At 38.0% G+C, this 72,089-nt stretch overlaps 3 protein-coding genes, 1 long non-coding RNA gene and 1 pseudogene across 11 annotated transcripts in view; 3 read left to right on the forward strand and 2 right to left on the reverse strand.

Annotated features, from left to right (window-relative positions):
- The first annotated feature begins 9,161 nt into the window (after positions 1 to 9,161).
- Positions 9,162 to 10,576, forward strand: LOC148850134 (putative F-box protein At4g22030; annotated as a pseudogene). Its single transcript, XR_016098864.1, has 3 exons — positions 9,162 to 9,279; positions 9,348 to 9,426; positions 9,509 to 10,576. The product of XR_016098864.1 is annotated as a putative F-box protein At4g22030 (transcript).
- A 1,870-nt stretch (positions 10,577 to 12,446) lies between these two features.
- Positions 12,447 to 35,312, forward strand: LOC148850135 (nucleic acid binding protein). 4 transcript variants are annotated; one of them, XR_016099906.1, is made up of 9 exons: positions 12,447 to 12,794; positions 17,106 to 17,845; positions 21,049 to 22,856; positions 25,220 to 25,455; positions 28,173 to 28,836; positions 28,939 to 29,020; positions 31,985 to 32,174; positions 34,448 to 34,495; positions 34,693 to 35,312. XR_016099906.1 is itself a non-coding variant. In XM_088947660.1 (9 exons), the coding sequence occupies exons 3-9, from the start codon at positions 17,204 to 17,206 to the stop codon at positions 34,894 to 34,896; spliced, it is 3,684 nt and encodes a 1,227-aa protein (XP_088803786.1). In that variant the 5' UTR covers positions 12,532 to 12,794; positions 12,929 to 13,100; positions 17,106 to 17,203; the 3' UTR covers positions 34,897 to 35,312. The 4 variants fall into 4 exon arrangements, 3 of the variants coding, with proteins under 3 accessions (XP_088803785.1, XP_088803786.1, XP_088803787.1); XM_088947660.1 differs by lacking the exon at positions 31,985 to 32,174 and adding an exon at positions 12,929 to 13,100 and having other exon boundaries at positions 12,532 to 12,794; XM_088947661.1 differs by lacking the exon at positions 31,985 to 32,174 and adding an exon at positions 12,945 to 13,100 and having other exon boundaries at positions 12,532 to 12,794.
- A 1,001-nt stretch (positions 35,313 to 36,313) lies between these two features.
- LOC148850136 (uncharacterized) lies at positions 36,314 to 43,320 on the forward strand. Its single transcript, XR_016099907.1, has 2 exons — positions 36,314 to 36,392; positions 42,960 to 43,320. It is a non-coding gene; the product is annotated as an uncharacterized LOC148850136 (long non-coding RNA).
- On the reverse strand, positions 37,134 to 54,502 carry LOC148850137 (uncharacterized). 4 transcript variants are annotated; one of them, XM_088947663.1, is made up of 10 exons: positions 54,141 to 54,502; positions 53,353 to 53,433; positions 47,653 to 47,773; positions 47,458 to 47,552; positions 46,692 to 46,763; positions 44,276 to 44,620; positions 43,983 to 44,091; positions 38,078 to 38,264; positions 37,509 to 37,564; positions 37,134 to 37,349 (listed from the first exon to the last, which is right to left on the reverse strand). In XM_088947663.1, exons 1-10 carry the CDS (start codon positions 54,162 to 54,164, stop codon positions 37,255 to 37,257), a joined length of 1,185 nt encoding a protein of 394 aa, XP_088803789.1. In that variant the 5' UTR covers positions 54,165 to 54,502; the 3' UTR covers positions 37,134 to 37,254. The 4 variants fall into 4 exon arrangements, with proteins under 4 accessions (XP_088803789.1, XP_088803792.1, XP_088803790.1 ...); XM_088947664.1 differs by having other exon boundaries at positions 37,246 to 37,564; XM_088947666.1 differs by lacking the exons at positions 47,458 to 47,552; positions 47,653 to 47,773 and having other exon boundaries at positions 54,141 to 54,463.
- An 11,023-nt stretch (positions 54,503 to 65,525) lies between these two features.
- Positions 65,526 to 72,089, reverse strand: part of APT1 (adenine phosphoribosyl transferase 1) — an 8,786-nt gene continuing 2,222 nt past the window's right edge. The window contains exons 3-6 of the mRNA XM_088947667.1: positions 71,389 to 71,481; positions 68,506 to 68,655; positions 66,964 to 67,022; positions 65,526 to 65,874 (exon numbers count right to left, since the gene is read on the reverse strand). Coding sequence (XP_088803793.1) covers positions 65,821 to 65,874; positions 66,964 to 67,022; positions 68,506 to 68,655; positions 71,389 to 71,481 — 356 coding nt within the window. The 3' untranslated portion in view covers positions 65,526 to 65,820. The remainder of the gene's footprint in view (positions 65,875 to 66,963; positions 67,023 to 68,505; positions 68,656 to 71,388; positions 71,482 to 72,089) is intronic.

Consider the following 72,089-nt stretch of genomic DNA (forward strand, 5'->3'; position numbering starts at 1 on the left):
GATAATGAGTCTCCTTGTCCAAAGCCTCTCTATAGATGGGAATTATCAAATGATTATATTCATAATTTGATTGAGAAAGTGGATAGTTGTCCACCATGTGCATTTTATGGCTGGTATGTGGAGTTATGATTGGTTCTATAGCTTGAAACACAGAGCTATGGGCAAACCTATTCTTGCTAGAATGCTACTTTCATATCGTTAGTCCTACTTTCTAATTATGATAGGGTGTTTGGTTTGCTACAAGTAATTATTTTATGGACCCAAGGGGCCTAGAGACAAAATCATGCACATTGAGGTGGACAATACACATAGGGCCCATGTTAAACCCACACCTTATGCATACTAGGGGTGTCCACGGTTCGGTTAACTGAACCATGGCACTTTTTTGTAAATTAAACCGGTGGCACCGGTTTTTTCAATTCTCCTAAATGAAACCGAACCGGTACCACCGGTTAATCGATCTGTCGGTTTTGGTTTTTGACTGGTTCAGTTCTTCGGTTTTGTATATTTATAATATTTATTATACAAATATATGTATAATGTTATATTATAAATAATAAATTATATATAATATATTATAAATATTTGAAAAATATATAATATATAATATATTTATAAATAGATCATTATAAATATAATATAACTATATATTTATATATATATTGAATATGTATTTTTATATAATACATAGAAAATATGTGACATATATTAAAATAAATATAAAATATACATAAAAATATATATACTGATCGGTTCGGTTAACCATCAGTTTTTTTGTAGGTTACCGAAAACTGAACTGGTCATTCAGTTTTTAAAAAATCCTGAACCAATTGGTTCGGTTAACCACATTTTGCAGTTAGATTTTCTCAGTTCGTTTTTTCAATTTTTTTGGTTTTTCATGGACACCCCTAATGCATACAGAACACTTGGGTGTTCACTCATAATAGGTTGTTTCGTAATCCGTTGTGTATTATTTTGTCTATAACTAATCCAAGCACCATTACAAAAGTAAAAAAGGCAACTTGATTTTCCATCTATACAAATACTTTGATAAGTAGACTTAAATAAATTAGGTTGTAAAGGCGTATTATAGCCAATGACAAGTAATTTATGTATGCCATAAACCTATTTGTGAACTAGATCCCACCTAAAAAATGTTAATATGACACCATTTATCTACAATGCAAATGTACGAGAATGCAAATTATGGTTTATTTGACCCCCACTTGATCGAGGTGATTATTTTACTATCAATCAAGTTTGAGGGACTCAAAACTTTAGTGATCAGAGATGAGGTAGGGTTGGTATATGTCCATCCTACCCAATCCAAAGTGTTTGTGTCTATGTTTGTATATATGTATGTATGTATGTATGTATGTATGTATGTATGTATGTATGTTGTTTGTATGTATGTATATATGTATGTATGTTTGTATGTATGTATGTATGTTTGTATGTATGTATGTATGTATGTATGTATGTATGTATGTATGTATGTGTGTGCGTACACACGCGTTATGTAATATAAAAAAAGGGAAAATTCTCAATTAGAAAACTTTGGGCCTAGTGCCACTTTGGGCCACAATTGCATACACTTCGGTTAAGAAAACCAGAGCCACTATAGTTTGGGTAGCTCCCCCATAAGGTTTTTTTAAACTGAATTTTGATAGAAGCAGCCAGGGTAACCCATGACCGTCTGGCATTGGAGGAGTATTGAGGAGTGAAAATGACAACATCATATCCTTATTCTCAGGCCCAATAGGGATAGGGGACTCTACAAGAGCTGGGGTATTGGATGTAATACAGGGAATTCAGATTCCTAATCAACTAGGAGTGGAGAACCTATTGATTGAAGGGGATTCTAAGGTGATTGTGGGCCGGTTGTCAAATCCGGATTCGGTTGTTTGGAGTTATAGGGATCTCATAAAAAAAGTTAAATGTTTAACAAGGCACATGACATGTAGATATTAGTGGGTGGGTAGGGAGGCAAATGCTTTGGCTGATAATCTTGCTAAACATGGGGCTACTAGGGACCATTTATTCTAGGCAACACTGTATTTTTTTTTTTTTATCTTTTGTAACGGTTAGGGGAGGCTGCATCCCGTGCCTCTCCAAGGGATTCTTGTAAAATCTTATTCCTATTGTTTAATGAAATCATTTTCAATTATCAAATAAAACTTTAAAACACGGTAATTTAGTACTTGAACTTTCAAAATGTGCCAATGCAATACCTGTCGTTAACTAGTTGTTAAGTGGCATTTGAAAAGACACGAAATGCTCTTCAAGTGTCATCTAATTTTCTTTATTAATCATCCAAACATTAACAAAAAATGAATAGTTTCAAATCATTTTATCTTCTATTCAAGAAAGTCAGGGTCACGTCTCAACAAGCATTTTGATGATCCCAACTTTATTGAATAAAAGAGGCAAGGATTTGGGACTGTTCATTTTTAGTCAATGTTTGGAAGATTGATGACACTTGAAGGACATTTGTGTCTTTTCAAATGCCACTTAATGATTGGTTAAATAGCCGATTAATGGTAGGTACTAAATTGGTATGTTTTGGAAGTTCGGGTACTAAATTGTTGTGTTTTAAAGTTTGGGGGACCAAAGTCACACTAGACCCTAAGTACAAGGTACCAATCGGGAATTTCCCCTAATATGTATTATAGTAGGTAGGTTCTCAAAATAATGTTTGCAAGTAGGAATGATAGTAATAATGTATAAAAAAAGTTATATAAATATGTATTTTTTTATTTGTTGATTTTATTTATTTATTTTTATTAATTGGGTGCAAATTTCAAAATCCATATTTGATTACATAAACACCTCATCCAAATATGTGATAATTGGATCGAGTTGTGAAATTTCAAGTATCATTGACAGGCCTACTGGCTTGGCTAGATTTTTTTTTTCTTTTTACAATGTTTTATCTTATTGGTGTATATTTTTTTTATTTGTCAAATAAATATAAGATGGGGTGAAAAGTAGTAATTCAATTTACACTTTAAACCTCATAATTGAATAGAGACTAAATTCAAAAAATGAGTATTTTAGTCAAAAGAAAGTTCTACAATATTATTCATATTTTTAATAGCAGTGTAAATATATAATTATAGATGCTTTCAATTTTTTTTCTTTTTTTTTGTATTTATGTGTGTAAAAATAATTATGATATGTCATAGTTACTTTTTGTTTAATATGATAATTATATAATATTATACATGTGCCTAATTTTTTTTTCAAAATTTATGTATTTTTTTTTCATTTTTGTATTTTATATTTTATTAATTTTTAGTATTTAATACATTAAATGTTAACACATTTGACCCAAAAGTGGAACTTTTTGTCTTTGACAAATAGTAAAATAATTTCATTTTTGGTCAGTTCTAAATTATGTATTTTATTTTCATTGTCAATAAAAATAATTATTGTTGATTACACTTATTTTTTAATTTGATTAACAAAAATATCATAAACATGTCTTTTTTTTCTATATTTTTGTAATCTTCTATATTTATTTATGTTTTAAAATTTTATTACCCAACTATGACTTTATGAGTTTTTCAAATTGATTTGGATGGTTGAATTACTTAGCCACCAGATAAGTAGTGGTTTTGTTTTTGAGTCAATTTTAAAATATATGGATTTATATTATTAAAAATATTAACATAAATCTGATTAATAGCATTTATTAGTGAAAAATAACTTATACATGAGATTTGATAAGATAAAATGAGAGTTAATACTTAAGTATAAGACTTAATGAAAGTAGATTTAATGAGGTGGTAAGTAATAATTGAAGTTACATTTTCAACCATTACAATCATAGATGAACTAAATAAACATTTTAGTAGCCATTAAACATTGCATTAAAGTTATAATAAAATGACTTTTATTTTAAAAAATAGAGGGTAATTTTAGTCTTAAAAAAATTCACTCTGCATCCACATATTATGTAATACTAGTAAGTGTGCATGTGTTTTGTATATGACAATCCTAGGCAATGATAATGATAGTAAAATGTACCAAAATTTTTCTATAAATGTTATGCTTTTTTATATATATTTATATTTTATCAACCTACTTGGCTAAATTCTTCTTTTTGAAATATTTTATCTTTTTTTATTTATTTATCAAAAAATGTAAGATATAAATAAAAGGAATTGAATGAGGTGAAAGATAGTAGTTTAATTTACAATTTAAACATCACAATTTAATAGAGACTAAATTAAAAAAATGAGTATTTTAGTCGAAAGAAAGTTCCACAATCTTATTCATATTTTTAATAATAGTGTAAATATAGAACTATAGATGTGTTTAATTTTTTTTATAATTTATTTTGTATTTCTATGTGTGATATATCACACTTACTTTTTGTTTAATATGATGAATATATGGTATTATACATGTGCTTGATATTTTGTAAGTTTTATGTATTTTTTATTTTATTTATGGCATTAAAGGTTAACACAATAATTTCATTTTTGGTCAGTTCTAAATTATGTATTTCATTTTCATTATCAATAAAAATAATTATTGTTTATTACACTAATTTTTTTAATTTGATTAATAAAAATATCATAAATGCGTTTAATTTTTTTATATATATTTTTTATTTTCTATGACTTCATAGTTTGATCAAACTGATTTAGATGGTTGAATTGCTTAGCCACCACTTGGATAAATAATGGTTTTATTTTTGAGTTAGTTTTAAAATATATGGGTTTATATTGTTAATAATATTGACATAGATTTAATTAGTATCATTTATTAGTGAAAAATAACTTAAATATTTGATTTAATAAGAGAAAATAGGAGTTAATACCTTAAGTATAAAACTTAATGAGAAAGGATTAAATGTGGTGGAAAATAATAATTGAAGTTACATTTTCAACCCTTACAATTGGAGGTGAACTAAATGCACAAATAATGGCATTTTAGTAGCCATTAAATCTGGCATTAAAACTATAATAATATGACCTATGTGTTATTTTTTAAACAAAGAAATAAAGGGTATTTTTAGTCCAAAAAAACTTTCACTCTAATCTACACTTTTATATATAGTACATATGATATTTAATATATTATAGATGTAGTTTTTCAAAAAAAAAAAGTATGCAAGTAGGAAAGACCAAGGTAGAATAGGGCAAATTCAGACATCCTTGTTCAGCATGGGGATGGGGTTGGGATTTCTAGCCCCGTTGCCATTCATTTTATTATTCCGGTTTTTATTTTGTTTTGTATGTTGATGATGAATGAGTTGTTTCTCTTACTGTGGGGAGTAGATCTCAACTCAAATGGAAGGTGCCTACGTTGTGTTTGGAATCATTTATGTGTTTTAATTTTCAGGAAAAAAAATAGAAAAGAACAAACATGAATTACTAATGTAAGAATCTAGCTTTTCTCGTTGCAGAGCATCACGCCAACTTCAAAGCGATTTCAATCGTGCATTGAGATCCCATACTTGATTTTGTCATTCATAGAAAGATGTTCTTAATGTTGAGTTATGGTGTATTGTGAAGTTGGTGTAAGGCTAACTTAATGATGAGCAAAACCGATTTCCTAATATAACTAATTAGGCGTGTTAACAATACAAGGATAATGGATATTCAACACGACAACAAGGAACTAAGCACAACATTAATTTGGACATTAAGATTGATTGAACAAGAAATGATTGCAAGTTATATGATTTAATCGAATGAAGGATGGAAATTTGCATGATTTAATAAATAACAAGGTATACCCACTGAATTTATGTTAAGTACTTGATTTTTAGCAACAAAGGATTTTTTTCTCTCTCTAATTGCTAAACTAATATATATTATTGCATAAATGAGTTTGAATCTTGTCCCAACAATCGTCCTAGTAGAACAAAATTACACCAGTAGTCATTTAACATAAGCAACAACCACAAACACCAACACGTGAAACTTTTGGAACAAACAACTAATGATTTTTACCAACATTCTCACCATTGACGTAACTCTTAATTTGGGATGAGTATAGATGCAAACTTTCATCTTCATAAGCAATATCCTACAGTCATCAATAATCAACTTCAATCTCCACAGGGGCTCCAAACACTTGTTGAGACAATTGATGGCAAGTTTTGAGTTGCTTTCAATTGTAATGTGCCTGTGAATTTGTACTTTATATGTATTAAGATTTGCAAATACAATATGCAATGTTTTTCACTCTACACACACTCTCTCTCATTTTCTCCCTTCGTTCTTGTCATGATTCTCTTGTTTCCAACAAAACCTTTAAAAAATGAGAGGAAATATAGAGTTCATATTTTTTCCTACAGTGCAAGGCTAAAATCGAGAATAAGGCCTTTAATGCATTAGATTGGCCCCACCAAAACATCATTAATTTTCATCTAATTCAAAGTGGGACCATAATAAAACATCAAAGGTATTGATTCCGTTATTTAAGCGTAGACTACGACAATGTCATAGCAAATATGGTTTGAGGAGAATAGATGGAATAACTAAGTTTTGTATCAATCTAAGGTGAATGATAGATAGCCAGACCTAGAAATAAGTAGTTCACCACTGAATGTATTTTTTATTAGTTTTCAATTTATGCTTTCAATATTGGAATTATTCATAGAGTTTTTTTATTAAACAAGTGTTCTTTGGCCTTTTCTAATACAGTTTGTAATGAAAAACATTATTATATGTGAAGATAATTATTACTTTTTGATAGGTAAAAATCACCAGGGGTTTGAGTTGTGAAATAAAACAATGCTACTAACTATGCTTCTTATCCTTGTTAACCACTTAAATCTCACAATATCTCATGTGGGTGTGGGTAGAATATCGGATTAATTGATTAGGCCCCATGGAAAAGAAATAAAGCCTTCCCAAATGACTCATTTACTTGGACAGGTAATATCCTCATTAGATTTGGGTAGATCAATTATCCATCAATGTGGAAAATTGCTAATACGTATCCCTTAAATAAAGTAATTCTTTTGGATAAAATTATCATATTATAATTTTAATGAGAAATAAAAGAACACTAATAATTACAATTATTTAGATAAGTGTTTTTAAATAAGTGCATTTACCCAAATAAATTATTTAATGAGATGTCAACGAGACCTAAATGGCATGTAGGTATGTGGAACATAATCATGTTCGCTATTGAATGGTTAAGTAGCCAGGCCAGCGATACATAATGGTGCAAACAGTAGATCTTGAGTGTACATTACATTACACATGTCCCAATAACCATCAGATCATTATTCTATTGGAATAATGGGTTAGAGACTACTCTTGATGATTGATTGATAATTGTTTTAATAAACAAAGATCAGATATCTTGTAAGCAATTTTTTTTTGTATATATGTCATCCAACAGCACATTGAAAAGATCTTTGATGCATGCATATTAGATTCCTAAAGATATGTTTCTGATATGCGGTTGGATGGATATACGTACTTGTTAGAGGGGCATGGATTCCCACCCCATAAAACTCCGCACACACACATAACAATGTATGGGTTGATGTCGGTTCTTCCGGAGTGGGTGTAGAGTTTTTTATGGGACTACGGGAGGAATCCCACATGCTTGTGGAGAATCGGATTTGGTCCCGTGTTCACACTATTCGCACGGTTCCTTTCAGCCTTGCATTGAGAATATCTAGTTATGAAAAAGAGAATACAAGTACGGAAATATTCTCAATGCAAGGCTATAAAAGGTTGTGCAAAAGGTCTAAGCACTGCCTTGTGAGCACGATGATCTTGCTTGTAGAGTATGCAGTTTATTCATTAAGGGGCGAAGCTACGATTTTATGTTAGGGGGGTCAGATACTAATGAACATAGATTAGGGGGGCCAAAAGTTAATAAAACAACGGTGAAGCGTCAAAGTATAAATTTAATAGGGATTGTGGGGATTTTCAAACCCCGCCCTCCTGTCGCCATTTCTGCTCTACTTCATGTTAGCACTTACAATTAAAACTCTGCGCACAAAGCATTCCGCTGTGAGTTTACCTTGGTGCCTCACAGAGCACCCTACAACACATCCCAACCGTGTATTGGGAACATCTCCCAATGCTTGTGGGGTGCCTTTGAATTCCCTTGGGAGAAGTTCGTCACACTTTCACTTCCCAACAACGCAACCTTAAAGTTTATGGGAATATGTTTCCGTTTTGAGTCCGGATCTCCTACCCACAAGAACTCTACTCACATCTACCCATATAACATCAGTGTTTTCGAAATCGTCGTTGACCCGGATGGTTGGACCGTTCAGCCCAGGAACCGTTCAGGCAATCGGTTCTGCTTTTGCATAAACCCAAAATCTGGTAAAAAATTGTTGAAAAGTCAACAAAATGTTGACCCGGGCAATTGAACCATCGACTCGCTCAACGATTTTTGACCATTTTTTATTTTTTAAAATTTTTTGTCAGAACGAACCATCCGTTCAAACTGGACGGTTGGACCATTGACCCAAAAACCAGTAATCAAAACGGTTCCGTTTCCAGTTCATTTTTTAAAACATTATATAACATTACAACCACACATGGAGAACATCTCATCCTCTTACATAATATTATGCATAGGAGATGTTCCCAATGAATCTAGATCTCTTGCCCACACAAATTCTGCCCATGTCTACCCACATATCATTGCAACCACATATGGAGAACATCTCATCCTCTTACATAATATTATGCGGGGGGAGATATTCCCAATTCACAGGGGTAGTGTATTGTGGGTAGACATGGGCAGAGTTCTCATGGGCATGTACATTCTGAATTCATGGAGGTAGTGTGTTATGGCCTATGGGTAGAGATCTAGAATCGTTTTTACTTTTTAGGGTCTCCCACCGCCTAATAATTTTGGACGAGAACTCTGCCCACGTCTACCCACGGCACACTACCCCCATCAATTAGGAACATCTCCCTTGCATAATACTATGTAGGAGGACGAGATATTCTCCATGTGTGGCTGCGATGTTATGTGGGTAGGCGTGGACAAAATTCTCGTGGGTAAGAGATCCGGAGTCGCCTAACACAAATTCAAATCTGCGCCCCATCCGCTCTCGCCCCACAAATGCCCCACACGCCTGTAGTGCGCCATCTGTCCCTTCACACGCTGTTCGCTTGTCCCCCAAAACTCCCAAAACATATTGTTTGAAATCTCAAAACTCTATCCCCACTTCCTCTCGAGTTTGTGCAGCTGGTCCCCTGACCCCTCGTTCTTCTCCCATCACCCGAGTTCTCTTCTCCTTCTGTGGCACCGGCGATCTACAACGACAACCGGCGGGTACTCTCCAAACTTTTTCACACATTTCTTATTTTTTCTTTCTTTTTGTTGATATTTTGGATTTTCAGAAATCAGAGAAATCGGCGGTAACAGTGCTTTGTCCTCCGGATCAGGCGATCTACAACGACAACCGGCGATCATGTGTAGGTACTCTTCAGCTCTCATATTTGAACTTTTTTCACACATTTCTTATTTTTTCTTTTTTTTTTATGATGTTTTGGTTTTTCAGAAATCAGAGAAACCGGCGGCAACTTGCAGCAACATGTGGAGCAGTGGGAGCACCACTTGTTGTGCTCAAGCTCTCATCCACTCTTTTGTATTCGGCAGCCACTGGGATGCTGCTGGTGATTAATAAGATCCATCCATCTCAACTAGCCGAGGAACAACGTAACGTTGCTAGGCTGTTCAAGCAGCTTAATGGGCAGATCCGAACAACCCTTGCCCTTGGCAATCCTACTGCTATGGATGTCAAGGATGCCATGGAGAAGGTATTGGCGCTTGACAAGGCCTACCCCCTTCCCCTGATTGGAACAATTCTCGACAAGTTCCCTGCAGCTGTAGAGCATGCTGTGTGGTGGCCGCAACAGCAGAAACGCTGCAGTCATCGGAGAGCCGAGAAGAACGGCTGGAGTGGGAAGCTGGAAGAGGAAATGAATCAGATTGTAGAGCTGCTCAAGATGAAAGATATCCAAGAGTATGTGAGGTTGAGCAAATTAGCTTTGAAAGTTAGCAAGATCTTAGCAATTACTTGTCCTTTACTCACTGGCTTGGCTGCCGTTGGGTCTGCTTTGGTGGGAATGGGATCGCCGTTGCATGGATCTTGGGCTGTGTTTTTGGGTGTGGTTGTGGAGTTATGGCAAGCGTGGTGAATACCTTGGAGCATGGTGGGCAAGTAGGAATGGTGTTTGAGATGTATCGGAGCTCTGCTGGCTTCTTTAGACTCATGGAAGAGTACATAAAATCCACTATCAAGGAAGGGAAAGCGGGGAGAAGAGAGAATGGAGAGTTATTTGAAATGAGGGTGGCTTTACAACTTGGTAGGAGCATTTCAGAGCTTAGAGATCTCGCTGCGTCATCAGCATCTTCATCAAGAGAGTTTGCAAGCAAGCTCTTCTGATTTTTTAAAACTGGATCGATTTTGATACCTACGTTCGTGGCTACACAAAGCTTCCTCTGGTATTTTAATCCTCAATTTTGTATAGAGCACCGCCTACCAAAAATAAATAAATAGGCCTTCTCATCGTGACTATTGTATATTTCCATAAAAATTCGATCGTACGTCTTTCTTCTTTCTCAACCTAGGTTCATCTATTTCGACAACTAACAGGTGGATAAAATCATGAATCGTGGTCTTCCATGTCCTTGTATGCACTGTTTGCCGCCGGTTTCTCTGATTTCTGAAAAATCAAAACATGGAAAAAAAAAGGGGTAATACCATATAAGGGCAACTTTTGGGGTTTAATATTAATAAAATAATATATTTTAAAAAAATTATAAATAAGTTAACTTTTTCAAAATAATATCAATAAAGGGCAAAAACACTATTTATCTTCTTCTTCTTGCCATTTGTTCACCAGAACTAAAGCCCATCATCGCCTCCGCCTCCGGCAACGTTGTCGGAGGCAGAGGTGGCGGTGGCGACACTGGTGGTTATTCCTCTGCTTGCCGCCAATGCCACCTTTGTCTCCACCCATCTTTGGCAACGTTGCCAGAGGCAGAGGCAAAGGTCGCGGCGTTGGATAGAGAAACCACCAGCGCCGCCGCCGCCACCTTTGTCTCCGGCCATCTCCAGCAACGTTATCGGAGGCGGAGGTGGAGGTGGGTGGTGGCGAGCAGCGGTTTTGGTGAACAAATGGCAAGAATAAGAAGATGGACGGTGTTTTGCCCTTTATTGATATTATTTTAAAAAAGTTAACCTATTTTTAATTTTTTTAAATATATTACTTTTATTGATATTAAATCCCAAAAGTTGCCCTTATATGCTAGAACCCCCCCCCCCCCCCCCAAAAAAAAAGAAAAAAATAAGAAATGTGTGAAAAAAGTTCAAATATGAGAGTTGGAGAGTACCTCCGGATGATTGCCCGTTGTCGTTGTAGATTGTCGGATCCAGAGGACAAAGCATTGTTGTCGTCAGTTTCTCTAATTTTTGAAAAACCAAAATATCATTAAAAAAAAGAAAAAAAAAGAAATGTGTGGAAAAGTTTAGCTAGAGAGTACCCACAGGTTGTCGTTGTAGATCGCTGGTGCCGGAAAAGGAAAAGAGAACTCGGGTGAGGGGAGAAGAACAATGGGTCAGGGGACCGGGAATAGGGTTTTGAGAATGTTTTGGGGCTAACCAGAGGGGCTAATGGGACATCCGTTAGCCCTGCACGCGGGACAAGCGAACACCGTGTGAAGTGATAGATGATGCACTACGGGCGTGTGGGGCGAGAGCGGGTGAGGTGCCCCACATCTGCGCACAAAGCATTCCACCGTGAGTTTACATTGGTGCCTCGTAGAGTGCCCCACAACACATCCCAACCGTGTATTAGGAACATCTCCCAACGCTTGTGGGGTGCCTTCGAATTCCCTTGGGAGATGTTCGTCACGTTTTCACTTCCCAACATTGCAGCCTTAAAGTTTATGGGAAGATGTTCCCGTTTTGAGTCTGGATCTCCTTCTCACAAGAACTCTGCTCACATCTACCTATGTAACATTGCAACCACACATGGAGAACATCTCATCCTCTTACATAATATTATGCATGGGAGATGTTATGTATGGGAGATGTTATGTATGGGAGATGTTCCCAATGAGTCCAGATCTCCTATTCACACAAACTCTACCCACATCTATCCACATATCATCACAGCCACACATGGAGAACATCTCATCCTCTTACATAGTGTCATAGTGTTTTGTGGGTAGACATGGGCATAGATCTTGTAGGCACGTAATATAGAGTGGTTATGAATTCATGAAGGTAGTGTGTTATAGCCTGTCGGTAGATATGGTCCGAGTTCTTGTGGGCAGAGAGATCTAGAGTCGTTTTTACTTTTTAGGGTCTCCTGTCGCCTAATGATTCTGGACGAGAACTCTGCCCACGTCCCATGTGTGGCTGCGATGTTATGTGGGTAAGCCCGGACATAGTTCTTGTGAGTCGGGGATCCGGAGTCGCCTAACACGGACTACATTCCCATGCGAGGGTAAGTTCGTAATTTTATAACCGATCGGAATCTTTGATTTCATCCAAAGCGCGCACAGCGTGTGATCGACCTCGCGAGCTCACGTCGCGATGGCTTCCACCGAGCAACCCCTGAAGAAGCGAAAGCTGTACGAACCCGCCTCTGAACCTCAGCAAGTCTTCGCCTCCCCTCCATCCCATGAAGAAATCATGAGAAAGCGAAGAAACAGAGAAGAAATTAGAAACGTCTACGACTGCTACCGGAGAATTAGGTTTTGTATCTCTCAGAAGGATGCTCATCTCATGCCCGACTTCGAACAGGCTTATCTCTCACTGATCACTGCTTCTAGAGGTTACTACAGTTATCTTCCCCTTCTACATTTTCCATCATTTTTGATTGATATATATTTATTTATTTATATATTTTCAGCGTAGCTTTCCTGAGTTTGATCTCCACGGGTAGTTAAAATATTGAATTCTTTCCAGATTATTCTCCATGCAGCTTCAAAATATATGAATGTAAAGCTTAAAATGTAAAGCATAACTGTAGCAGAAGAAAGAAGACTACTACGGCAGGAAGCCATGCAAGAAGCAAAACGCAAAGTAGAAATAAATGTCAATAAAGCCTTTCCCTGCATGCAACTTGCTTTCTAAAGTTGTGCGTATAGATCCCTTTTACGTTTCTGGTTTGGCCTCTCTTTTATTCTAGCAAAATTCGCACTTCTAATTATAGTTGTGTCTGTAGGTTTCAGGGCTTTATGTTGCAAAAGTAGGTTTTTTCCTGGGCTATCTGGAACCTGATCAATCCAACTTGTATTGGGCTAAGTTTCTACAGTTTAGGTTGTAAAACTACAATTTATCTTAAATCAATTGCCGTGGTTTGTGGAACTCCCACCCAATCCAATCGTGACTCTTTTATTTGTTTTATGTTCATATTAAAAATGTGGAACAATAAAAACGAAGCAAGTGGTTGCCTAGTTAAAAGGTTTTGGAATTTGTCTCATTGAGTGTTTTTTTTTTTTTTTTTTAATTTTAAGATTAAAGGTTTAAATATGCATACATGCATATACATATGCATCCTGTGGTAACCAACTGAACTCAATGGAGCTTGACCCTATTTAAATCAAGATTGATGTTCAGCATCAACATCTTTAAGTCTTGGGGTTGGGGGTTTAGGGTAGGTTAAACCGTTAAAGTATCATCATTTTCAACATAGTTATACTTCGACATAAACCTCAATGTCTTCTTACTTAGATCATCCAGGTGTCAACCTGAAAAGCTACCCGGATGGTGAATTTGATAGTTCAACTAGATGGTTTACCCAGTGAAATGAACCGGGAACCCTTTTAGCTGTTGGGTCACTGTTCGATTGGTTCAATTGTCATGGTCAACAATGGGTTGAAAACAATGGCTTCTTCTGATAGTTTGATGTGGGGTGTAAAGCAGCTACTGTTTAAAGTTGTAAGCCAAATGCATGAACCTTAATGTGAAAAATAAGAAAGAGGACTGTCTTTCAGCCATTATTTGTGGCTTAAATCAGGGTGCTGAAAAAATGTATCCATTTGGCCTGATTCTAGTGTTATTAGAAAGGCTATGGACATCCATTCTGGGTATTAGGTTCTTCTAGTGAAGATTTTGTATAAGCCTCTACAGAGGCAATTTGCAATCACTATGTCACTAGGCAATTCATGATTTAGTAGAGAAATGCCCATCTCATTTTATGGCTTTGTATGACATATTGCATCCCGATTGATGTGAGTTTTTTTTTTGATAAGTAATAAGATGTGTTTTATTAAAGATCAAATAAAACCTATCAAAGGATACAACATAAAAAGTCCACAGAGGCATGAGTTGCAGCCTCAAAAACAAACCAAGATTACAGTTGAGCCCAAAATAAATGATCCCTATGCACCCCTTGCTTAGCTAGGTCTGGGGTCTGCCAGCACATTAGTCGATCTTCTCTCCCACTGAACTCTCACTATTATGTTGGAAGTTAGCCATTTGGATCTTCTCATCACCCCCTAAACGACCAAGCTATAGTCTCCGGCTCCTTCAGTCACTCAACTACAAGTTTAGAATCAGCTTCAATTAGCAAACTCCCAAAGTTCAGCTCTCTAGAAATCTGTGCTCCCTATAGGACTGCTTGAACCCCTGCACCAATAACATCCCCCATTCCAATTGGACCAGAAAATAGGCAACAATTTGATCCTCTGTTTTTCTAAAAACTCCTCTAGTATTAGAAGGCCCATGATTACCGAGGCTTTTGCCATCAAAGTTTAGCTCGATAAAGCCTTCTTTAGGGGGCTTCCAAGCTACTATAGGCTTGTCCTTAACCAAAGAAGATTTAGCAACCAATTCCCAGTTTCTCAAAGGTTGACAAAGGAGAATTGTGAGAAAAGATCCAAAGCTTTATGGTCAGGTAGATGATGGTTGGGACTCTAGAACTTTGGCAAGGTGTATTGAAGCTTCTCCTTGGAAATCTATACATGTAATTCTTCTTTCTTTTTTGCCGCACATCAGATATGATCTCTGCTTTGGGAACTAGGTAAAATTTTGGGAGCACATTTGGGTGGGTGAGGTACCTTTGAAAGACCAATTTCCTTGTTTTCCCTTTCTTGGTATAAAGGCAAGGTTGTGTCTAGTTTATTTGTTCCTTCTCAGTCTAACTTTGGATTTGATTGGGATGTGGGGTTTAGAAGAGGCTTAAGGGATGTAGAGGTTGAAAATATTATGAATCTGGTTTAGATCTTAAATGGGGTGGTGTTGGATCCCTTTGAGAGGGATAAGAGATTGTGGACCCTAGCTCCCTCTGGGACCTTTTCTTGTGCTTCCTTCTTTAAGTCCCTCTTGCCTTCAATCAATAATTTTGCACATAAATTTCCAGTAAAGGATATTTGGGGTGAGCCGATTCCTCCAAGGATTGGAGTCTTTTGTTGGGAAGCCTTCATGGAAAGGTGTAATGGTGAAATTTCCTACCACCTGTTAATTTCTTGCCCCTTTTCTACTATTATTTGGGACTAGTTCATTTCCTTATTTTCGTTGCAGGTGGACCCCACCGCCAAATATTCAAAGCTTGTTTAGCTCTTTGTTCCTTCAATGGCCCAAGAAAGGGGAAAGATGATGTGGAGGTGTTTGCGGGATGCTATTTGTTGGACTCTATGGAAGGAAAGGAATGCCAGAACCTTTTATGAGAATGAAATGAGTAAAGAAACTCTTATTGAAGTAATAACAGTTAGGGTGGTGCATTGGCTAAAGTCCTTGGACATGTTTGATGATATTTCTACGGATATGTTGCTGAATAGCTGGTAGGTGGTGGCTAATTTGGCTCTAGTTCTCTCTTTTGTTTGTCCTATGTGGTCACCACCAGGCTGTGGCTTTATAAAGTTAAATTTTGATGGTAGTAGTGAGGGCAATCCAGGTCCGTCAGGTGTAGGAGGCGTTTTTAGAGATGAGGATGGAAAGGTGCTTGCAATGCATTCAGGTCCCATTGGGGTTGGGGGCTCTCTTAAAGCTGAGGTCTATGCTGTACTGGAGGGTACAAGGAAGACTAAGGAACTGAATTTACAAAAGTTAGTCGTTGAAGGGGACTCAAAGCTGGTGTTAAGCTGGTTACAAAAGGAAAGTGGCTGTAGAAATTTGCTAATGAGAGGAGGGAGACTAAACGGTTAACTAGGGGGCTGGAAATCCAGTTTCAGTGGGTTAAGAGAACAGCGAATGCATTTGCAGATGCTTTGGCAAAGCAGGGGGTGGGAAGGGAATCGGGGATCAAATGTTCTGGGCTGTGTTGTAAGTTTTTTCTTTGTTGTCCTCTCAGAGAGAGTTAAGCCTTTTTATCTCTCTATGAATTGCTGTAATTAAATTCATTATTAATATAATGGTTTCCTGTTATTGATAAAAAAAGATCCAAAGCTTTGGCCCAATTGATGCGAGATATGTGGAAGATTTCTTCTTCTTCTTCTTCAGTACCAAGAGTTTGAAGGAATTAGCACCTTTAATGTGTTAGTATCACTCCAGCAGTTGTGGGAAAATATAATACTTTGTTAATGTGAATCTGACCTACAAATATAAACCTGACTTGCTAACATAACTCCTAAACTAATTAGGAAAACAAACACCTAGTGTGATTGAGAAAACCGGCTTCTGATGCAACTAGGAGAACCAAATCCAAATGCAAAAAGAAAAATAACTGAAAAAATTATCAATAAAGCAGTGCACTAGTTTTTTTCCCCAAAAGGCCCATCTTAGGAGGATGGGAGTATTAAATAAAGAGAAAAGCACAACAAATAAGAGAAAAAATGCCTTTTATTTTCATTTTTCTTAAGAGCAATAGTGAAGATATTAAAAAAGAGTGATAGTTTGGGTGTAGGCCATTTTTGATGGATAGGGGGCATCTCCAGGGAAAAGACATAAAAGGTCTTGTTGTCTTTTCAGAATAGTTATTTTTTAACTTTTAGTTACAGGGTGTACCACATTTATCTGAATGGGGTGTTCCAAGACCTTAAGGGTGCCATTTACATGTACAACATTTGGGTGCTACCTTGAACAGGTGGACTATTGCCAGTGGCTATACTAGTTATTCTAAGATCATGTGCCTTACTCCAATGATATTCCACAAAGTTGCTTATTATGTAAAATTTTTCTATGTTACATGGTGAAAACACAGGTTGTACAAGTGCACAGCGTATTGTAGCTGAACTCATTCCTCGATATGCTTCATATTGCCCAACTGCTCTTGAAGCTGCTGCTAAGGTTGCAGTCAATATGTACAATTGGAGCCTGGCTGTGATAATCAGAGGGGATGACACTGATGGTGTTGCATTTCAGACAGCTAAAGCCTGTAGTTTTGGTCTAGTAGAAATCTGCTGTACTGCTGCATCAGAGGCACCGACATCATCTGTTATTCGAGGCATTTGCTCTGCAGTTTTTCTGATTGTCCTTACTTTCTTTGTATCCTCATTTGAGGGCAAGGATATATATCAGATTGGTGATAGGGAAATTGAAAAAATACAAGATTTCAAGGATTCTTTTTGTGAGGTAAAGCAGAAAATTGCAGATGAAGATGAAACTGAAGTATCTAAATTATTCAAGTTCCGGGCCCTAAGTCTGCTCAGGATTTTCTTCCTTTGTCCCAAGAATTTACTTGCAGCTTGTTTTGAGCTCTTCATTTCTGGTGCAACGGATGGAGTTTGTAAAGGACATTACTTTCTAAGGCAGGTGACAAACCAGTTTGGTGTTGATGATGTAACTCGTCCTTCGGACCAGATCAATGATGATCAGCCATGTACTGTTTCTGCCCAGACAAATACTGAAGGTACCGCGGTTAGTAGCGAGGGGCTAAAATCAGATGACAACCACATGTTGGAGAATGCATCTATTGTTTCAAAAAACTGCTTGATGGGACTGGTAATACTAGATCATTTATTCAAATTCTTAGATGGATGGAAAGCCTTGATTTTGGGTGCTATCACACTGTTCTGTGTTAGCAATAAATTTTATGGACAAAATTACAAACTCTTTAAGGCTACTATACATACATAAAATGTTTTTAATATTAAAATTTTTATTTTGTTACAGCCTTCACCTTGTAAAAATAATTTTGGCCCATCAGATAGCCCTTAATGGATGAGGTGGCAATAAAAGAATTGTATTTTATGGTGAGTGATTAATAATAAATATTTTAAGTCCCTTACTTCTTCAGTCAAGATTGTCCATTCAATTGGAAAGCTTTTAACCAATAGACTAGTAAACAATTTTTTGTTTTTTTGGTTAGTAATAGACTAGTAAGTTATCAATTATATGTCATTGTCAAGGACTTGCAGTATTATATTCATTGGTTTAACTGTTTATTATAATTTTAAAAATTGCAAATTTTGTTAAACTTAGAATTCAGTTTTTTAATAGGATAACATAATAAAGGTTATGGCTTTCTCCCTTTTTATTATCCTAGATTCCTGGGTTTTCTTACCAAAGCTTAAAATATCTCTGGCTCTCTGCTTATACTGACAGGAAAAGTATCTACTTTTTTTTTTTAAATTTTTATGCAAAATTCAAGTTAAAATTTCTACCATTTTTCTATGAAATTGAATTCATTTATTGGGATAAAGATAACAAAAATCATGCCAAAAGTTTAGGCTTGAAGATCATATTTCATGGTTTAAGATTCCGTTTTTCTTTGTCTGTAATTGCACTTCTTTAAAATTTCAATTAATTTGGTTTAGTGGTTTATATATCTTTCTTCTGCAAGGGCTTCTAATTAGATGGTTGATTCTAAGAAAAGTTGATGAAAAAAGAAGAGGTTGTGTTGTACAATGTTATTAAAAGGCAGCAAAAGATGTTGTAGTCATAGTCTCCACAAAGAACAAACCACAAGCAAACTGGAAACCCCCACTAGAAGGTATGGTAAAATTGAATTTTGACAGAAGCTGTCAAGGTAACCCAGGGCCATCGGGCATAGGAGGGATTCTGAGAGATAAAGACAACAACTTCCTGTCTTTATTTTCAGGACCAGCGGGTGTTGGTGATTCTACAAGGGCTGAGATACTAGCAATGGTACAAGGCATACAGATGGCCAGTCAACTTGGAGTGGAAAACTTGATAGTTGAGGGGGACTCCAAGGTAGTAGTGGGCTGGCTGACAAATCCAGAAACAGTTTGTTAGGGTTACAGGGATCTGTTAAAGAAAGCTAACTGGCTGACAAGAAATATGACAGTCAAGGTTCAGTGGGTTAGCAGATCGGCAAATGCAATGGCTGATTCTCTGGCTAAACAAGGGGTATCAAGGGGAGACCTGTTTTGGGCTACCTTGTAATTGTAATTCAGGTTTGTGTGTGTTTATTTGCATATGGTTCAGTCCTGGGGGGTGGGGAGGTAATACCTTGTACCTCCTCCTAGGCTGACTGTACACTCTTTCTTTGATTAATAAAATTACTCTCATTTATCAAAAAAAAAAAAAAGACGTTGTAGTCATAGTGAGTGTGCAATTTAATTTTAAAAGCTTCCAACTTAGAATCCGATTTAGTTTAAAAAACATAACCAACGCATGGTACAATATATGGCGGTAGAGCTTCTCCTAAATACGTTTATGGGAATGACCAGTGACAGGGTCCATTGTTCCCCCAGCCAGGAGGTGTCTACAGATGCAAGACAAATATGGATGCACATCTATGATACCTGGATACCTGTACAAGGGTGTCGTATCGTATTGGGAGTTTACTTTTCTTCCTTTCAAAAAGGAGGTGGTGGATTTTTTTTAAGAAAAAAATATATATCCTAGGTAGTTTCCTAGGTTCCATAACCATATTTCCTTAATAATTATCCACAATTTTCACAAGAGAAGCATAAACTTCATGTTAAAGTTGAAAAAATCAACATATTTGTGAGAAGATAAAGAAGAAAGAAAAGAAAATTCAAAAAGTATAGGGGCTGAACCCCTTTTTTGTTTTAGAAAAAGAAGAAAGAAAAGAAGATGTGTTGATTAGACAAAATTTTAAGTTCTTCCTTATTGGTTCAGGTTTTGAAGTCTTTGAGGGTTCAATACAGCATTTAGCAATGTCTGTGTTGATTAAACCCTAACAAATATGAAAATAATAAAAAGAAATTAGTATATAAACACACAAAATTAATATTTTAGTTTAATAATGTCTATTTTATAATTCATCAAAAATTTCTATTTTATAATTATAATCTCAAATAATTAAGAATATAAAAATATTTTATAACACAATGTACAAAAACTGCTTGGCGATTAGGGAAGGTGAGCTTCCATGGCGCCTTGTCACCTAGGTGCTGCCTTGACAACTGTCAATATCCTCCTTGGTAGTGGTCAATGTCTTTCTTGAAGAGCATGAAACTCACAAAGATCATAGTACAACTTTGATGTTGCATGTAGTGATGAATCCTGTTGTTCGTTCATTGTGTATGTTACATTTCTTCATTAGAGGCACATCATGTGCTAATGAAGAACTATTTTTAAGCATTTTATGAAATTCCACGCTTTGAATCATTTCACTTCTTTTGTTAAAAAAATACATTCTCTAAATGTTTGGAACATAATTTCATTACTCTGTAGTTTGTACTATCCATATAGTTTTAAGCATTACAGCTTGTGATTTTATGATCTTTGCATATCTGCATATCTGCATGGCAATGCTTTCTCTATTTATTTCTATATTTGATAATTAAGTAATATTTTTCTATTATGTATAAATCTATTCTCTACAAAAAGGATCAACACTCGTGCTGTCAAAATAAACCTTCCTGTTTTCTGCAACAAGTAGTGTGATACTATTTTTAACCTGTATTTTCAAATTTTATATTATCATCCTGTATTATTAGGTTAATTTGTCTTCAGTTACAATAAAATAATATGGTCAAGGTTTTGGTAATAGATTTTCCCCCTTACATAAAAGCATGAACACAAATAGCGCAATAGGATATGGTATAAATTCAACATATGTAAAACACGGGAGCAAATTCAAATTTCCTAGGATTTAGAAATACAGGTGCAAAAGGCCATAATATATGTATTTATATGTGCATATGTATTATGTATGACTTGTAGTCTTTAATATTTCCTGGTGAAAACTGTTTCTTGTCTATTTTATGCAGGTTATCAGAAAAGATCAATCTTTGAAAGCTTGGATATTCTCTAGGTATAAGAAGTTATGTAAATTGGTAGGTTCTGAGGCTGTATCAGAGATTTCATCAGCTCTAGGGAGAGTCTTTGAATCTTTCACAGAACTTGTGGAGAAAGCAGAAAGCCAGGAGGATAGTGATGAGGATAGTTCTGATCCATCAAAATACATCAGTCGACAGTATTTGATGCCTAGGATCACTAGTCAACACGATAACCCTGGTGAAATATCAAGGAAGGGCTCCAATTCTAGAATTTGTGATTTATCTGTTGGTGATGCATTTTATGAGGACCGGGAATCAGCTGACAAAGTTTCAGGGCGATCTGGAAAACCCTGTGGCCCAGTAGTTCCACATGGGCCTGTGAGTGAGAGTTCAAATCATAAATGTGGAGAGCCAGGGTCTACAAAGGAGTTGGAGACTGGAGAGCGTGGAGACTCGCACTATGATAGGACTTCCATACGGAAGGACCTGGTGAATAGCCAGTTGCTTTCACCTGCAACCAGAAAGCCATTGGAGTTCACAAAAGATGCATTTGAAGGTGGAGGCCATCTTGCTCATTTTGAGAAGAATCAAGTTTCAAACATGGACCTTGGCTTGTCTGCCATGAAATCCACCAGTGGAGTTGGCATTGCTGTTTTGTCATCTTCCAAACAACAATTTCCCCTAAGATATCATTCAACTGGTCAGACTGTTTGGTACTCTGATGGTGATCCTGCAGCCATGGACATATATTCAGCTTCTCAACATCTTTGGTTGGGTTGTCTTGGCCCTGAAGCATCAGAAACTCTAGTTAGGTTTCAGATTGAGAAATTTGGTCCTATAGAAAACTTTTTCTTTTTTCCTGCTAAAGGATTTGCTTTGGTTGAGTTCAGAAATATTATGGATGCTATAAAAGCTCGTGAGCATATGCGAGGATCTTCCCCTTGGGGTGCCTGCCTTCGCATAAAGTTTCTAGATATTGGATTGGGAAGTAGAGGAGCTATTAGTGGTGTTGCAGTTGGTGCTAGTTGCCATGTTTATATTGGCAAGGTCTCAAGCCAATGGGCCAAAGATGAGATTCTTCATGAGTTAAGAAAAGTGAGTTTCAAGAGCCCTCGCATGGTCATTGATCTTTCTAGTGAAAGTGCCTTGCTGATGGAATTTGAAACTGCCGAAGAAGCTACAACCGTGATGGTACATCTTAGGCAACATCGCAAAGAAAATGAGTACAATCTACAGCTGACTAGAACCTTGACATTAAATGCAGGTTCAGATGATGTTGCAAGGTCTCATATGGAAGGTGCAAGATTTGGTCCGACCCCCATTCGTGCTGATTTTAGAAACACTAACCTTGGAAGCATGGCTGTTAGCATGAGTGGCTCACCTTGTGTTACATCTGTTCTTGATAGTCCTGTTGACAGTTGTAAGACAAGGATGTCTCAGTTATCTTCCTTGCTTTCGTCTTTATGTACAAAATACAATATTGGTCAGAGTTCAAGTTCTTTTGAGAGCCATACATTTAGGAATCATCACTCACTTAACATTAGGGATGAAGATAGAGTGCCAACAAACACTCTCTGGATTGGACAACCAGATACTGGCTCGTCATTTGTCACAGATGATGAACTAACGACTATTTGCAATCTTGCAGTTGGAAATGTCGGTTCTGTTGTCAGACTGACACAAGCAAATATGCAGATGGGTTCTTGTTTTTTAGTTGAATTCAGCAGTATAGATGCAGCTATTGCAACTTTGAAAAATCTTAGGAATTGTCCTGGGATGTTTTTTCAGGCTCATTTCAGGTTGGCAATCACCATTCTGTTACTGACTCTTTCTCATTCTAATTGAATTGCAAGTTTCCTTTATGATCCTGCGATTGTTCTTGTTATTTTTCTTTTTGGAGTTTTGTCCTTTCAAAAGCCTGCCATTAACAAAAATCTCAAAGGGACTTGGGTAGTTCCATATTAGAGTCCCCTCTTGAACGACTTAAATGGTCCTGCCACTAAATAATGTGTCTAGGTCCTCAAAATATGGAATTGATTAAGACGATAGTCAGAGAATACGAGTTCAGATGGGCTGCCAACAGAGCACGCCCCACAGCCCATCCCTTCCATGCATTGGGAGCATCTCCCATGCTTGTAATGGGGAGATGCTCCCAATTCACAGAGGGGATGGGCTGTGGGGCGCATGTGGGGCACGCTCTGTGGGGAGCTCATCCTGTCTCAGAGTATACTATTTGCCATCATTATTGCTGCTGGAAAAAGAAATTTTTATTAAATCATCATCATCTTCATCATCATCATCATCATCTAAGCCTTATTCTCAATTACATGGGTTGGCTACATGAATCCTGTTTCACCATTCTGTTCTGTTGAATGCCAAACCCATTGTCAATTGTGAGTGCTTAAATCATTTCTTACTACTTTGACCCATGTACTTTTTGGTCTACCCCTAGCCCTTTTAGCCCCTTAAACTTTTTTTTTGGTAAGCAACAGGGTGAATTTCATTAAATAAGAAAAGAAACCACACTGCTCAGAACCATAGCAGGTGGGAAAACTTACAACAGATCCTCAGCACAGGCCAAGGAAGGCTGGGCCTGGGTAACCCCAATCCAAACTGTCTTTTCCTACCCCCAATCTTGCCATGGAATCAGCTAACATATTTTCAAGCTGGTACCTAAGGAGTGAGCCAATCTCACCAACTGTCTAAACTGCCAAGGCATTTGTTCCTGAGAATTCACCCACAAATGACTGTTTGACAGTCCCTCTTAACCACTATATTCAATAACCCTTGCTGGCCTATCAGTTTAAGGCCTTGAATTAAAGCCAACAGTTCTGTCCTTAGAGAGTATCCAAACCCAGCTGGCCCTGAATAACTGAGAATTACATTGCCATCAGAATCCCTAACCACTCCTCCCACTCCAGAGTTCCCAGGATTTCCAAAAGAGCACCCATTAAAGTTTAGTTTGCAGCTTCCATCCCCGGGTGGAGTCCATTCCATCACCCTTCGAAGCATCTTGTTATTAAAACCTGCAATAATGTTCCACCCTCTTAGTAGGTCTCAGGCTTACCCCTTCAAATTTTAACAGATTGCTTCTTCCTATGGGTGTTGTAGGTAGTCTTCTATGTATGTTACTACCATCTTAGCCCACCTTCTCTCATTTTATTACCTATTGGAGCTTCTCCTAGGTTCCTCCAAATGACTTCATTTTTTACCCTATCCTTTCTAGTTTTCCATTCATCCATCTCAGCATATGCATTTCTTCCACACATTTTTTTTTTGGTACATATTGTTTCTTGACTGCTCAAAACTTTGCTCCATATAGCATAACTGGCCTTACAACTATTTTATAAAATTTCCTTTTAATCTAAGTTGTATTCGCTTATCAAATAAGACTCCAGATGTACCCTTCCTTTTTGCCCATCCTGCTATAATTCTATGGGTGACATCCACCTCAATCTCTCCCTTGCTATGAATTATTGGACCAAGGTACTAGAAAAGGTCACATTATTTTTTTAATCAAACTTACAATATTTCTGGTTTCGTCCTACCTATTTATGACATCTTGTTTCTAAGGAACTTGTCCATAGACAATTAAATTATCATTAGCCTATTCATTAATAAAATAAGAATAAGACAGAGACAATCAAACTTCAGTTGCCTTTTTTTTTCTGCTTTTCTTTTGATCTGTCCAAAGAAAAATATACTGTTTACACCCTTTGGACATGAGACACTAGAGATTTTTTTTTTTTTAAAAGCTTGTCCACAGACATATACATTTACACAGAAGCATTTAGAGTGGGATTTCATAAATTTGGAGAGTTATGCAGTGACATTTTGGTAAATCCACCATATTCATACTGTAGCTGAGTCAGACACGTATTTGGAAAGTCAGACATGAATCATCTTGCAAGTCCCATCCAAAGGTGGGGTGTTCATACAAAACTAGCAGCAACTTTCTAATGTTAATGTCATTGATTATTTACTTCATTTTATTATCTGACAATTGGGTGTTAGAGGTTTCATTTTTAAATACCCTGATTGTGTCTTTATTTCTTAGAAGCGTTGTATCCTGTTACAATCTCATGAATATCAGAGTTTTTGCCAGTAAAATGTTTTAGGATTCCATCTTATGAAGGCTTCTCTTTCTGCTTTGAATGAACAGCCAACCAGGGGAGCACCATAATACGCCCTTTACAGTTAAATCTGGTAACAAAACTCATGAACTTGTATCCCCAAGAATAAAACTAGAGAGCCGTGGAGCTTCTGTGCAAGGTGGGCATGCATTTCAGACAAACTGGACCATACCTGGCTGTGCAGAGATGCTAGAGGTTGGGGTGAGAAAAGTTGACAACCTAGATGGTTACGATAGTGGCATGGCAGTGGATCATTCACAAGCAGGTAATATTTCAGTGGGAAACTGACAAAGTCAATTCTTCACCATAAGCTTTGGACAAGTTGCCAAAATCTTACAATTCATGGTCCAAATAATGAACCTCAAGGTTTTTGATTCAAGTCTTACATCTGAATCCTTTTCTTGAAAAACAAACTTAGAATTACTGTTTAAAAATCCTTACTAGCACAAGATTTTTTTAAGGTTATCAGGACTTCTTTAGAAATATTGGTTTTCAGTGTAGAAACATTTTATGTTGTTAATTGACTTTCAAGTCAAACTTGATTATATCATCTTATTTTTTCCAGACAAGTGGTAAAGTCTGTTGCATTAAGCTTGTACATTGTATATGGATTAACAACAGGATTGAATTTGATTTCTATATAAATTTTAGTTTTTTATTATAATTTTAATTTTTTGACAAATTTCTAAAAGTAGAAATAATTTTACAATTTATGATACTATTCATGATTTGATTGAATTCAACCTTCTCTTCGATTTATAATGACATTATGATTTTCAAAACATTATGGAAGCAACTGCCTGTATATTGCCAACTATTGTTATAAAACCCATTTCAGAAAAGAGGGTTCAACTATTTGAATGTCAACTTTTTGAGAATCCAGTTTCATTAAACCTTGACCTTAATCAATAAATATTTTACCCTTACTCAAGAAAAACAAAAGGGGTTTAATTATTGACCAGTCAAAAAACTGTGAAACTGCAATATTAAACGTTGACCTGTTTGAACCATTCAATAGTTGAATGTTTTGTCCAGCGTGCAAAATTGTAAGTTCCTAGTTACTTTTAACTTTGATGATGTATTATAACTGTGACAATTCCATATAAGTCCTACACATTAAAATATTCATTACATGGGGAGTGGGCATCTGAACTCCATGACAACCAGAACCTACCGATCCACAAGGAGGTGGTCACTTACAGAAGTCTGCTTGTTGTTGAGCCACTGTTACCTGACTATATTGCCAATACTCTCCAACAGGATGGTTGTACCATCAATTGCTGGGAAATTATGGTACCTGGATATGTGTACAAGGATGCCATATCTTGTTCAGTTTTTAGTGTGAACTTTCGTATCTGACACTGTATCCAGTTGTATCCTTTCCATATCCAGGTAATGTGGCTAGTAAAAGCTCTTGGATGTACGTGAATATTTAGGATGCAATAACACTACAGGATAGCTCACAAATGCACATCAGTGCATCTTAACCATATCATTATGTGTCATATAATCATTAAAATCACTTAGATATTACTTAACATTCCAGAAACAGGAGGTCATTGACTCCTAAAAAATGAAGGGTAGAATATTATTCTCTCTTTTTGGTTATTGGATTATATGATAATAAATATGTACTTTTGTACCATAAAATAATGAAAACATAATAGGGATGTATACATACTATTTTTAGATGCATTGGTTTTCAATTTATTGATATTAATTATGGCATTCTGCATAATTGATGTGAGTGGAATGAAGAAAAAAAATCATGAAGCCAATCTCAAATAGTTAGGATTAGTGTTGTTGAGTTGAGCATTTATAAATTATGTTGTTTAATATAAATAAAAATTTCATCTTCACTTACTGTTTAGTGAATTCATGTTAATTCTTATAGCTAGCTAAAATAGATATATTTTCTGTTATTAAACCTCATAAGTAGTTATTTATGCTGATTTACATGATTTTCTTTAGTGTTTCTTTTTTTTTTTTTGGTAATAGTTTAGTGTTTCCACGTGTACCTTTATTTCCTTTAGTTGTGTCCAAATGTTTCAATGTGTGCCTACAATATGTATTAACCATATGCTCTTCAATACCAGTGTTCATGGATATTACACATTGATATTTGTTGCTCAATGAGGACCATACAAGCTTTTCTTTCTCTGTTAGGATGATATACAGAAGCATTCCATGTACTATGCCGTTAAAACTGAACGGAAGGGGAGATTGATACAGCAGGGTTATTCCAGTCCAGAGTGGTGGATCATCAGTGCACTTAAGTGCTAATAGTTCTATACATTTATTAGTTCTAAATAGTATTATTTCTCATCCTCTCTCTGTAATTTGAATCCCCACTCTCTACTAAAAAATAAATGAAAAACAGAAACAGAAAAAATAGAAAATAGAAAACAAAATTTTCTAAAAGAACCTACCTTTCCTGCTTCAATCTCTAATTGTTTTCCTCAAAATGAAACTCTTACTCCCAAACCATGTGCATGGATGAGAATGCTCCTTTTGGTAGTTTTTGCTCTTTTTTTTTTTTAATTTTATACTGAACAAAGCAATACATATTGAGTCATCCTGTTCATACGGTTTTCCAATAAAGGAAACAAGAGTTAATGCAGTTTTGACCAAATTCTTTATGTTGTGTGAATTTAACTCTCAAGTCAACCTGACATTATGTCTGGTTTCCAAGCCAAAAAAATATTTATATGGCTAAATCTGCTTTCCAGAACATCAGTCGTATCATTAATATTGTTTGAGTTAATATATTTAATATTTTTATGTGATAACTTCTATTTGTGTCTCTCTACTTGTTTCTTTATTTTGAGAGGTGCACATTTCTGAGACTCCATAGCCACGTTAGAAGCCCTTTTTCCTGTTTCCATGATTTTTCTTTTTGTAATATATATAGGCAACTGTTTGCCCATCTCCACAAATGGTTGCAATAATGTGCACTCAAGGACTTTATTGGTAATATTTCAGATGTTCATGCTGTTTCTAATGCCAGCGAACAATTGTGGATGTACAAGAAACCTGAAACTGAGTTGCAGTTTTCAGCACCTGGGAGCATGCCATGTCCACCGGCGGCAACACAGGGTATTGTACCACCACCACCACCACCACCAATTCAAACATCTATGTTTATGCGGCCTGTTTACCTTGCCCCAAACAATTCCTGGGAGAAACAGAGTATGAATCATCCATTGCCTCTGAACCAGATCCCACCAGGCATTATGCCAAATAGCATTCATGTTAATGCAGGTCCAGCCCCTTTTTTGCCTGCTTCTGTAACTCCACTTGCACAAATATCAGGGAATTCCATGCAATTTGACCAGATGGTTGCATTGCCTACATTACCACCTTTATCACCACCACCACCTCCCCCTCCTGACATGCCACCTCCATTACCTCCATCTCCACCTCCTTTGCCTCTCTCTCTGCCACCTCTGGTTCCACCTCCACCCAGCTCTCCTCCTCCACTTCCACCCAGTGTTGAACCTTCCAATACAGAAAATGCTGGGCAACCGCTACAATATCCATGGCAGGGTGCACTTTGTAAAAGTGGGGTCCATTACTGTACAATATATGCACAAAGAGAAGATTCAGATGTTTGCAAGTATTCCAATGCCATGTCTGAACCTACAGAGTAAGGGCATCATTTTGCTTTTCCTTTTCTCACTAAATTGAAAAAAACTCCATGGGACACAGTTCAGTTTATAGCTGAAGCCTGTATTTGTACTTAATGCAGATGGCCAGTGAGGTTGGATATGACAAAACGAACAGATTTTCGGCATGTAAAGTCAACATTTAGCAGCACCCCACCACATAAAGTGAGTTATTTGAGTGTGTTTTGTTCTTACTGATAACATCTTTTAAGGATTAAATTATCTCTTCTGAATCTTTTATTTTGGTCCATAACCTTAATTGTTGTTATTGTTATTTTGGATCGTACATTAACCAAGGCTAGCATGAAAGTTAGACCACTAAATGCTTAATACCTAAATGAGTACTACCTTCTGCTTATGTGTCTGTGTTTGTGGTGTTTTAGATTTCTTCTTCAGCTAAATGTATGACTTCACAGGTACAATGAATAATGGTAACAAATTGCACTACCTAGTTCATGTCTTTCTTGATTCAGAGGAAAGGAAATAAGTAGAATGGCATTCATCTGATAAAGATAGGAAATTTAATTGCATTGGAGTACTCATCCAGTTTTACTCTTACCTAATATCTATTGTTACAATAGGCCTAGTAGTCTTTCACTTTTTGTAAGACAGAGAATGATATCTTTCCATTTTCAGTTTTCTGGTAAGATGCCAAAACAAACTATAAAATTGTAACCAGTGATGATTTTTTATGCATTATGGTTCTTTTTCTCTTTATCAAGTAAATGGACAGATTTTGTTTTGGGCCATTTACTAAAACACCCCTATAGTTTCACAGATTTACTAAAACCTACCCTATAGTTTGCGTTTTACTAAAACACCCTCTATTGTTTGCAACCAATTTACTTAATCAACCTTCTGTTAGATGGAAGTGGAAAATGATGGTTTTGACCCCAATTTCTATCATTTTCTACCTGAAACAAATCTCTATAGTACTATCATCATCATGTGAAGCAGAAAACCACCATGATTGACGTCTATTCTTCATCTTGAGCCCCCCTCTCTCACGATCAGTTCATCATCTTAAGTTAGGGAGTATGTTATTTACACCTCAAATCTATTATTAGCAGACAAAAGATGGAGCCCAGAAAATGGCACCTATCTGAAATGTGAAGCCTCAATCAACACACTCAATGCCTTTTCCAACCAAGTTCTTTTGCGGGGGGAGGTCTTTCTTTCTAAAAGCTTGATATGAATGGGATATTTTTGAAATAAAGAACCTTGGGCCCATGACCTTAAACATTTTCAACTTGGTTTAGGTGGTATGTTGCCATTTCTAGACAAACAACACAAATGGTTTATGCCAGCAAACATGAAATAAGTTGGTTTATACAAAATTTACACTTCCACTTCCTACCTGAGAAAATCAAAGGTGGATGATCATACTTCTATTCTCCAATGATGATAGGAAGTCACTATTTCTCCAAAGGCCCTGAAAAAAGTACACAAATTTTGTGTAGCCTTAAATGGAACTTTGAACTTTGCTTCTATCTCATCTTAATTTTAGATGGCTCTCCCCAATCTTTGACAGAATTCACCAAAGGTATGCAAAACTGTTTGTGTTTCTCCACTTAAGACATTGTAAATTAATAGCCATCAGGAGTAAATCAATGATTGATTTTTGTAAATGGATCTTCAGTAAGCATTAGCATCAAGTGATAAGGTAAATGATGCATTGCATCACATTGACAAGCACCTTAGACATTAGCTCTAATGGATATGATGTGGCATGCTACTTATGCAGTTACCTTACGGATTAGTTTGGTTAATTTTTTAAGCAGCAATATGTAGTGGCATTTTTACCTTTCCTGGATCCAAAAATAATATTTTCCTTGATCATTAATTCTGAAATCTATTCATAAATGGAGTTATACATTTAAATGCACTAGATAACATAAATGTTGGTCAAGTTGAAAATATTAGAGTTTTTTTTAATAATAGGGGAGGGGGGGTGGGAGCAACAGCAAGATGGGATAAGCTGAACAAGATAAAACTTCTAAACAAAATTACTATGTTTACCAAAAAAAAAAAATACTAGTGCTCTAAGTCCACATGAATCACCAAAGTTTGAATATATGCTTATTTAACAAGTAGCATTACTAAACCCATGTTTTCATGCTTTGTTTATTTCTTTCATATGTTAAAGTATAGGGCAATGTTTATGTATCAATCTTTATGCACATGCATAAAAGGTATCGTGCTTTTTTTATCAATAACACGTTCTATTAATTAATCACATAAATAGTTACAAAGAGGAAGATAAACTTTCTTATCTTCCAACTGAAGCTTGAGCCCCCAAGAAAGGAAAAAAAAAGAAAATGAGTTTCACCTGGGCCCAAAACATTGACTCCCTCTCCACCCCTTGTTTATTTCTAACCCATCAGCAAAAGAGTTAGCTGATCTTTTCACCCAACTGATCTTGACTTCCATCTCTTGAACCAGCCACCTAAATTTCCTCCTCTCATTTCTGTAATTGCATAACCCACTGTTGTCTTTATTCAGCCACCCTACCACCACCTCCGAGTCCCCTTCAGTTATGAGTTTTCTTATATTCATCTCCTTAGCTCTCTGGACTCCTTCCATAACTGCATAGATCTTGGCTCTAAGAGAGTCACCCACTCCAATTGGGCCTGAGAACAGGGTGAAACAATCCCATTCTCATCCTTAAAAACGCCCCCAATCGCTTAGTGGCATAAAAGGTATCATATCAAGCATTATAGTTGTTGTGCATGGCATTCTTTTCATCTGACAAATATCCTAGTTAAAGAGTTTCCCCACAAAGAAAATTCTGAATAATGCATTGATACGAGAATTAATTTGTACAAGTAGATGTATCTGTAAATGGGTCCCTAGAAGTAAATGGACCTCTGAAGGCTGTTTCCATAAAAGTAAAAGCATGTGCTGGTTCTCTTTAGGTATATGTCGACCTCCAAAATTCATGGTATGGGGAAACACCACCAAGTAAATATTAAATTATTTTTTGTTTTGGTAATTAAATTGTTGATTTCAAAACATAATAAAAACATAAAAACTGAAGCAAAATTTTGAGATCTTACTGTTGGCACCTGTGCTTTTTTCGGAAATGGTGAATGTATTAGTATTAATATGTATGAGTGTGTATGTACATAGGAACATGACAAGAAACATGCCCATACCAACCAGCAAAAAGACCTTTCCATGTCATACAAAGATTCAAAAGAAAAACAGGAGGGTCTGAGACACCCCTGAAATCCTTGTAGATGGCAATACACACCGAGGTTGTGTTCACCAAAAACCACTTCTATTGGTGAGGCTGTGACAAAAAGCTTATGCCAGAAAGGTATGATACTGGAAGAGCTTTGACCAATCAAAATCCCCCTTTGAATTTTGATGAATGCTACTTGATTGGATTAAAAGATCGGCTAATTCCCTAGCTGATGGTTTAGCTAAACAAGGGGCAGAAAGGGATTCACTGTTTTGGGCTAAGCTGTAACTATAGTGTGTTTTTTCTTTCTTTTTTTCCTTTTCATGTGGTTCTTTGCTGCTCTTGGAAGATAAGTGTGTTTGTCTTCCTCTTGTAAATTTTCTATTGATGATTTAATGAAAGTGTTATTGATAAAAAAAAAATGCTACTTGATTGGATACTAAATTTATGATATTGGTTGATTGGTTATACGTTTTTCTGGTATCATGTCTTTCCAGTATCATAGTTGAACCCTACTCCAAAATATCTCAGAAAAAAAAAATGAAAGCAGAGTAAGTGGTAACCGTTCAATGGAGTAACATGTGACTGTTGGACTCATCTTCTCATTGCAGTGTATACAAAAGCCTAGATATCCATTCCATGCCTCTAACTTGTAGCTTGTCTTTGCCTCTTTGGTTAAACACTTGATTAAGTAGGAGTAAGCTTTAAACCTTCAATTTCAGTGTAAACTTTGGCCCATGTCGAAGTGGAATTAATTTGTAGAAGTTTATAGAAACCTAGAGAAATATTGTAAGATTGTGGAAATTATGAAAACACTATGAAATTGTTGGAAATTTATGATAAACCTTTAGAAGAATAAATAATAAACATTGTAAAATTGTAGAAGTGGAATTAATGAATAGAAGTTTATAAACATCAGTACACAGTTAGGACTCATTATAGAACCAAAATAACATGTCAGAAGAGAAAATATAGAGTGTTGAAAGCGATATGTAATTGCACACGTATGGTATTCTGAAAATCCAAATAATATATATAAATAGTTTACAGCCATCATCATATGTAATGCATCATTATCACAAATAAATACAACAATTAGGCATTCATTTGTGCTTATTTGAAATTTTCAAATATAGTTTTGATCTTTTGGTTTTCCCTTCTATTTCTTTACACAAACACCTATCTTTCTTTTTTTTTTAATGTTTTTTAGAGTTTTATTTGGCATGCATCTGTGTTTTGACAAATTATATGTAAATCTTTTAATGCTATGGGTAATAATATTTTGATTTGAATAATCAAATCTTACTGCAATTTTAGAACTAAAATTTATCAAAGTTCTACCTAAAACTTGACAGCGAAAGTTTTGCTTTGATTTCTACAGAAATGGAAGCATTTTAGTGGAATTTAGTGCATATTTTTCATGATACCAATGTTTACAAGTGCTTACAAAGAAAATGGGACTAAAGAAAATAAAATAGAAGAAAGAAAAAAAACAAAAGGAAATAAAATAAATATATAAAAAAGGGCACAAAAACCCAAGTACAGAAAAACTTTACATGGTTAATGTGCTATTTTCTTACAAATTTATGAGGAGAATCTCTTATGTGTAAATAAGATAGCATTTAATGTATTGTTTTCTTAAATAGACAAAATATTGAGGAGAGTCTATAATAATACAACTGAATTGGTTGGGAAAAACTTTCCTTGAGAAATTAGGACTCAATTAACTGCTTGCTCCTGCTTTTGTGCATGGTAAATAGGTATAAATTTAGTAAGAGTTAATTCTTTTGGGTGGACTTTGGTTGTCTTATCCTCATGTAATCTAAAATTCCAATTCATCCTCATGTAATCAAGTAGTATGCTTTATATCAATCTTCTCTCAAAAAAGTAGTATGATGCCCTTTCTTGGCATCACCTTTTCAGGAAATTCAACTGTATATGTTGAGGTAAAGTTATTGACAAAAAACAAGTAGATGATGGGATGTGCAAGAATACAGAGTATTATGAACAGACATCTCTTTCTATCACATAAGTTACTCACTTAAAGGCCTTCCACCATACAAAGAGGCACTCTAAATCCCTGATCTATATGAAGACCATCTTTGGTTTCATTTCCCTGGAAGTCCATCTGATATACATGTTCATATCTCCATTTGTTGAGGAAAAGAAATGTTTAAATAGTGTATACCACACCTATTCTTGTCAATCCAATTAGTAATCCTTATTATGACTTTCTAAGTTGAACATGGTATTTTTCCTTTTTCTATGTATGTAATCATCCGTCAGGTTTTCCATTTTCTTACAGGCATGTAAATATTTACTTATATGGAGAAAAATTAACATGTATCTTTCTTCTGGTTGTTTATATTTTTGCGACTTTCTGTCTCACATTTTGAAATGTGATGCAGAGAGAGATCTGTCGGCTGTTCCCTGTGACCGCTGGTGACCATAAAGGCGTAAGTTCTTACCTCATTTATGGAAATAACTTTGGTTGCTAATCTGACATGTGTATAATGAATCTTTTCCTAACAGGACTTGTATATATACACTCTTGAACCTAATGACAAATAAATTTGTCAGGGAAAGGTTGTAGATCTTTGTATATACGAGTGTAAAGTGGTAGTACTCTAACAATTTTATGATTTTATTACAGTTTCAGGATTTCATATCATACCTGAATCAGAGGGAATGTGCGGGAGTGATCAAGATCCCATCAGGGAAATCCATGTGGGCAAGATTACTCTTCATTCTTCCCTACTCAACTGATACTTGTTCCATGTTTTCCATTGCTCCTAATCCATCAGAGTGCCTCATTGCTTTAGTTTTGCCAAAGGAGACAAGTTTTGAATGGGTATGAATCTCCATTTTTGGGATAAGGAAAAGCATACAAATGAGAAGTTTCTACTCAACTCCTTGGGTTCAATCTCTCAAACACTTAGAAGGCAAGAAATTCTCTATAGAAGATACTTCATGGTTCGTTTGATAGAGACCATTCATCACATGTATAACGCTTGCTCTGATATAATTTGATATAGCTGCTAAAGGGCCTCCTAAAACAGTAGGATGTTATGGCAATTTCAAACAATATAGTTGAGTTACCTCATCTCAAGAAAGATAAGGAAGAAAGAAAAAAATGAATAGAATAAGAAACCCTTCACTGATTCAAAATTAGGGAATGTTGTAAGACTTGATCATATGAGGTTATTGAGGTAGACTTTTGGGAATTACAACTAGAAGCAGAAAGAAGAGAAACGGTTCCAATCAATTTTCAAATTTACGGTCTACTCTGTTTTTGTGTTGCAGTAATCTGCATAACAAGCCTTTCCTTTATTCTTGGAACCGATGTTAATTTTAAGCACAAAAATTGTATCAGCTTGCAAATAGGTTGCACACTTGCACTAGCTCTACAAATGTGTATCGTAAACGATAAATGCCGTCTTTTATTCTGTTCTTGCAATATGTTGGTTACTTGGTTAAGCAAGCCACTACTAAAAAGTTATTTCCTGAATTAATAGGAAGCCAAGTGTCTGAACTGGGGCTCTAGTCTGACCACATTACTTATATATATATATATATATATATATATCTGATGGCATGAAATGCTTGATCTGGATGTTGAATTGCTAACCTGGAAAAGGGTGGCCAAGCAGTTCATTTCCATGTCGGTTTTTCAAAACCTTGAGCTTTGGCCATTGTTACTTTGTTACAGAAAATTGGCTTCTGCAACTTGTCATTCTCTATATATGTTTAAATTTCATTGTTTTCATAAATTTGAGTGTTCTGGCAACCAAAATGAAGAAGTCCTAATGAACATAGAAATAATTTGGAATCTTTCCCAAAATATTGGGTTTTCGTCATATTTTGTCCGTAATTTTGGGTTTTTGCGTAACAAATAAACAGAAATATATTCTTCAAAAACATATAATATATTAATGGGAGAACGACCAATCAGCCCGGATCAGAATTTTATAACCCTGAAGTACAGGGGGAATGCATCCTAACCGTGAATTGATGCCAAATTCACTGGCAGGATGTGGTCTATAAGGGGGAGAGGGATAGTAGTAGGGGGGGCTGGAATTCAGAATTCTGCATCCTATGTATCCAGTACTTCTCCCATATCATAAATACAGAAGGTATTAATAAAGTGTTTTTTTGTCAAGAATGAATTAAATCTATTAAAGCTTAAAACATTGACCCTATCATATTGCTTTGACCGAACTTATTACGAGTATGATTCATCCGAAATTTCTAAGCCTGTTATTTTTTTGCCTTGCAGAATGCCGAACTGGTTGACATTTGCTCCGCGTTGCTTGTCAACCATCCGGATGACATCGTTTGGTTTCTGCCGTTCTGGTAATCTGATAAATTTTCTGGTTAGCGAAAAAATCTGATTAATTTTCTAATAAAATTCAGGTGCTTAGTCTCTAAGCTGAACCAGGTTTCGAGTAGATCCTTTGGGCTTTTGTCGAATTTCCACTTTCCAGCCAACAGTACGTAGGACTTGGTATTAGACCTACTGGTAGGGTGTGCATCAGCGGGCTTTACCTTCGAATTCAGGAATCATTCAGATTAGTTTGCGTTTACTACTGGTAGTAGGTACTAGGTAGCAGCCTAGCAGGGGCTCTGTGCTAAGTTGCTTACCGCTAACCAAAGGAAAAATGAAAAATAAAAATCAGAACTAGGATATCAACGGGTTGGGTTCAGTGTGGATTCGGCTCGATCCAAGCCTAACCCAACCCATCGTACGAATAGTATCTGTATACTCAGGTAGGGTTCTTCTTCCCCAAATGTTTCAATGTATTGCTGTCAACATGACATATTTGACACGGACCAACCCGAATCGAAAACCCGATTAAAGTTGACCCCACCCTAACCTAATAGGGTCAGGGAAGGGCAGCTTTATCACTTATCAAAATCCACTGACATCTAATCAGAACCATCTAGATTATCTGATAACCTGCATTATTTTTGACAGGATTCCAGAATTGATCAACCAGGACTCCAGGAGTATGGATTTATATGAACAATTATACATTCAAAGCATGATGTCCCGAATATTTCCTGCTCCTGATGCAACAATTACACATCCCAACGTATTAAACTAATTCGGCCTTTACTTCCAGATTTCTTACATCAACAGTCCATGGAAGAAAAATAATTAACAATAAAAAATTCCACGTCAATAGAATATTTTGCCTTTAACCAATTTCTCCCATTAAACTCTGGCACACATATCTGATAGATCAAAGATGTGAACGAACAAAATGAGTATGAGAGTTAAAAGTGACATTTTTGTTGTTATCCGAAATCCTGCAAGGCAACAAAAATGGTTGAACTGCATTTTATAAATGGGCGCCAATAAGTACACAGGGACAACAGAAGCAGAAGTCCCGATGGCCAAATAGACTAGTAATCTCAGATGTATTTTGACAAATAATTATTGTTGCTCATCATTGGACAGGTCTTTACCAAGACTGCGTTGTGCTAGCCTATAATATAAAATACCCATCGTTGCCATGCATGCCCTGCACAAGATCACGAGCTAATAGTGAGCTAAAAATGATAATCAACATTTGCAACCTTTTTCCCTGCTTTTTACTCTCTCTTGCCCCCTATTTTGTACTCTACATTAAGATGAAAAGAGATGATTTATGTCCCACATGGTTTTCCTAGGCCAACTGCCCAGTCAGTCCAACCATTCTTACCACAGACGGGAATACAAAATATGGATAACGCCCAGGATAAAAGAGTTTTGTAAACAACATGGTTCCAAACATCGTATTGGGAGGATTATGATCCATGAGGCAGGGGAAACCTGCCTTTTGTCACTAATCCTGATGAAGATTCCTGTTCTCTTATATACTTACTTTTCTCCTTTAAACCCTTCGATGAGTGATGTTATCATCTATTTTGCTGCAGTATCAGTCAGATACAACTAACCCACACCTCAATTTAGATTATGATTGTTTCAACCCTTCCCCCACGCAAAGTTATGTAGTTCAAACAGATAAAAGGCAAGGGAAGAAAAGCATCAGTACATGATTGCCATTACGAGGAGAATTTTTCTTGGGTCCATCCTATAAGGCCTTGGATGACGCAAACGACCTTCTGGAACATCATCACTGTTAGACACATCCTTGCGTGGAGGTGCAGTTACTGGCAGAGTTGGAAGTGCACTAGACCAGAAAGGTAGCAAAGCCCTTAGAAACTTATGATGGACAGGACCTGCAAATATATCATATAAGTTTCTCAGTGAATATGTTATTTTCAGTTTCAGATGTAGGATAAATGGATAATATATGGGGCTCAGCTATGATACTGGAAAAACTTGTAACCAATCAACCAGTATCATAAAAGTGTTAACCAATCAGGTGGTATTTATCAAAATTCAACCTTAGCGGGGGGGGGGGGGGTAGTTGGTCAAAGCTCTTCCAGTATCATGTCTTTCCAGCAGCACAGATTTTCCCTAATATATGAGATTTTAAGTTTGTTTTATCAATTCGAGTACCTGCCAACTTAAGGAGAGAAAAATTAACCCGAGATACACTCAGTATGGAACTCACCCAGCTTGTCTAGGAACCAGACAATACTATCCAGGATGGTCAACATTCAGAAAAATCACTCAATTATCCAGCTCAATCAGAATTATGACCACATTGTACTTAACACCCCCTTCCCAAGCATATACTAGTTTGGAACCACAAGCGCTCAATATTATATTATATGGTTAATGAGATTTGGCCATTTTCAGCATCTGGCATGGCATCCAAGATTTGACCTTTCAATCCATACCAATAGGATTGTAACACTCCAAAATGCATACACATAAAATTAAGGATTAGCTTCTGTTCAACACTTGCAAGGATTTGGCAACTCCTTAAATAAGAAATGCATCATCAGGTACTTATGTTCAACTGTAACACCGCCCTTTTTTGACCATCCAAATCATTACTGTGAAGTTTACAAGTTCATTTTACAAGGCAGTTTTGCATAGATCCTCTTAAATGAATCAGACATGTTGGATTCTGATACTCAATGAATTTAGAGGGACACTTAATGCAACATTTTCCTTTCTCCTTGCTTATTTGATTAAGTGAACAGCTAATGTTCATGATGAATGACTTTTTTCCTATAAAACATTATAAAGTAACAATTATAAACTGTTAGACCTTTTTCTATGATGATACTATGACTGAAAAAAGAAAAAGGATATGGAATATATTATAAAATGGTTAAGGCCAGGAATGTTGTAGGGAACAAAGTGTTGGAAAATCAAGAAACAATAAGTCCAAAAAGTGAGTGTAGCAGAAATATGACTGTTAAGATGGATGAGTTGGAAACTTAGGAGCAGCTCCAATAGGTGATAAAATGAGGGAAAGTAGACTAAGGCAATATTTGGCATTACATAGGGGGTGCCAATGTACCAGGTTTGGGTTGGACCCTGTCTGAATCAAAATCAATTTGAACAGATTGGACAGACCAATAAGACATATTGAATTGGACCAGTCCAGAGTTAATGGACCAAAGTATTTATTGGATTGGATTGGACCTGGTCCATTTGTAATGGATTTATATTGGACCGAATCAATGTCCGGTCCATTGACATAATAGTATGTTTGTCAATGGACCAGGTTTGGGTTGGACCCAATCTAAATTAAAACCAATTTGAACAGTTTGGACGGTCCAAACATTGAATTGACCAGTCTAGAATGGTCCAAAGTATTCATCAGATTGGATTGGACCTGGTCCATCTATAATGGACTCATACTGGTCCGAATTGGATTGGACCAATATCCGGTCAATTGGTCAGGGGACTGTTAACCTCATTTCTGCTGAAAGAGTTCAAAGCTCCTTTTTTTATTTTAACTTTATGGATCTCTATTTTCATAAGTTTCATGTTCAACACTAACCCCATATTTTTTGTTAAATGACACAATCTACCCTTTTAAAAATCAAGAACAATGTTTTTTTTTTGAAAGGTAAGGGAATATTTTATTAATAAAGAAATACAAGATACAACAGAAAAACTGGCCACAGAAGGACTAGCCAGGGCACAAAGCCAGATTACAGACTCCAAATGGACTGGAACCTAAACAATTCAGGCACATTCAAGTGCTTAAAGTTAGGAGTTACAGACACCCAAGATATCAGCTTGCTGACCGCCTGCTGCACTAACTCATCAGTGCTCTTTGACTTGTTGCAAAAGACTCTACTGTTTCTTTCTGACCAGATTACCCAAAGAACAGCCGCAGGGATTGTCTTTCATACTAAATTTCCTTTTTCCTTCAAGCATGCACTCTTCCAGCTGAACAGGTCTTTGACTGATCTTGGCATGAACCAGCATATTCCAGCAGCCCTGAGAAAATGTTCCCACACTCTAGAGGAGATAGGGCAGTGGATGCTCAGGTGGCCTGTGGATTCAGGAAAGAGTCCGCAAAGCCCACACAAGAGAGATAAGAGCTGTAGACCCTTCCTTTCCAAGCTGATTTTGGAGAGGCACTTGTTCAGCACCATAGTCCACACAAGGAAGTTGGATTTGGAGGGAAATTAGCAGAACCAGTGCTACTGAGTTTAGATGTCAGGGACTTAACTGAGAAGCAGCCATCCCCACTCCGTAACAAACCTAAAGATTCTACACACAGAAATATAAAGAGACGTTATGCTACTTCAAATGTATAACACTACTTACTATGGCTTACAAAATACTATTACTAGAATAGTCCTGAGCACCATCAAAACATAGCACCTAATCTGTGAGGAGATTGAGCTAAATAACGTTCAGAAATTCAGTTAACATATACATGTTTTGGAAGCCAAGGATGGAGATATGCGTTTCTCATGTTTATCGAAAACAAATTCCTTTATATGCGTTTCCACATGGGCATATATGACATTGGACATCTAGGCTTTTGAGCCAATCAGCTGAAAATCATCTCATGATGATGGATCCAGAGATGGATCAGCAGAAGGGCGAATCAAGAGGAAAAAAGATCCAGAAGTAGTTGATATAAATCCAGAAAACAGGCTTCCATTAACCCTCAAAGGGCTTCTCTTACCGATGTTACCAAACACTTGATATTTCTTCATAGAGATAAGGAGCAATGGTAAGTGATGTTCACCAAACACCCTTACTGACTTTTTTAAGACAACTTTTTAATTGGACTTATTTATAATTATAAGTGCAATAGGCTTCTTTACCTGACTGCCAAATGCAGCCTAAGATGGTTTAGTCACCTGCAGAGAAGACGAAGGGGCTAGAAGAGTCAGGGACAGACCCAAAGGACATTGGTTGAAGTGGCAAGAAATGATTTAAGGGTTCATAAATTAACAATGAATATGGCATGAACAAAATGGAATGGCAGAACAGGATTCATATAGCTGATCCCATATAGTTGGGACAAGGCTCATATGATGATGATGACGAGTATCTTAAATAGCATATACTTTTCCATGGACATGCCTGTGAGTCCTTGTTTCATCATCTTACAGCGTTAAGAGGGGCAGTAATATCAAGAACCTAGATTGAACAAAAAGTGGTTTGAAACCATTTACCATCACTCAGACCTTAAAAAAATAAAAAAGAAATCTAAATAAATGGGAAAAGGCAACAAAATGGATTTACAGACACCCATGGTTGTGGGTAGATCTAAAAAAGAGCTATTTAATTTCCTAGGTGAGAGGATGAACTCTAGGTCAAACAGTTGGAAAGCCCCTTTCTTCTCTCTCCTACAGGAAAAGAAGTGTTAATAAAGTCTGTGTTGAGTTCCATACCTACCTATGCAATGTCTTGTTTCCTAATCCCAAAAGGGCTATGTCAGGAAATGGCCAAAACTCAAAGGAATTTTCTGTGGGGTAGTTCAAAAGAAAGAAGATAAGTTAATTGGGTCAGTTGGAAGAATGTGTGTAGAAGTAAATTTAGTAGAGGACTGGGTTTTAGAGATCCACAAGCCTCAAACTTGGCATTACTGGCCAAACTGGCTTGGAGGTTTTACTCGAATAAGCAAAGTCTTTGGGGTCAAGTTATGGTAAGTATCTGAGGAGGAAAAATTTCTGGGCTGCTAAGGTCCCTACAAATAGCTCGTGGGGTTTCAAGAGTCTCATGGCTGGCAGGGATGTTTTGAGAGAGGGCCTGTTTTGGAGTGTGAGTACAGGGGTGGGTTTGGACATTTGGGAAGACCCCTGGATGTTGGGATGGCCAAATTTTAGACCAATGGGTCCAAGAATAAACACATCTCAAGTTAAATGGGTATGTGACCTGATAGATCCCCAAACAAATGATTGGAATGTCCAAAAAATAGTAGAACTGTTTGATTCGGAAACTGCTTCCCACATATGTACTACTGCACTGCCAAGACTTGGGGGTCTTGACAAACTAGTCTGGACCCCAGATCCCAAGGGTCAATTTTCAGTTAAGTCAGCTTACCATGTAGCCTTAAATTTGCTCCATTCCTCAAACTCTGCAGTTAGAACCAGCCTGTTATCTAAATCCCAATGGAAAACCACCTGGAAACTTGTTATTCCCCCAAAATTAAGGCATTTTGTGTGGAAAGCCTGTTATAATAGCTTGGCAGTTAAAGAGGTCCTGGTCAGAAGAGGAATAGGTGTTGAGGCTGGCTATCCTCTATGTGAAGAAGCAGATGAGAGCATTATTCATGCTCTCTTTCTATGTGACCATGCCCAGGCTGCTTGGTTTGGCAGTAGATTAAATCTAACAACCTCCGGTAGTATAGTGTTTAACTCTTCCGATAGTTGGTGCCTTGGTGGTCATGGTGGTTGAGTCAGAATGCCACTGATGGAAATGATGGACTCCAATCAATTTCTTATGCTGTGTTTGATGTGGTTTATTTGGAAGGCTAGAAATAATTTCGTGTTCAATGAAATTAAGCCTAATCCATCTTTATCTATTTTATGTGCAAACAGGCTGATGGAGGAAGTGGAGATAGCTTCCCATCCAGAATCAATAGGCGTTTCTCAGATTAATATTACTCCGAATCCTGCTCCTGTGGATCAGATGCCAGCATCTTGTTGCAGAGCTTATTCAGATGGTAGTTTCACTGTTACAGGTTCAAGTGGTTTTGGCCTTTTGTTATTTTCTGGCTCGAACTCTTTTTTTAAAGCAAGGTGTGGCCCCTGCAGGGCTGTATCAGCTGAATTTGCAGAATTTTTCGCTATTTTGGATTGTTGTTTGGCAGTTGACCGTTGAGGGTTTTTAAATGTGTGGCTTGAATCTGACTCTAGCACTGTTGTTAATATTATTAATGAAAGGTCTTTTGAGTGCTCACTGGTGCTGTGGTCGTTATTGCATGATATTTTTGCTCTGTTAGGCCCAGATTCAAAGTTTTTCCATGTTAGTCATGAAAAGGTTCAGGCAGCCCATGTCTTAGCTGCAAAAGGTAAAAGGGGTCTGAGTGCAGAATGGAACCCCCCCCCCCTGCTTGGCGGGAAAGCTTTATAGTTTCTCCTTTGGTTTCGTAGTTTTTCTCTGTTTTCTTGTTCGTTTTTCTTTTCCCATTGTCTGTTTTGCTTATTGTATGTTTTATCCACCCAATAAAAAAAAAACACCCATGGTTGCAATAGCTTGGGGTTCAGTTCATGGTCCAAAGTATTGATACACATCTGTGTATCGGCAGAGGTGTATCGGTAGAAAACACCCATAAACAGGTGTATCAGACCCCTAAAGATATGATATGATACGCCCGATACAAGGTGTATCGTATCAAAACTTTGAACCTTGTGCTCAGCATGGTTTTTGACAATCTTTACAAATTTGGCATCACCTTAACCTTATCAAAATCAACCTTGCCCCCAAAAAAAACTTACCAAAATTAACAAATAAGAAAGTCAAAAGAAAGGGTAAATAATAATATGTTTCCCAGCCATCCAACTATGATTAGCATAAACCAGGTTTTGAGTAATCAAGAAATAGCACAATGTTCTACTGACCCCTTCGAGTATATTTCTTTCTGGTTCCATCTTCATCATCAGCATAGTACCGAGTTTCAGAACTTTGCTTGTCAACATGGTAAGCACCTTTCCTTGTTGTAGCACCAGGCTGCATCATAAAGAATCTGTCAAACAACAGTAAGGTATGCATGTGCATGGTGAAAAAAATACATCAAATATATACATTATACGTGCATATTTAATAACATTATATTTCTAATACATGCAAGCATAGAGAAGTTCAGGTTTGTTATCCATTTCAAATGCAAGTTGTAATGTAAATGTACACCTACAGCAGCAGGACTTGTACTTTTCATAAAATTTGGCTCATGATCAGATATGAATTGATTTCCCACTAAACTGGGATCATCTATCTCCACAATATCAGTAGCTGAGAGTTTTGATGAGCCTATTCCAGTCATAGGTGGATATCCTTCAACCAACTTTCTTTCCTCAACCACCGCAGATGTCAAGGTTGGGTCCTTTATAGAATCTGAGGCATTTGCATTGCTATCCTCTGTGCCTCCAGAAACAGCTATACGCCTAAGTGGATCGGAAGCAATAGCAAGAGGAACATGGGATTTAGTTGCTGTCAATGAAACAGGATGATTTCCAAACAAATTCTTCTCCATACCAGTCTGCATAACAAAAAATGTTAGCCAAAACATAGTCTTCATAACAAATAAAAACTGTTGGCCATTTTAAATTAAGCAAACTTATGTAAACTTCTTATCATCTGACATAATTGATGAGCAAACTGAGCCATACAGGTTTCACAATTTTAAGTGCTTTTGCCTATCTATTTGGGCCTCACCCAACATAAACTAATATGTGGAGTTGTTACAAAATATTGCAAATTTTCAATTGGAAATTAGAACTTAAATGCATCCCTCTTTATTGATGACAGTAAAAATTTTATTAATTGTGGATAAAAGTATATACACAACAAAGTTCCGGACACCATAAAGATTAGGCTAGCATTGTTACCTAATCAGTCCCCTTTCTTTTATTTTTTTGATCAGTAAACATGTAGTTTATTAATTTTCAGATTGTGAACAGTTTATACAGCTTGGTGATGGGACTGTTGATCCCTTTAATCATTCTATTCTATTCCTCATTGCAGTGCAGCCCAAAATAGTCATTGTCTCAATGCTCCCTGTTTTGCTAAAACATCGGCTAGCCCATTTGCACTTCTTTGGATCCATTTAAATTCAGCCTCAACCACCTTTGCAATCTTTTCCACTTTCATAATCACATGTTTAAACGTCCACGGGGTATGGCTGCTGTTTGCTGCCCAGGAAATTACACTTTTGAGTCCCTGTCCACCTCAACATGTCTGTATCCTAACTGTTTGGCTAACTTTAACTGCCCAGGAAATTACCTAATCAGTCCGCTTTCTTTTTTCACAACTAATCATCCTAAATTGTCCCCAGAAGAATTGAAACATATTTATCCCTTGTTTGGCCATTGTGTCAACCCAGCTATTTGATGATCTTTGAACCCAGGAACAAGTGGTAGTCAATCCCCTGGGCAGGTCCTTTTCCAGATTTAATTAGACCAGGAATACCCTTTTCCAAAAAGGGTATAAGCACTAAGCACTAGTAAGTACATGTTTGATGTTGGAAAATGTCCACAGAACTTCAGAATTGTTTTTAGATCAATAACTTCTTAATATATTGCAAGTTTCAAGATATGTCCAACATATTGGCAATGTACTGTCAATATGGTGAAGGAAAAGAAGATTCTATAGTGATTCAATTTCACCCCTTCACCCCCTTGCATGAGAGAGAGAGAGAGAGAGAGAGAGAGAGAGCAAATCCTCAAAACCAAACCCCTGAAACATTAGTTATGGGCAGACCTGTTCACAAGCTGGGTTTCAGGCTTGGTCTATGATCATTTTACACTGCTTTGGGCCCAGGATTCTGGCCAGGCCCATTCAAATTTTGGTAAAAGCTAAGCCCGAGCCCCCCATGAACAGGTATAGTTATGGGGCATTTCATAAATAATTAAATTTGTGTTTATCTAGGCAGGTCCTCTATGATATCCTAACAAGAATTAGAGTTTTGACCTTCAGTGTGAACAAGAGGTATATGGCGCTAGAAATTGTGTACCAACTTACACTGCTTTTTTTTTTCCAAGCACACAAACATGTCTGTGTACCAATTACCAAAGTAAAAGGCCTAATTTCTTCATTAGCTTGTATCCTTATTATTCCTGCAGAAGAAATGGTTTGTAAAATATGTTAAATTTTAACTCAAGGTTCTTTATTTCCCCCTCCTCCACCCCTATTTAGGGGAAAGAAGATTCTTGCCATGTCAAAGAGATTCACCATTTATGCTATTTATATCTGAAACTGGTGGCTTTGTGATCCAGCCCCACTAAATTAATTTGTGAAATAGATCAAAAGAAAATTCTCTAGGTAGATGCTAGGGTGTTTTCATGAGCAATGGTTAATAACCTGAAAGATATACCAGAAAGCATTTCGTATATGAATCTACAAAGTACTAGGTTGCATTTATTGTTTACAGTTGACTGCCATAATACTTGAAAAATACTTTGAAGCCCTATGAGAGAGCCAAATTGCACCGAGGACCACCTCTTGAAATTACCCAAGCCAATTTCCTAATATGATGATAGCATACAGCAAGCATCATGTTTTTAATAAAGCACTTGTTTATAAATGATCCCAGGGACTATCATGGAACTTACTTGCATAATATCTTCCTTCAGTTTTGAATGCAGACGGGATCCTGAATCTTTGATGCTTTTAGGGGGCCATATCTGCATTGACAAAACACCAATTGGAAATAAACCATATCTAAAAACTATAATTGCTTTGATTAACAATACTGATAACAAATAACAATAACAACGACAGTTTTACTAGAATAGAGTACCAACCCAGTGAATTAAGTAGAAAATACCACAAATTAGGTAAATTCCTATCTACATACTAAAACATTAAAATAATGACAATCATCAGATGACCTGATTTATTCATGGAAGAATATAATCACTACTAAAAATAAATCATTTTGTGATTAAAAGATAACCCGTTTAATAAAGTGGGTAGACAATATCTGCTCTCCTCTTTCACAATGATTAAAACACATCCCTTTATCCATCATCCTTCAACCACAAAGAAAGGCCCCCACTGAATGATGATGCCAGCTACCCAGTCCCTTGGGAGGATGGATTGGATATGGACCTAACAACCCGCATTTTTGGCAATTGATGATTAGCTAACCACGAGTTCGAAATTAATCATCACAGATTACAAAGAACATTCAAAACCATTGCTAATGGAATAACACTGAAGGCCAGGAAATATTTGCAATTTTACCGGACTTAGGCACATTGCAAATGGTTACTGCCCTCTGTCCAAGAATAATCAGGAATTCAGACACACAAGCTGAGTCATGCACACAGACACACAGACATGATATCATAACAAGCTTCTATAAATGGATTTTACCGAAGTGGAACACATGGGACACACATATCCTGCTGGTGCAGTGTGTGGAGGAAAACTTTTAATATGGGATACCAAGCACTTTGTGTGTATAACATCTGAAAAAGCATAAAAGAAACATAAACTACAAAGACAGCAAAGTTCAAAATGCAGACTTACAATGAAAAACAATTAAAAATAAGAGCAGTAATAGCGTACGTGAGCAACTCAACCGAGTGGTTTGAGGATTATTTCCATCTTCAAGTATGGCATGACATAGGCAGCACATAGGAGGCCAATCATATTCCCCATCTATTACCCAGTCTGAGTAAGTACGAACCTTAAGGAAAATAAGCAAATAAGTATATGTTTATGCCTTTTTGATGATATAAAACAAACAAGTACACAAACTACAGCAACAAGTCATTTGCATACATGACATATGAATCACTTCAAATTTTTTGGCTAAATCATGCTCAAAAGAAGAAATAACAAAATTCATCTATTAAGTGTATGTCTCACTATACATGACCCCATCCCCTTCCCTGCAGGGAATGGGGATCCCCAAATTTGTCCCACGACTCCCACCCCGCCCTGGTCATTCCTACTTGCAAACCTATATTTTTTTTTTTGAAAAAGGTAAAGTAATGTTATTAGAAATAGAAAAAAGATTACAGAGGCTCCAATAAAGAGCCAAAACCAGAGGCCAGAATCCCAAACTACATTACAACTCTAACAAGCTTCTATAACTCAGCTGGGCTCCAAATACCCTGGTCTGGAGACCTTTTGCAGCTGCAGTCCAAGAAACTAGATTACCAAAGGTACAGGAAATTAGATAATCTACATCCTTTGATCTGTTTTGGAGAATTCTTCTGTTTCTTTCTGCCCAGATGGTACTAGTCACTACTGCAGGAACAGACAACCACACACTTTTTGCCAACTTGGACAAGCCTTGAAACTCCCAGCACCATAACAGTTCCAACACAGCATTCAGCATGACCCAAGATAAGCCCAAGCAAGAAAAGAAGTGCCCCCAGATTGCTGCAGAAACAGGGAAATGCAGAAATACATGGTTGTTGTCCTCTTCCACTTGACCACACAGCACACACAACAAATCCTGGATCTGAATCCCTCTTCTCACCAGATTCTTTTTGGATAGACATTTATCCAACACTACAGCCCAAACCAAGGCATTTACCTTAGAAGGGGGAATTGAGTACCAGATTTTATCAGCAGGAATAATCAAGAGGCATCTGTTAGATTCCTGGCAAAAGAATTAACTGAGAACAGCCCATCAGCACTCCAGTTCCAGGCCCAAGAGTCCTCTTCTAACAGACTAAGAGACTGGTTCGACAGCAACTCAAATAGCTCAGCCACTTTGTCAACTTCCCAGTCCTGAAAATGTCTTCTAAAAGAAGGGCACCAGGAGAAGCTATAGCCTCTTACTTGCAAACCTATATTCCCAGACACACACTCACAAACTTTTAATCGGGGCGGGTTTGGGATGGGGTGGACAAAAAACCACTTGACCGGAGCGGGGCAGGTCGGAGCTCCAACAGGACAGGTCAAATTATCATCTCTAACCAAGCATTCAATACTTGTTTAATTAGAAGCTTTTAAAAGTATTTCAAGCGAAAATCACTAGAACCATCACCAAGAATATATAATTTAAATAGCAGAGAATTTGTTTAAACCAGATAGTGACCCAGAGTAGGGAAATCTGTCAAGCTCTGCTAATGTGATGACATATATTTTCTAATTTAAGGACCAAGAAACCAATGAAAAACTTTCTGTATGCATTTGAAAGGAATGTGATAATCTTACCAGGCATTTGAAGGGAATAGAACTTCTCAAAAGCTAATACCCTGTTGTCAAATGTAAACATCAAGGAGGTGAGCTCCTAGTGGAATTTTGGAGGCTGGAGGTCAACATTGCTGTCTTCCCTTAATGTACTACGGTGAGATAGGGGTGCAACTTGGGCAAGTTGGGTTGGATTGGTGGTCAACCCAGGCCCACCCAACCCTGAGATTCAAACCCAAGGCTCGAACCTAGCCCAACCCAAGGTCAAGCATCAGTTTACCAACCCAGGCCCAACCTGAGCTTAACCCAACACAATTAAGGCCGGGTGGATTGGTCAGGTTTGAAAGAATTTTTAAATATGATTTTTTATGAATAAACTTTTGAATATCTTCTGTACAACCATCTCTCTCTTAGAAGTAGAATGGATTGAAAATATGTACAAATGCCATTAATAAAAGCATATATAGAAAAACATTTTTATACAAATAAAATGCATAATGTGCATTTGTCTGGGCATGCTCAGGTTGGGTTGGGCCAGGTTAGGGCTACCCAAGCCCAACTGAGTTCAGGTCAGGCCCAAGTTTTGTGGTCCAAGCCCAGCCTAGAGTATGAAAACTCAGGCCCAACCTGTGCAAAAGCTCAGGTTGGGCCAGGTCAGGTCAGGCCCATCCAAGTTGCAACCTTAGGTTGAAGGCCCAATCTCTTACCCCTTAGTGGTACTGTGAAGTTGAACCCTATCATACTACCCTCATAGTGGGAACTCAGAGAAAGTTCGAGTTGGATCTCCATTTTTTTATTTTTTTATTTTGGGGGGGTGGGGGGTTCAAAAGGTATGTGGTGATTAAAGTGCCTTGTTGTGTGAGACTATTCTATTCCTTTATTCCTCTTTCTGCAACTTCCCCATAAAGGTATTGCTTTCTAATTTTTTTTCATTATCAATAAAACTGGGAATGAGATCTATGTGGTGATTAAAGTGCCTTGTTGTGTGAGACTTCTCTTTTTCATCAATATTTTTTTTCATTATCAATAAAATTGTAATCAGTAACCATTTCCCAGTTATCTATATCTATATCTATACTACTATTAAAGTGAGAATGAGATCTAGATTTTGGGCTTTTCTTGACTAAAATACCCCTATTTTTGAATTTGGTCCTTCTTTAACTATTGAGCAAAGAAAATGTAATTTTTTTAACAGCAGGGCAGAAAATGTAATTTAAACTATTACTTTTTACTTCATTCAATTTCCTCTCAGTAAGGTGTTAGCTCCCATTCTCTCCCATTAGGTCCTTTATTTGAGGTATTTTTGTTTCTAACCAATAAATTCTACTAATTAAATCTATATCCAGTAATTTTAACAATACAAACCTATGTGTTCAAAACTGGCATGAAAACTAAACCCTCCTTTTGTCTGAGTGGTGGGTAAATGGGTCAACCAATGGTCTCATAGTTAAATAATAAAACTTTAAAATAATTAAATTATAAAATTACAAAAAAAATGTGTAAAATTTGGGCACATATCTAATATGACATATTTGTCATATTAAACAAGAATAAGTATGATAAATTAGTAGTTTTATTAATGATGGAAATGAAATACAAAATTTCAATCTGACCCAAAAATGAAACTATCTTCCTATTCAAGTGGTGGGTCAATGGTTCAACCTTTTAAGTCAAATGAGCCAACCCATGATATCATAATTAAATAATAAAATTAAAAAAATAGAAACACAAAAATATTAAAAATACAGAAATTTTGTAGAAAAACATTTTGGGTACATCTCTGATATTATGTATTCATCTATCATATTAAACAAAAATGTGCAATAGATAAGAGTTATTTTTATTAATGATGAAAATAGAAAAAAATTAAAATAATACAAAAAGAAAACTGCTTTTCCATTTAATTAGTGGTCAATGGTCCATAGGGGTGCAAATTAGGTAGGCTCAACTTGAGCCTAGACTGACCATCCTAAAATTTAGACCATCTAGCTTGAATTTTCTGTCCTTAGGCTAGGTCTTGGCCCAAAAGTTTGGGCTTTTCTACTTTTTGGGTCGAGCCCCAGTTGACTAGATACAGTATAAACATAATTTGTTTATCACACACACACATATACATGCATACATATACACATACATTATGCCATGTTTTAGAGTGGACTGATTGACCAACTTGAGCCTGAGCTCAACCACAGTGCATCAAATTTTAGTGTGGGTTGGGCCCAGGTTGGACAGATCAGGTTTGACCTTAGGCTCAATGCATAGGGTTGGGCCTAGGTAGAGCTTAAACCCGACCCAGCATAACCAACTTACACCCTAATAGTCCAACCATTTAAGTAAAATGGGTCAACTAATGATGTCATAATTAATAAAAATTAAAAATAGATAGAAATTTGAAATTTATAAAAATAGAACAATTTGATGTCAAATATTATAAATTTATCATACTAAACTTAGACAAGTGTGATAAATAAGAATTATTTCTATAGTTAATTATGAAATGGAATAGAAAATTTAAAATTTCCTAAAAATTGATATCATTCTTTCTTTCAAGTCAAATAGGTCAATACATGATGTCATAATCATATAATATATAGAAATAAAATATAGAAAATACAAAAATTTGTCAAAAAAATTGTGCACATCTCTACAATTATATATTTATCATTTTAAACAAAAATAAATATGATAAGTAAGAAGTATTTTATTAACAGTGCAAAAGAAATACAAATTTTAAATCCACCAGCACACCATGCTTTGATTACTTATCTTTTCCAATGGGTTTTGATAAGGAAACTGAAATTATTATTGTTATCTGAAATATCACGTGCACATTTACTAGTCAATAAAAATGTTGCTAAACAAACTATCCTAGCAAAACATGACACAAACTTAGGAAATTGGTTGTAGGGCTGCAACTTGGGAGGGTTCCAGTTAGCATTTTGTTAAAATTTGAATGAGCCAGCACAGAAGCTCAGGCCCTATGCAATGTAAATTCTTCAAATAAGGTACCCAACTTGCACACCCTTAATAGCTTGTGTGGAAACTAAGTCACTGGATGTGGGATATTAATGATCTATAAGATGCTGGCATGCTGCTTTGGTCAAAGTGGCAAACATGCAGGGCACATAATAAATTAATAATGCACATAGAATTTTGCTTCCAAAACATTCTAGTTAGTCTTTTAAATTAAGCAACTGTAAGGCCTGTTTGTATATCCAAGTTGGAGTTATTTAAAGTTGCATCCAAGTCATTATTGGGTTTTAGTGAGCCCCAGAAATACTAGTAGTAAGTCGTCCAAACAGCTAGATCACATTTGGTCTGAACAGTTCCTAAATTTGTGTTCTATCGTGGAAATATACCTTGGAATCTGTGACAAAAATTAAAGTTGTTCCAACCATAGCTTTTCAAATTAGCATCTCTCATTCTCCTGGATCCAAGTAACGAATAAGGGGACTTGACTAGCAATGGTGGGATTTTCTAGGAAAGCTATATATCAGGAATTGATCATCATCGTCATCATCACCTAATAAGCCATGTCCCAACTATATGGGGATGGCTACATGAATCCTGTTTTGACATTCAGTTATTTTCAGTGCCATATCCATCATTAAAATATGGGTGCTTAAATCATTTCTTATTATTTCCCCTAGACCCTTTCTGGTCTGCCCCTAGCTCTTCTAGCCCCTTCAACTTGTAATTTGTAAACAACTACTTTTTAGAACAGGTGCATATCAGGGATTTGATGTACTACTGTAATGTTTGCTTTGGTTCTCTTTGCATCCTCTTACCAGCGGAGTCCAAGTTTTCTCTATATTGTTTCTTTCTTTCAATAAATTTTCAGTTATCTTAATATTAAAAAAAAAAATGAAGGTAATAAGGTTATCTTATTATTGGAAGATATCTTACTACTCAAAAACAATCTGACTATGCTTTTTTTTTTTCTCTTTTTTTGTCTTGGAAGTCATCGCACTTGTACCAGAAAAGTAATAAATTGAAGGTAGAGCAAACTGGAAAAGGAAACATATGCAATGCAGCTAACGTTTCTAGATGTTTCACAACCCAAGTGTCCTACAAAGAAAAACAGTAGAAATAAAGAGATAACAAGGAGGAAATTTTTACCACACATATTTGATGCTCGGGAAAACAAATGCATTCCCCACAAACAGGAACCTTATGCACGAAGCAGTAAAGCTTGGTCGCCTGAATACAGAATATAAACAAATTATATACTTATTATATGTAAGTTCAAGATGAATGCGGTGCAACTAGCAAAAGCTTACTGCATTAGGCAGAGTCAACCCCCGGGGAAAAAAGAAGAGGAAGAGGAAACAAACAAAACGTTGACAAAATTAGGGCATTTAAATAATTCAATCAGCTGGTTCTATATTTTGGCGTGACGTCTATTTCCACGACCAAGCAAACTACCTAACTACTAAAATGACAAATACGGTTTTACTGCCATTACAATCGTGCTGCATAGAGCATAATGCAGTGTTATTGTGGTCTGCCAAGCAATACATTTATCTCTCTTCCATGCTTTACGATTTTTTCCTTTTTCAGGGAGGGTTATTAGTTTGCTGCGACATGCCCAGAGAACACCGATCCGAATATTAGCGTTGTTAAGTAGGTTATCAATATGCAATGTTCTTCCAGACGCTCTAATTAACTTTGGAACTCACAATACCAGAAATTTGCCTTTTCATACTAAATTAGACTGCCTATAAATCTATGGAGGAATATGAATACAGGAAAGAGACTATGACAATGAATCCAACAATATGGTTGGGCGTGAAAAGAAAAAAAAAAATGAACGTAATATAAAAATCGAAGATTTCTGTGAATTAATTCGATGTTTAAAAAGTAGGAGGTAAACTAAAGCATCAAATGGAGAATAGAAGAAAGCGCACCTTGCGGCATTTGCAGACCACCATCGCATCGGCAGGTCAAGTCGCACAACCGAAGAAATTGAAAACTGACGATTGAAAAAACAAGTATTTCTGTTTTAAGAATGTTGGAGAGAGATATGGTGGAAGATCGATCATATACGTCTGAAGCGAGAAGAAATCCGCAAGGAGAAGATCGAGTCACGATAGTGTGGTTGTTTTGGTATAATGGGACAATAAACTGGATCAGTTCCGTTTCCGGTTTTTGTGGACTTCGGAGTCCGGAGACACTTCAAGGAGAGCATCGGGATCCTCGGATATCACTCCCTCGTATCATTCTCCAAACCGGGAGAAGAAGACACATCAGTCTTCTTGTTGAGTGGACTGACATGTCTTCGTGACTCCTCTCTCAGTTAACTCAACGGAATAACTGACGTGTCTTTGTCTCCCGCGTACAAGTAATCCAGCCTCCAGCGCCTAATCCCTCATGTATCGGCTGGGCCATGGCTGATTAGTGTTTTGGCTGCATAAGCCCCCGATGGCCGCTGGTTCGGGTCACCATCTACTGTGGTATGGTCGCCGGTGTGCAAAATGGGGGAGGATTCGAACTGGGCTTTTTTTATTTAGTTGTTGTCTTTTTGTGTCCGGTTGAACTGGTTATCCCATGTTAATGGTGAAAGGCCTATTTTGTACTTTTGGCCTGCTGCCACTTTGATCCTGAATTTTAAAATGCGACAATATAATACCTGAAATTTTAAAATATGATAATTTTGTTAACTAGTTCTTAATTTGCCCTTATCTGGCATTTGAAAAAGATACAAATGTCCTTCAAGGGTCATTTAATTTTCTTTATCAACCATCTAAACATTAACAAAAATTATCAGTCTCATATCCTTGTCTCTTCTTCTATTCAAGAAAGTTGGGATCACCAGAATGTTGACTCAAATGTGACCCCAACTTTCTTGAATGGAAAAGGCAAAGATTTGGGACTATTAATTTTTTGTCAATGTTAAGATGGTCGGTAAAAAAAATTAAATAACACTTGAAGGGCATTTGTGTATTTTTCAAATGCCACTTAACAGTTGGTTAGTTAACGACAGGTACTAGATTATCACGTTTTAAAAGTTTGGGTACTAAATTGTCGCATTTTAAAATTCGGGGACCAAAGTGGCATTAGGCCCAAAATATAGGGTACTAATCGGAAAATTTCCCTTAATATTATAAATATTGGCCTGAGACGAAGTGATTGATTGTGACTAATGGATTCATGCATCCAATAAATCCACGGGTGCATAGAACGCAGACTCAAAAACGAGGGCAATGTTGCTAAGCCCAGCACCCAACATGTGAATGTTCGACATTAGCCCGTTTAAAAGGCTTGAGCTGAAGATTGGCTTAAACACCTAAAATTGGTTCAGCTGCTTTGAGGCGTTGTGGATAAGTGCCCCTTTGGGAGGGCTTTCATGCAGGACACAACAACTTTCGCCGTTGCAATGGAAATTGGATTTGGTCCTCACAAAACCGTCTTCATTCTGTTACCACAACCCTTGCAGCCGTAGATTGTGAATATCTCCTTGTGAATAAAAAGATACAAGTACGAAGATGCTCCCAATGCATGGCTATAAAAGGCTTCAAAGACGGTGTGAGAACCAAAAATTGCTAGTGATGTAGCCGTTTCTGGCCACGTACCAATGTTTTGTGATGTAAAAATTTTTTGACTAAGTACCTCGTTATTTGACCTAGTGGTGACGTGCCTTAGTGATGAGCTACTTGGTGGCGAACTGCCTGGTGGAGAACTGCCTGGGGGCGAACTGCCTGGTGGCGAACTACTTGGTGGCGAACTGTCTAGTGGCGAACTGCCTGGTGGCGAGCTTCCTAGTGGCAAGCTCCCTGGTGGCGAACTGCCTGTTGGCGAACTACCTGTTGGCGAACTACCTGGTGGCAAGCTCCCTGGTGGCGAACTGCCTGATGGAGAGCTACTTGGTGGAGAACTCCCTACTAGGCGGCTTGTGACTTAGAGAATGGTGGAGCTCCCTGGTGCAGCGCAACCCGACTGCCCTCAGCATGAGGTGGTCTTCTTTCCTTTGTAGGCAGTGGGAGCTGAGGGACCTGCGAGAACTCCATCTTTTCCTCCTCTTTGTATGTGGCGGGAGCTGAGGGACCTGCGAGAACTCCATCTTTTCCTCCTCTTTGTAGGCGACGGGAGCTGAGGGACCTACAAGAGCTGAATTAGAGGACCCGGTGGTATTTTCCCGGCGGGGGCTCTCCGACGCTTAAGTTAGCACTATGATTGTAGAGAGCTTTGAAGATAATATTGGAGAAACGGGAGAGCTAGAGAGTAGGGATTACCTCCATTTTTTCCATCTCCCCTCCCCTTTGGGGGGGTGAGGTCTTCATATACCGGAGTCCTTGCGGGTTAGGTGGGTGAAAAGCCTCCAAACGGTAAGACTCGTCACATCCCGTCAGAACCGGGGTACGGTGGTGAACTCCTCGAGGTCGTCAAGCTAGCACTTGTGTCAGGCGGCCAGGTCGGCGCCTGGGCCAGGTTGTCAGGGCGGCACCTGCATCAGTCGACAGGTCGGTGTTTGGGCCAGGTTGTCAGGTTGGCACTCGTGTCAGTCGGCGAGTCAGTGTCTGGGCCAGGTCGTCAGGCAAGAGATCTTCCTGCGATATGCCAAACTACTCTTGTACCAAGCTTCTCTACGAGCGACGAGCTGCCTATGGCGAGCTGCCTGTGGCGAGCTGCTTATGGCGAGCTTCCTATGGCAAGCTACCTGTGGCGAGCTGCCTGTGGCAAGTTGCCTATGGCTAGCTTCCTATGGCGAGCTGCCTGTGGCGAGCTACCTGTGGCAAGCTCTGGCAGCTGCCTGTGGTGAGCTGCCTATGGCGAGCTGCCTGTGGCAAGCTGCCTATGGCGAGCTGCTGTCTGTGGCGAGCTGCCTATGGCGAGCTGCCTGTGGAGAGCTGCTGCCTGGAGGCCATACTTAGTTGGCACGAGGTGCCACGTGTCACAATTCCACTAGAGGGCCAAATCTGCCCTCATCAGCTAGGTAGATCCCACATGAAAAGCTGTGAAGCCATGTTTGGTATAAAACCCAAAAAAGCCACAAATACACTTACATTAGATGAGAAATCAACTATCCAGTGATTCATTGAAGCTATTTTTGGTAGCTTCTCCAAAATAGTTCAATAAATGCTGAAGTTGTTGAAGCACATAGCCCAAGGTTTTTAAAACCGAACCGAATAACGAATCGTTTAGGGTCTGGTTCTCGGGTCGAACGGTTTAACCGTTCAAACCAAATGGATGACCTATTTTGACAAAAAAGAATAAAATAAAAAATTAAAAAATGACCGAAAACTATTGTTTGGGTCGACGGTTCGACTGTCCGATCCGATCTGGTTTTGAAAACATTGATATAGCCCTTCAAATGACATATTAGCAACCAATTTGGGCTCTCTAGATTTTTCTACTAAACATAATTTATAAGTTGTTCATGTGGAGAATAGCTTGGCTATTTGGGAACAAAAAACCGGCATGGGTTGTTTTGAAGCTTCATGTGCATGATATCTTAACATGTGTGTGGGGTAAAAGAGTAATTGCAACCAACATTCTTTTAGTTAAAGAAGACAAACAAAGAACTAAATGTGAATAACGTATCATATGCAAGAAGCCCCAAATAACCAAGACCAGATCCAGTCCTTGTTCGGATGATGGTTGAGTTGGCTAAGGATGCTACATGGCTACCTCCGCGGCCACTCTCCTCTCAAGCCACATCAACGCCATGCATAATGGAAAAGCACCACTAAAAAGGAGTATCACGTATGGACAAGGAGACGAATTCCGCTATGGAAAAGGAAACCTCCCAAAGACCTTGGTGGACGCCCTTATCTCAACAACCCTGGAATCCCTATCCATCTAGGACACAGAAGCTCAACTATAAATAGGTATTCTCTACTAGAGGTAAGGGACTTTTGGAACTATACTCTTTGAATACCTCTTTGCACTTTCTCTTTGTCATGGACCAACGCTATTTCAACCTGCTCGACCCAACCACATCGTTCTCGATCTTACTGACTTGACCGTTGGAGTACCTACCCAGGAAATAACTCCTTAGGCCTCTGATCTTTCCCCTGGTTGCAGATCTCAGTGCACACTTCGCCCTTCCACCACAACCTCGTTAGGTTGGCAGAACTGTTTGATTGTGTTCTCAATTCGGAACACCTTGGATCGGACAACATTAGATTAGCATCATTTGTGGGAAATGAACAAAAAGTCATTTCCCAAACCCCTCTCTGTGCACTAAAAGCAACCATCCCTAAGAACACAACCGACTGCTTTAGAACCCATTCCCCATCTCGGGGATCCCGCTCACTCAACATCTCCCCACCTTGGGAGCCCCAGCATCAGGTAGCAGTCGACCCCACGTAGTTCCAAGCCATGCAGGAAAAGGTCAACTGTATCCTAGCCATGATGGAGACATTGGGTCAACCGACACACGCCCCCAAGTTACTCGCCCTACCACTTAGGCGACTACCATAGTCAACCCTCGCATTGAAGACCCCAAAAGGCGCCACACAAACAAGCATAGGGCCCAATCTGACTACGAGCAACTACAACTGTCCGGAAGATCTAACTCGCCAACTCGGCCTCGTGTACACGACACCCGCAATAGATCCCATCACTTCGCTCAAGTACCAGTGAAAGAATGGCTCGACCAATGTCTGCAGCAACTGCTGATGTCGATAATAAAATCCAGCTCGATCCAAAACCGGCCTACAATCCTGAAAGGGGAAAAGTCTGTAAACATGGTCCTAGTCGGTAGAGATGCCGAGATTAGAGAACTGAGAGAGCGACTGGTCGAACTGGAGCGTAGCCAAGAAGATAGAAGCATGACTCCTCTGATGGCCTGACCTTCAGAGCAACACAACAGCCAACCCCACGAAGGAACCCATCTTCGTCCAGGAGATCATTGATGAGCTTCCCCCAACTGGCCGACGACCCCCTCAGTTCAAGAAATACAATGAAGCCTCAGACCCCAGTGATCACATTGAGGGGTTCAGGGCAATAATGGTGCTGCATAGCTCCTCCAAAGGTCTCATGTGCAAGGCCTTTGTCGCCACCCTCCATGAAGTCGCCAGAACCTGGTACTCCTCCCTTCCGCCGTTGTCCATATCTTTCTTAGGAGCAGTTGGAGACACAGTTCACCACCATCCAAAGGCACTAGAAGACGTCAGCTAGCCTCATGCAATTACGATAGAGGGAAGGAGAGACCCTGAGGGAATACTTGGCAAAGTTCAATGTTGAGGCCCTTCAAGTCTGAACTCTATACCAATTGGTGGCCATCACCGCCATTATGAGTGGGTTGCGCTCCTCAATGTTCAGCTTCTCTTTGCAAAAGAACCCTCCACCCAGCCTAACTGCGCTCATGAAACACGTGTATAAGTATATGAATGTCAAAGAGGCCCAAGCGTTGCGTAGGGAGGAGGAAGATCAACACGACTAGAAGTGCAGAGACCACGATTGCCAAAGACCGGACCGAGACACCAAAAGGTAGGATTGTCGGCTTGACCGCAGATCGAGAACCCCGCTGTCGACGTATTACAACTTCACTCCACTCAACGCTCTGCATGTCAAGATACTGATGCAAATCCGTGACCATAACTTCGTCAAGTGGCCCAAGAAGATGAAAACCTAGGGCAACAAGAGAAATCAAGACAAGTATTGTGAGTTCCACTGAGACCGAAAAGTTCCATAACCTCCGCTACCACCTGGAAGACCTCATCCGACGTGGATACCTTTGTGGCTTCATCAACATCAAAGAGCATAAACCTAGAGAAGAGCCACACCTCACTAACGAGCCCCCAGCCCGAGCTCCATCCGTCAGGGTCATCGTCGTCATCTCGGGCGGGAAGGCCATTAGAGAGGAGAGCAACTAAGCATGAATGACCCACACCGAAGTGCTAGAGTTCCAAGAATTTAAATGTAGTGAAGACAATCGCCGCCAAGCACTAATGACGACCGAGCTGTACAAACTCAATGAATAAAGAATTTTCCTTCAAGCACAAACGACCAAACGCCTACACACAGTCCGACAAAACTCCAACAGTCGAATTCCACGTTGACCAATGGTTACAACATGACACAATCTCGTCGAAGAACCAACCGACCAATAATGTCTGAGGCCTAACAACCATCAGGAGACTCGACCGACCATAGATGGTCTGAGGCTAGGACAAACCATTGACGGGTATTGTGGAAACGACGTCCCCACCACAGAAGAGAAAGAGGATGACCATCGAATTTCGCATGCCCTGCCGACTTGTAATTGAAGTAAAGATAACTGAAGACCACGACTAGCCTAGTCAAAGAGCATGAAGCTCTCCCAGCCCAGGTGCCATCGAACTCCCCGACAACATTGAGAGCTTGGAAGCACCTCGACCAACATAAGACCGAGGCCACTTAGCCAAAGAGCTTAACCAGCAAGAACCAGGGCCAAACACCTCGGCTAGTGTAAGACCGAGGCCACAAAGTTAAAGACCTCGACCGACGAGAATCAAAGACAAAGACCTCGGCCAGCATAAGACCAAGACCATAGAGTCACATGAGATCGAGGCCATAGTGTCAAAGACCCTAACCACAGCATCAAGTCCAAAACCCCGACTAGCCTAAGAGAAAGAGTAGAGGCATGACCTAACAGACCAACCTAATTCTAAAGCGGAGTAACTTAGAAGAAGAAACAACACAAAATGTGCTCTACAAAAAGACTAAAATTCCATTACTCAAGAAGTTGATACAATGATTATAAGCCTGACATACCGAGTCGTGTACAAAAAAAAAGAAGAAGAAAAGAGCACCAATCTAGGCCAATTGTACTATATGTAGGGTTCACCTCCTTGGGGGTGGATGCGTTGTTGTTTGGGGAAGGCTGCTCAATCGATGACTCTTTGGCATCAAAAGGATCGAACTACTCCACTACCATGGCGATCTCACGGTGCTCGTACACCACTCTCCTCTGGTAGTGAGCAAAACCAATCTGCCAGGAATCCGTAGCATAGTCATTGAGGGAGATTTGGAACTTCTCGGACTCTTTGTACCAAGTCACTACCTCCTCCTCGACAGGAAGTAGCTTTGCCTCCACCTCCTCATCCGTCTTTCATGCCTTGTCACGTCCCTCCTTGAGCTCACGCACATGGCACTTCAGACATTGCAGCTCCTCATCCTTGGCTGTCGTCACTTGCCTCAGCTTGGACATCTTTGCTTGTAGATGGGAGAACTCGCCCTCCCGAGCCTCGGCCATCTGACAGAGGGTGCACATCTAGTTAACCAGTGTCGTCACTGCGTAGACAACCTACAAAAAGAAAACTTAAGTTAATGAGCTCTGCGAAGCACACCGAAGAACAGAGAAGGTAGTGCAAAGAACCTTACCGCAACAGACTCTTTAACGGCTGCACTCTCCAACACCCTGTTCATGCAGTCGTTGGTCTCCCTCCTAATGCCAAGTAGTAGAATACCCCGAACCAGCTGCTCAGTCATGCCCTTAGTTTCCATAGTGTACTCAAGTTGGACATCCAGTTTGTCCTGTACACTTTGGCCCCCTGCTCTACCAGACACGAAGGGGGGACCTCAAGAATTCCTCGAGCGTAGACCGCGTTCCAGTGTGTGGCGGAGAACCATTAGAGCCGACATCCACCACGTCTCCCTTAGTGACCTTCACCTCTTGTGCGACCGAGAGTTCATGACCTTTAGGTGGCGCTACTACTAAGCCACCCCAACCTGGGCCACCGCCCTCCTCTATGTGGTAGCCTGCATATGCCTTGCTCTCTCCTCCTCGTCAACGACCACCATATCTGCTAGAGAGAACATGCCAGTCAAAGCCAAAGAAATGAACCAAGAAGAAAGAAACTCACAAAAGCAAGGACAAACAAACCGAGGGCTCCATTAGCCTGACACAGATCAACATGGACAATGACGTGTACTCCTACATGTTTACCCTCTCTATCTGCCTAGTGGCCACTAACTCCTCCCTAGACAGCTCGGCCTCGGTCGGCACCTTCACCTTGGTCCTCGAAATTGACAACTCGTGGGGAACGGGCAATCCCCCGGGAAGCACATGAAGAAGAACCCCTCCTTCTAGTGTTTCACTGAGGTAGCCCTCTCACCGATGCTGGGGCACTTGAGCTCATACTCCTTGAGAATGTAGCAAAGGGCCCTAATGCGTGCCAGGTCTCCGAGTGTCAACCTACAAAGTGACGTGAAGCGGCTGTCGAACCATGCAGGAGTGTCGAGCCCCTCTTCTAACATAATGTCCATTTCGGCCTCGTCTGTTTCCCTGACCTCGGCCTCTCAAAGGGCCACGACCTCCTCTGGCGTGGCACCCTCACCCTCTGGCCCATTGACCTCGGCCCTGTGGGCATTGGTTTCATGGGCCACGAGCACGGTGGCCTCAGGATGAGACCCCGGTTTGGACTCACTACCCAACATGCAAGGTCTAGACGAAGAGGAAGAACAAGAAGATGAGGAGGAAGATGAAGACATCTTACTGAAGAGTTACACTGCAAGACACCTGAAGCACCAGTCGAGGACTAACTCTCGCCGAGCTCCTATGGTCGCTCACTCAAAATGACCAAGTAAAATGGCTCGCCACCTCCCCTTTTATAGGGAAGAGCAACGGTCCAAATCAGCTCAAATCAACGGCATCGATTCGACTCCGCACTCCGCACGTGCATGACCTCGGGAAGATGAAATGACGTGTTTGCCGACCCGTAACGGAAACGACACAAGCATTGAACCAACTGGTCCGCCCAGTGAACCGGTCTTACCCTAAGCCAGTCAACTCAAAGAAACTAGAGTTCCTAGATCAAGGATCACAGAACTCCTCCATGCCTAGCCGCGGCCGAGCACTACACTCATCGACTTCGGAACTGGGGGAGTGGCGTTTGGGTGATGGTTAAGTTGGCCAAATATGCCACGTGGCTATCTCCGCGGGTGATCCCCTTTCAGGCCACATTGACGCCATGCGTAATGGAAGAGCACGACTATGGAGTGTCCCGCATGAACAAGGAAGCGAACTCCACTGGGGAAAAGGAAACCTCCCGAAGACCTCTGCGGATGCCCTTATCTTGACAATCTCGGAAGCCCTATCCATCTAGGACACGAGCGCTCAACTATAAATAGGTATTCTCTACTCGAGGTATGGGACTTTTGGAATTGCACTCTTTGAATACCTCTTTGCACCATCTCTTCGGCATGGACCAACGCTATTTCAACCTGCTCGGCCCGGCCACATCCTTCTCGATCCTATTGACTTGAGCATCGGAGTACCTACTTGGGGAATAACTCATTGAGACTCTGACATTTCCCCTAGTTGGAGATCTTGGTGTGCGGATTTGTACTTCCACCTCGGCCTTGTCTAGTAAATAGGACTGTCTAATTGTGTTCTCAATTCGGAACACCTTGGATCGAACAACACCAGTCCTCATAACACTTACAACCCTGCATTGGGAACATCTCCCATAAATGAAAAAATATGAGTATAAAGACATTCCAAATATATGGCCACAAGTGTTGTGAGAATGATGTGAGAACTGAATCTGGTCTCCAAACAACTTTTTTTTTTTTTTGCAAACAGCCAAACCTTTTATATCTACGAAAGGCCTCAGTTCAAAAGAATTTGGATCTAACGACAACACATTACTAGCCATGTTCACCCAGCTGCAAATTTAGAGCATCGGTTGTATTTTATATGGACAATATTCCTGACCTGTAGCTAGATGAGTGTGGTCAGGAGATCCGGACATGCTTCAAAAAGCCAGAAGCCACTTCTCGCAAATGGGTGCTAAGTGGTAAACCTGCCTTGACCTAAAAGTTATTAGACGGTATAACATTTTGAGTTGTGTTTGCTATCAAAGTTTTGTCTCCAACCGTCCATATTACTCATGGACAAGAGTCTAAATTGGCTTAAATGCCAGGGCACAAAAGAAGATACTAAGAAACCAAAAAAGTATTCTTATTTGGGAACCATGAAAATATACTAACAAAAATAATAATTAATAGAAGCATAGAAATAGAACGATAAAGAATAGAATAGCTAAGCACTACATGTTGACGAGAACACCTAAAGGCTACCATCATGTGGTTCATTTGGGAGGTTGGAAATACAATGTTAGATGCATCAAGGTTCAAGGAATCCCGTTCTTTCCATCCTTGTTGAGAGGGGCAAAACTGCAAAAAGCGGCAATTCACTGTTGGTCCATTTTATGAAACATGATACGTGACTTAGTTTTAGTCCAAGTGTCAATTTGAGAAGTTAAGTGGGAGTTCGAGCTTACAAGTTTGCTAGAGGGGCGTTACAACAGTACCATTAAGCATGGTTTTAAAAAGCGACCTGGAAATGAAATCCTTCTGCTCACCGGTTTCTGGATTGGCGATTTGACCATCCAGTTCAAATGAACGGCCCGTTCTGACAAATAAATTAAAAGACACTAAAAAAAAATCAAAAACTGTTGAACGGGTCAATGGGTCAATGGTTTAACTGCTCGGATCAACAAATTGTTGACTTTTTCAGTGTTTTTTAGCCAAAAACTAGGTTTGAAGTAAAACGAAACCGATTACCTAAACAATTCCTGGGCCAAATAATCCAACCATCCGAATCAACAGCAGTTCTAAAACCATGCTACTAAGTACTAAGTACTAACTTACTAAGAGCTCATGGTATGATTTCGACCTCACTCTAAGTTCTAACTACATTAACATTGTAAATGATTTTTTAATAACTAATATTGTAAATGATTTGAGGGGCTATTTCATACCCCGTGGATAAGAGGGGCATGGCTCCCCTCTGCCACCCCCTGGCTCCGCCCCTGCAACCGGCAGTTGGTGGCTCGGTACGTATTTACTTGGTTCTACATCAAGGTTATGTTTGATTGCAGGCAAAACAAAGGAAAGTGAGTAATATTCCTAAGATATTAATAGAAAAACAAACCATACTCATAATTTCCATGATGTTTTGTTTAACTTGGAAAACAAACCTAAATAGTTACAAACATTTAAATTTTGGAAGATATTAATAGAGAGAAATAACATCCTACAGAAAATTAGTTATAGAAGGAATGTCATTTTCCTTACAATTAGTACTGTTTTAATATTATTTGAAAATGTTGATCTTCCGTGCTACTTAAGTGCGACTAAAACACCATGAATTAGCAACCTTCAGGAGGAAATCGTTGTTTTCATTCTATCTTACATGCAACCAAAGAAAGCCGGAATGATATATGTAGAAGTCGTCACTGAAATTTTATGAAGCACAACATTTGGCACCAACAATGGAACCGTAATTCGCCCTGCAATGTTGCTAAGCCAATACTATTTTTACACAGCTTAATGGTAGAGGCATACACGTCTCTAATCTCTTTGGGATTAACAAAGTCGTACTATTATGAACTTATTATTTGAATATGTTGGGCTAAATGTCCACAAACTTTTTGTCAGGTATCACAATCAAATCATTATCCCAACTACCTAGGATTTCCGGGTCTCTTGTAAGAATTAAATCAAGAAAGTGCCCTCTCAGTGCGAACTTCCTTTCCTCAAACTAAATCTCTTCAATTTTCCACACTTTTGGGCTTTCTCAAATAGAAAAAAAAAAGCTTGAAATGATTATTATGGGCATACAATACGAAATCCTCCGCGGTGAAGTTTACAAGATCAAACCGCACTTACAAGGACGAAAAGTGGTTTGTCTCCTAACCTCTCCCGGCCCTGCAATGAATGAAGTGAATCAATTTACATGTGTGCAACAGAACTAGGATAAAAATGTGCAAATTTCAAATGCAATTCATGAAGTTAGACGAATTTTCCCAATTATATCAGAAGTAGGAATTTTAAATTGTAATCTAAAGGCACAAGTTACCATCTATCATAGTTTTGATAGTCTCCATGTTCTAATGCCACCACAAACCTAATGTATTATCATAGTAACATAAGGCCCAAGCTCTGTGAAAAGGTGATCAACATATTGATGCTGGTTTATTTTCAAACATATCCGTGCAGACATATCCTATACTAGTAACCTATATGGATATATTTGTGGGCTTCTGGGGAAATCAGGGTTCAGAACCATTACAGCCCCGTCAAACCAATTTAACAGATCCTTCAGCATCCAGATGAAAAGGAGCACTACTGTCCATTATAGCTATGGCGCCACATCAAGAACTTCATCCTGCTTACACATTGAAACTGGCCACAATGACTAGGTAGGCACCCCATTTGCCTCCAATGCTCCACCCAACTCTTGCCCTCACCAGTTTATCATTCCTCCCTCTGCCTACATCAATCTATAGGCATTATTATCTATCAAAAAAATCTATGGGCATTATCACTGCCATCTCCTCTATCCTCCAATTGCCCTCTGGGACGGTACCCTAATTACCATAGAGGAATGAGTGAACCTCAGAATGCAAAATCACCTCTAGTCTAAAACCATGGCCATAGGATGACCATGTGTAGGGTGTTACCCACAATGATGTTTGTCATTATTGGGGGAAGTGTATGACATCTTCCATGAGTTCCATCCACACCCATTCTACCATGTCCCATAGTTCCTCTGAATGATCTAAATGAATAAACCTGCAACATAAGTTTCCGAACTGTTTACACTACTACCTCACTCCACAAATGTAACAAAAGCCCAAACACTTCCATCACAGAAAATTAGTTCTCCCGAACGGGGAAATCTTCCCCAACTTGACCATTTCTAGAAGCTTGGAACATCTTGGAAGGAGCCTATTAGATTAGACTTGGTAGCATTACATTACAAATACAAAAATATGCAATAAATAAGGGTCATACCTTTAGCTCTGGCAATTCAATGACACATGCACACTCGACGACCTCCACTCCAACACGTTCTGCATAGAAAATAAGGTAAGATTCTCAAAAAAGTCAGAGTAGACAAACCATAAACCAACTTTTTTTCACAAACTGACTTCACCAGTAAACTAAAATGGCAGAAAACTGGATTTTCTTGTTAGGGAACACCTTTTTTTTTTAGAAAAAGGGACCACCAAAAAAAGTCCACCATCAAAAAAGACGAACTAAAAGTATCATCTTTAAATAAATTGTGTATAGACAACCAATTTATAAGTCCTCTATTACCAAGTTTATCACCCCTCTTCAGATACTGATTTTTGATTAAAAAATCATATTGTTCCTCTTATACCAAATGGCCCACATAATCGCAAATAGAATTGTTGACCAGAAAACTTTCCCTTTCTTAGAAAAACCCGGGACTCTCTAATCTTGTAGGAGTGCTTTAACTGAGTATGAGAAGCGCCAGTTCAAATTTAGTGCCCTGATAAAATGAAGCCAAGCGGAAGCACTAGCAATGCATGAACAGATGAATCATTGACTCTTCCTCATGGCAGCACAGCACAGATCTTGAACATTAAACCCCCTCTTCATTAGCATTTCTTTTGTTAGACACTTCTCCAAAGATACCACCCATGTGAAGAATTTCACTTTTGAAGGAGTAGCAGTTCCCCAAATAGCCTTGCTTGGGAAATGACCCCTTAACTTTCCAACTAATCCTTCATATAAAGATTTAACTGAATTTCCCTGAAGACGTCCAATTCCAGCACCTTAAATCCTGAGATTGCAGGTTTAAATTCTGACAAGCAAGATAGTAAAATAAATTAAGGTTTGGAGAGCACAAGAGACCGTATAGAAATTCTTGAATCTCCAAATTTTACCTGATTTATGTTCTCTTTGAAGCCATACAAACTCCAATTTGTTTTCAGATAAAGATCATCACTTGTGATTTTACTATCTAAACGATAAACTACATGTGGAAAGCTTCAAACTCTAAACATTTTGAGTAGGAAACTTTTTAAACTCAAAATAGACATTGTCACACACCCAATTGCATTAATAATCTTCTCAAAATGCCTCTTTTCCTGCTCTGAAATCCTCAAGGCTACATGTCTCCAACCATCTATTTTACTATCTGGCATTGATTCTACCATCCTCCCTTTTGAACTCTCTATATTTTTCTTGGAAATCTTCATGCATTACAAATCTGTATCCCTGGTGCTACCATTACATAAATTCACAAAGTAGAAATACATATATGATCCCTCAGGTTACAAGACTATTTTTCAGACAGTTCTTAGACACCCACCTTTGAACTTTTTCTTTTTTTCCCCATATTAAAAGTGACACATCCAGGTATCATGGCAGTAAATTAAATTGGGGGGATAGAAGTAAAAACACTTAAGAAACAATTTCAAGATAAATTTCAGGGGGGAAACAAGGATATGCTTCCTGAGATCAACCCATGGGTAAACTTAGCTAGTAATAAGTTCAATTTGCAAATAGAATTGAATAGACAATTACCCAATAGCTTGATTGCAGCAGCTAAAGTGCCCCCTGTTGCAATGAGATCATCAATAACAAGGGCACGTTCTCCTGCCTGTACAGCTCCTACATGCATCTCCATTTTGTCTGTTCCATACTCTAGTGAGTACTCTTCTGAGATAACCTCCCCTGATGAAACATCAAAATCAAAATCTCATCAACTTAGAAGAATTTTACCAGTAGATCCACTTGAATGGAATTGTGAAAAATTAATCATTAACAATGCATTTAAAGTATTGACCAATACCAGAAAAGGTAATAGACATGCATCTCTAACTAAATGAATCAATTCCCAAGAGAGAAGCCTATAGCTGTAACATATAAAAGCCGCTCATGAATTTGACAACAATAAAGCCAAATAAAAATAAGAGTTCTCCATGTTGCTCTGTTTCTTAAATAGACTGATAATCTCCTAGAGAAAAAAAAAGAAGGAATGGATGCATCTCAAAAAGTGAAGAATTTCTAAATTAAAGGTCTAAGTTTCCTTGCCCGCTCTTGCAGGAAGTTTCAGGATCAAAGGCATATGAAATCATTCTATCAGTTTCACTGTTTTTTCTTTCACATAATCAAACCAACTAAATCACCTTTTCCATGACTTTGTTCTAATTGGTGTTAAAATTAATTTTCTTCAATTATACTCATTTCTAGTCTTTTCTTTCCTAATCTGTATTACTAAATGTTTGTAAATGGAAGTGACAAAGATGGAGAGAAGGCATGAGGGATACCAGAGAATACAAACATACAGAAACAAAAGATTGAATATGTACATAGCAGGGATTCTTTTATTTAGGCTGGTAATAGCCATGTAACCTTACCCTTTTAACTACTCTACCTCCCAAGTTCCTTACACATCCCCAGGAATAACACCTGATCTCTATTCACAATCACACCTTGTCTTGACTATGCATCAGCAAAGTTGTCTGATCTGCATACCTGATTATATTCTATAATTCTAGCCCTCCCATAATCTTGTATTTCCTTCAAACCACTACTTCATTCTTTCCACACATCAACCTGAGCACCAAGCTGACAAAACCATTAAGAGAGGTACAAAGTTTGGCCACCCCTTGGATCAGGCACCCCCATAATAAATCTGACCTACCTACCCCATGCCTAGCTAAGAGGTCTGAAAGAGCATTAGCTATCTGGGAATCCACTTGAACGAGGTATTCAAGCTGATAGAAAATGCTCAAAAAGCCTCTCTCTAAAAAAATTAAAAAAAAAATAAAATGGAGCCGCCAAGGCCCATCTAAGTATGAAGATACCCAATCAAATACAACCAGGCAGTCCCATCTTCAATCACTGATCAGTTCGACCCTTAAGACGAAGCAAAATTTAAGCCTTGAAGCAGTGCCAACTGCCAGCAGATTAGCCCTTAAGGAATTGCCTTCACCTACAGGACCCAAGAAACTGAAAAGAATGAAGTCTTTGCGATCAAAGTCAAGAAACCATTGAAGCTATAAAGAACCTGCCCTTAGCCCTAAAACTTATGACTTGGGAACACATTCAATACATTCTTAGTACAATGTGCATTGCATTGATGGATTTTTTTTTTTTTTTTGATATTTGTAATTTGAAAAAATTGCATTTGATCAATCACTGGCAATCCAAATATCAGCAAACAATGTATACCAAGGAAATTTTCTCTGTCTCCATCATATATGTCTGGTTAAGTCATTGCTATATTCACTCAAAAATGAAGCTTGAAAACCAAATATTGTTACTTCTAAAAACTTCATCATTCTTGTGACTGGAAACATTTTCTGTCTTTTTTATATTATACATATGGCATAAAACAGGATATGGGAAGGGTGACTGGGTTCCACATCATGCACTGGAGCAAAAGTTCCTTCTCCACATAGTGCCCTACAAAAGTCCGCTATTGGTATGAAACTAATATCAGCACAAGTTAAGACTCGGATATCTATGAGGATGTAACGATATGTTGCAACAGTTAAACTATAATACAAGGCATTGTTGAATGCAAACTGATATAATTAGAAGCAGGTGCCATTAAGAGGTCAAATGGCTAGTAACTGCTAGTAATCAAATGTCAATTATATTTTATCCTAATTGATCCTTGCCAATGGTAAAAAGCAACATATAGGATCCTAGTACAAAGGCCTAGAACCCCGAGTGTCAAGATGAATTACTAGGTTGTAGTAGGGCTTTTTTGCTGTAAACAGAATATTGATCTAGGCATTTGAACAAAATGAAGACCAAATACAGTTCTTATTTATCTACGTTTAATTTAGACTTGCAAGGAAGATTATTTATGATATTATTTATCTAAACCTTTCTACAATTTATAAGACCATTTTTACTAGCAGGATTTTTTTTTTCATATTTAAGTTTTTTCTAAGCTGGGATTCAACCTGTGAGTGTGAGATCATGGTTGGGTGAAATAAAACCATGTCTTGTGAAGACAGATTCCTACGAAAGTACATTCCCTATAGGTAAAACCTAAAAATGTAATAATACATTTTTTTTTTCGGTGTGTAACATAAAGATTCCTATGAAAGTAAATTTCCTATAGGTAAAACCTAAAAAAGTAATAATACATTAAAAATATATTTTTTATGGTGTACTGTGAATGGTGAATACTACTACTACAGATATTTTTCTTATATATAAAAACTCTTCCAAATAATTTCAGCCAAGATTGCCTTATCTATGGATAAGCTACATATTTTTAGCCTTCTGAAAATTAATAACTAACAAGTACTTCATTGGATTCCATTAAATATACAAAATCTGGCATTTGCATAGAACACAGATACACTAGCATGGCTAGTTATCCAGAATGGTCAATGCATATATACATATATATATAAAATTAAACAATACAAAGGGAGAAAATACCAGGCAACTTCTTGGGCTTCCTTAGAGGAACAAATTTTGCCCCAATAGCCAATGCAATAGGAGGACCAAATATGAAACCCCTTGCTTCAACTCCTGCAACAGGCATTGATGTCAAGTTCAAAGCTGGTAAAACAGCCTGAAAACCTAATTAATGAATGACTTCTTTAAATAAAGGTCGACCGTCATGACAAAGACCAAAATACCACTGTTAAAGACTAAGCTGCATAGCTCAATAACCATATTTGCACAAAAGCTGAGGCAAGGTTAATGCGTACATGAAAACAAGCCCACTGATTGTGTGCAACTCAGTCACCACTCACCAACAGGACTAAGTTATATATAATACCAAGTTTCTTTTCTGAGTTTTTTATGTCATTAAGCCATGGTTTATTTATCCCGTCCAATGAATAGAGGTTCTACTCCAGTCAAATGAGGTGTCACTTCATTCGCTGTATTATAGGGTTTCTGGACTCTGGGGCAATTTTAATAATAAAAGTAGTTTCTTTATTTAATTTCTTAATTATTCTAAATATAAAATTAGAGAAAATGTATTTCTTTTGTTATCTGAACTATTCAGCCCCCTTACATTATCAGGTTATGTTTGAATGATTTACAAATCTCCTCTTACTCTTTGTGATATTACTCTATTAGATAATAGGATTAACATGTCCATTAATACTTCTGATGTCTACTTTATTTTT

This window comes from Nelumbo lutea, chromosome 5 (genome assembly GCF_056320005.1).
Source record: "Nelumbo lutea isolate HS-2025 chromosome 5, American lotus-T2T, whole genome shotgun sequence".
NCBI classification, from domain to species: Eukaryota; Viridiplantae; Streptophyta; class Magnoliopsida; order Proteales; family Nelumbonaceae; genus Nelumbo; species Nelumbo lutea.

Excerpts from the sequence above, each read along its gene's own strand:
- LOC148850135 (XM_088947659.1), top strand. The coding sequence starts at position 12,554 with ATGGCTTCCACCGAGCAACCCCTGAAGAAGCGAAAGCTGTACGAACCC. Across the intron at positions 17,846-21,048 it reads AAAACTGCTTGATGGGACTG|GTTATCAGAAAAGATCAATC; the intron begins GTAATACTAGAT and ends TATTTTATGCAG. Across the intron at positions 29,021-34,447 it reads GCAGCACCCCACCACATAAA|AGAGAGATCTGTCGGCTGTT; the intron begins GTGAGTTATTTG and ends AATGTGATGCAG.
- LOC148850137 (XM_088947663.1), bottom strand. The coding sequence starts at position 54,164 with ATGGTGGTCTGCAAATGCCGCAAG. Across the intron at positions 44,621-46,691 it reads TGAAGGAAGATATTATGCAA|ACTGGTATGGAGAAGAATTT; the intron begins GTAAGTTCCATG and ends TTTGTTATGCAG. Across the intron at positions 37,565-38,077 it reads CTCCTCGTAATGGCAATCAT|GGCATGCATGGCAACGATGG; the intron begins GTACTGATGCTT and ends GATCTTGTGCAG.